The sequence below is a fragment of the Medicago truncatula genome, chromosome 2 (genome assembly GCF_003473485.1).
Source record: "Medicago truncatula cultivar Jemalong A17 chromosome 2, MtrunA17r5.0-ANR, whole genome shotgun sequence".
NCBI lineage: Eukaryota > Viridiplantae > Streptophyta > Magnoliopsida > Fabales > Fabaceae > Medicago > Medicago truncatula.
In genome coordinates, this window is record NC_053043.1 from 16625616 (window position 1) to 16696915 (window position 71300).

At 32.0% G+C, this 71300-nt stretch overlaps 7 protein-coding genes across 8 annotated transcripts; 6 read left to right on the plus strand and 1 right to left on the minus strand.

Moving 5' to 3' along the window:
• The first annotated feature begins 4482 nt into the window (after positions 1-4482).
• LOC11443217 (pathogenesis-related homeodomain protein) lies at positions 4483-10534 on the plus strand. The gene is made up of 11 exons (XM_003595025.4): positions 4483-4793; positions 5840-6371; positions 6572-6737; positions 6891-7014; positions 7112-7224; positions 7648-7986; positions 8315-8542; positions 8667-8756; positions 8905-8955; positions 9160-9396; positions 10148-10534. The coding sequence occupies exons 2-11, from the start codon at positions 5863-5865 to the stop codon at positions 10412-10414; spliced, it is 2124 nt and encodes a 707-aa protein (XP_003595073.1). The 5' UTR covers positions 4483-4793; positions 5840-5862; the 3' UTR covers positions 10415-10534.
• Positions 10535-11637: 1103 nt separating this feature from the next.
• LOC11443621 (protein CHLOROPLAST IMPORT APPARATUS 2) lies at positions 11638-13100 on the plus strand. The gene has a single exon (XM_003595026.4). It carries the CDS (start codon positions 11815-11817, stop codon positions 12754-12756), a length of 942 nt encoding a protein of 313 aa, XP_003595074.1. The 5' UTR covers positions 11638-11814; the 3' UTR covers positions 12757-13100.
• Positions 13101-14042: 942 nt separating this feature from the next.
• On the plus strand, positions 14043-21189 carry LOC11441151 (RNA-binding KH domain-containing protein PEPPER). The gene is made up of 6 exons (XM_003595027.4): positions 14043-14526; positions 15741-15993; positions 16448-16596; positions 18506-18763; positions 19557-19748; positions 20494-21189. The coding sequence occupies exons 1-6, from the start codon at positions 14179-14181 to the stop codon at positions 20704-20706; spliced, it is 1413 nt and encodes a 470-aa protein (XP_003595075.1). The 5' UTR covers positions 14043-14178; the 3' UTR covers positions 20707-21189.
• A 1511-nt stretch (positions 21190-22700) lies between these two features.
• LOC11441582 (DNA ligase 4) lies at positions 22701-37542 on the plus strand. Of its 2 annotated transcripts, XM_039830482.1 has the most exons (28): positions 22701-22815; positions 22850-23216; positions 24677-24768; positions 25447-25532; positions 25609-25745; positions 26227-26301; positions 27032-27123; positions 27521-27592; positions 28784-28863; positions 28946-28983; positions 29065-29071; positions 29227-29382; positions 30672-30747; positions 31180-31304; positions 31406-31440; positions 31527-31585; positions 32214-32297; positions 32778-32867; positions 32957-33005; positions 33118-33205; positions 33288-33491; positions 34410-34535; positions 34624-34723; positions 34807-34912; positions 35119-35249; positions 35385-35549; positions 35721-35876; positions 36519-37542. In XM_039830482.1, exons 2-28 carry the CDS (start codon positions 22884-22886, stop codon positions 37264-37266), a joined length of 3510 nt encoding a protein of 1169 aa, XP_039686416.1. In that variant the 5' UTR covers positions 22701-22815; positions 22850-22883; the 3' UTR covers positions 37267-37542. The 2 variants fall into 2 exon arrangements, with proteins under 2 accessions (XP_039686416.1, XP_024632383.1); XM_024776615.2 differs by having other exon boundaries at positions 22716-23216.
• Positions 37543-38637: 1095 nt separating this feature from the next.
• LOC11441152 (transcription factor bHLH35) lies at positions 38638-46259 on the minus strand. The gene is made up of 5 exons (XM_003595029.4): positions 46088-46259; positions 45811-45976; positions 45134-45367; positions 43794-43964; positions 38638-38964 (listed from the first exon to the last, which is right to left on the minus strand). Exons 1-5 carry the CDS (start codon positions 46159-46161, stop codon positions 38875-38877), a joined length of 735 nt encoding a protein of 244 aa, XP_003595077.1. The 5' UTR covers positions 46162-46259; the 3' UTR covers positions 38638-38874.
• Positions 46260-55613: 9354 nt separating this feature from the next.
• Positions 55614-60592, plus strand: LOC11444902 (probable inactive purple acid phosphatase 28). Its single transcript, XM_003595034.4, has 4 exons — positions 55614-55970; positions 56173-56317; positions 58639-59066; positions 59867-60592. Exons 1-4 carry the CDS (start codon positions 55764-55766, stop codon positions 60332-60334), a joined length of 1248 nt encoding a protein of 415 aa, XP_003595082.2. The 5' UTR covers positions 55614-55763; the 3' UTR covers positions 60335-60592.
• A 1344-nt stretch (positions 60593-61936) lies between these two features.
• Positions 61937-64182, plus strand: LOC11440610 (protein At-4/1). Its single transcript, XM_003595035.4, has 8 exons — positions 61937-62063; positions 62168-62273; positions 62359-62414; positions 62699-62776; positions 62879-62952; positions 63160-63293; positions 63410-63505; positions 63640-64182. Exons 1-8 carry the CDS (start codon positions 61938-61940, stop codon positions 63786-63788), a joined length of 819 nt encoding a protein of 272 aa, XP_003595083.2. The 5' UTR covers position 61937; the 3' UTR covers positions 63789-64182.
• The last annotated feature ends 7118 nt before the right edge of the window (positions 64183-71300 follow it).

Genomic DNA, 71300 nt, shown 5'->3' on the forward strand with positions numbered 1-71300 from the left:
AGCAGTGAACTTGCGCTTCTGGGAGTTTAAGAAAACGTCATAGCCTACGCCAAATGCCTTGATATTCATACATCCTACTTTTCTTGGAAATAAAGCACAGTTTTTTTTTTTTTTTTATATATATAAAAAAAACTTCTTTTATCAAATAAATACAATTTCTTTCTTTATTTACTTTTGGTGGAATCCTTCTTTTCATTTAAAATATCCTTAAATACTATTATATCAAACAAATATTATATTTTTTATTAAATGAAAATTTATTTTATTCTTTTTATTTATTGTACTTGAAATATACACTTTTTTATATGATGAATTATTTATAAAATATTCTCTAATTGTATTGTAATTGTTACGTCTATAGATGATTTTTATTGCATATGTATTGCATGTTATTTATTATTTTTACTATACTTAAATTCATATATTCTTTTATATTTCCGCCACACTAAAATACAATATTTGGGTCCGCTTCTGGCCAGAAGCCACATCAGATTTATCCTCTTCTAAAGTTGTCCCTATCAAGACTCTCATAGTGATAGTACAGTTTGTCCTATTCTGAATGTACCTAAAATACCGTTTATTTATGTATGAAGTAAATTTCACTCATATGTTAGGATATCAACAGAAGCATCATTAAGGCTCTGTTTGGTAAAAGCTTGCTGATAACTGATTACTGATAGCTTATAGCTGAAAAGCTTGCTTATTAAAAATAATGTGTTTGGTAAAATTAGCTGTTGAAGTGACTGATAAATATAAAATGATATATAAGGACATGTTTTTTTTTTTAATATACATATAGACACACACATTTTTTTGGAATGTATTTATTTTTTAATATTTTTAATTATAGTTAAATATGTTTTTGGTCCCTATAAATATTCAAACTTTAGGTCTTAGTCTCCATAAAAAAATTCTTCGACCTTTAATCCTAAAAAATATTCACCGACAATTTTGATCTTTGTTTTATGAATCCCAAAAATAAGAGAAAGGTGGAAACAAAATGTGAGCTAGAATATATAAAATTTTACAACGTACAATAGACTAATTATTTTTTCCTTAAAAAAAAAATAGGCTAGTTATTTTTTATGTGGTGTACGGGAGGTTAGTTATAGCAAAATATAAAGCATTTCCTTAAAAAATTACATATATATATATATATATATATATATATATATATATATATATATAAAGTGCTCCTTCAAAAAAAACAACGTGACATTTTTTTTAAGGAACAAAATGGGGCGGTTATAAAGATGAACATGAGTAGTTGTTTAATTAAAAAAATATTTAATTTAAATTAATAGGGTTAAAGTTGGAAGAAAATTTAAAAAGCTACCAGCTATAAGCTAAAAAGCTACCTGAAATAGCTTTTCAAAAAACGCTATAAGCTCATGAAAAAAGCTTGTTGCCAAACACGCCACGTTTTCATCTAACGAGCTTATAAACTAATCCAACAAGCTATAAGCTAGCTTTTTTGTGTTACCAAACACATCCTAAAAGAACAGAACACAAGTTTTGTCTAATGTTGATTAGTTGAATCTCATCTCTCTTATTGCATTCATCCACAAAAAATATACTTTTAAGTGGTTCATCGAGAAACAATTTTACTGATTCACATCTAAAATTGAATCATATACATCTTCATTGAATTTTCACAACATTGTCCCACTTTTTTTACTCTTTATCTTTTCTAGGATACATATATGTTAAGTATCTTATTAGTATCCTTGTATATTTATCTAATTTTTTTTTTTTTAAAATTTAAAATAATTAATTCCGATACTCCACGGATACGTATCTATGAATATTCATAGTGTATTAGTATCCGATACGGGTACATTTTCATGTTTAGAGTATCTGAACTTCATTCTTAAAAAAAAAAAAAAAAAAAGTATCTGAACTTCATATCAACAAATTTATATATACATTGTCGTGTACTCAAAAACATTTGGTATGTCGTTGCTTAAATATCAAATGTCACCGTAAGTATCAAATGTGATGTACTACGCTTGATATTAACAACTCACAAAACTCAGTTTTATATATTTATATCGTAAAAGAATCTAACTTCTAAGCTCGGCTGAGGAAAAAAAATCAAGTCCAAAAGCTTTATTTAAACTTTGATATTTATGTTGAATGTCGTTTGAAGTTTTTACATACATATTAAAAAATGAAATAACTAGAAAAAAAGATAATGAATCAGTTGTTTTCAATCTTGTTGAATATGTTTAAATTGTGGAGATGGTACCATAAATTGTTTGGTTGTTCATCCCGTAAAGAAAAAGGTTATTAACCATGTTGCCTTCATTTGAGTTGGTTCTTGTCAATTTAGTTGATAAGGAAACTGATGAGGGTATCGATTTTGACAATAAGAAATATAATGATTCATCATGAGAAAGATGATGAAGGAAAAAAAAAATGTCATTTTTCCTGTATAGCCTCTTTACGGGTTAAAGGAATAAAGAAGTGGATGATGTGGGTAATTTTGATTGGAGTGTGTTAAAAGAGTGTGTTAGATGGTGTGACTCTAGCATTTCTCTTTATCAAATTATCCTTGTTGACTATTGATTTGTTTTTCACCACCAAAGTAAAAGCCATGCTTTGAGAATAGTGAACAGGATATTAATTGGACGGTATAATTGGAAATAAATAGTTAATATTACATTAAAAATTAAAAATGACATTTTTTTAAAACAAATTATTTTTGTTAAAGTGACACTCTTTTTAAAATAAAGGGAGTAAATAATAAAATATAGACATACAAATATTATATTATTATATTTAGGGTTGTGTTCATATAGATGTTTCTCCAAAATCGATCGATGTAGCAATGACATGTTTGTTTGAGACATTTAACCATGAGCATTATTTTGCAATTTTTTATAAACAAAAAATGTTAGTATTATTAGTTTTTGGAAATATAAATTGTTAATTTTGACTAACTAATTATTACATCACTTTTTAATAAAATCTTACCTCTTTTAACTGCTTAACCAATGCCCTGGTGGCACTGGTTAACATTGTCCTTAGTTTTTATGTTGATGGTGAAGTTTGTTTTCTTTGCAAATGAATAAACTTAACCATGAGGATTATAGCAGAGGCCTAAATCCTAAGCAATTTCTGATGTCCTAATTACTTACTTACTTAGCCCATGTGCTATCTGGTAGTTGATATGTTTGACCTTTTTTCTAATTGGATATCATCTACGCGCAAGTGTATGGACTAACCTCTCAAATCGTGTGAGATCCAAATGAACGCAAAACTCTCAAAAGTTTTAACGTTGTTGCATGCCTAAATTCGAGATCGATAATGTTTAATGCTTAATTTAGAAGACTATTGTATAGCCCAAGCTGCAAACCGTTTCACTAGTTCCAATTACTTAGATAGCTCCCTAGAAGTTGAGGGTTCCCAATTAATTGACTACAAGCACAAATCATGCAAGCAAGGCCGTATAGAAGGTGTCTTCATCACATATTCACATTGATGCAAAGCTATTCTTGTCTTGAGACCCTTCTTCGAGACCGTTTGTAGGATCTGTGTTAATCAATTTGCTATTATGGTCTTATCAAAAATTTTGTTAGAGTCTCACCCTCCTTTAAAATGCAAGAAGCATTAAGATGGATATACATTTTAACCTACTATTTTAGTGTTTCTTAGAGAGAGAGATTGGGAGAGAAGAGGAAAGGATAACTTATTTTTATTTTCTTTTTGTATGTTAGCCCCCACGATGTTCTTATGTTTCGCCCGCTTATAAATAACGAGATAAGTTAATTTTCCTATAGAAAAAAGAGAGTATACCATGTACTATATTCTATCTCATATCAAATATTTAAATTTTATTTTATATACCTCCTTTTATTTTTAACAAATCACGCAAAGAATCAAAGCCATCTTGAAATTGTTCTTTACATCTAATTCAACCACAATTGTTTTCTCCAAAATAAATTAAACCACTACTATATCCTCAAGTAATTTTTTTTTTTGCTTTCTAAAACAATCTTCTTAGTATTTATCTTAGATAAATGTTGTGTATGTTATCTTGTTATGCATAGTCAATCTCATGCTCGGATAAAGAGAGATGATTGTGTTAGACCTCAAAAATCAACATATTGGTTGTTGCGTAAACAACAATCTGAATAGCTTAAGTGCAATGTCAAATAAGTAGTGACCACTACATCACCACCTAGATACAATATTAAATAAAAAAAGGAGGTCTCACATCTTTGTATCATACGATAAAAATCGATTGTTGTTGTAATCCATAGTTTAGATAAGTCTCTATGTCATAATTTGGAATAAGATTGCAATCTTGTCTTGTTTTTTAAGATACCCCAAAATTTTGAAGATTGCAATCCATAGTTTACACAACAACATAGATTCACCAAGAAATTAAGTTACCCCAAATAGCAAATTTGTTAATTTTTGTGGTAAAGATGCAATTTTTACTTAACCAAAGGGGACAATACAAAAACAAAACAAAGGTGAAAAACACTCTTCGATTTCACACAAAGAAAAAAGACTAATAGAGAAGAGTAACAAAAGAAGAAGAAGAAGAGAAACAACAAGAACCTTAAAGATTGTGGTGCTTCGAGAGAAACACACACCTAGTATTGACATTGGGAATCTGAAACCCAATTTCAATTTCCTATCCATCATTCAATCGAAAAGGGTTACTTTTTTATTCATTCAAACTTCTTAACTTGTGTATATATATAACTTTTTTTGTTCTTCATGATATAGTTCAAAGCAATTCAAAGTTCAGATCTTTAACCATATTTTCTCTTCAATTTCAGGTTAGTTTTGTTTCATTGGTGTTAAGTTCATGTGGGTTTGTCTTGTTTTGGATTTTTACTTGTTGGGCTTAATAAAGTCAAGGCCTTTTGCACATGAATGATGAATCCTTTTGTTTGAAATAAATTTTTCATAGTAATCACTTGTTATATTGATAATGAAAGTTATTGATTTTGAAATTGAATCAATGTTCTTGAAAAGATTGATGAAACTTATGATTCTTAATGTTGTGAAGTGATTCTTCATTAGTATTGTTTTCAGTCACCATACGTGTTCTGAATCACGTCTTCTATGCGACTCAGAACACGAATGATGACTCTGACCATGATTTGCTTGAATTGATTGTTCACTCATATTGTGATGTTTACTTGGTGATGTTACATTTGGGAATTGATATACTGTTATTGTGTTTGATATATTCTTCTTTGATCTAAACTTGTTAGAATTTTCAATTTTTATGCAATTTATTACTTTTTGTTGATGTCACCATCACTCATCATCAAGGTAGTTACAATCAAAATTTTACGCAGAATTGAGAACAGAAAGTAAAATCGTAAAACGTAGAATAGTAAATGAATTATAAGATTATACAGAGTTCATGAAATTCGTATATATGCATATAAAATAACATGAGAAATAAAGTGTCTACTTGTCTTTTCTGAAACCTATTAACTCTCTCATCTTTGTATGATTTTATATAATGGATTTCATTTACTGTTAATATATATCATGCAATTTTGCCATTGTTGGATAGCATTTTCCATTCCTTCTTTTTTCGTTTCATTGAATCTGCATTTAATGAAATAGCAGACTTAGACTTACAGGACTTGATGATGTAATTTCGGCAGTATATAATCATTAAAAATGGCTGTGTGAATTCAGTTACATTTTTCTTTTCCATTATCAAACTACTTATATATCAAACTATGAATGATCTATTTCATTGCACTGTTCATGTTTTTTTACTGCTAAACATTTTTTATGCAAAATGATTTCTCCATTGGAAGAATTCATCTTGATGATCATCTTACTGTTATGCCTGTATCAGGGTTGATACGTAAATAGATTAATATGCGGGATACTGAGAGGTTAAATAACCAAGGATCTACAAAACCGAGTAACACAAAGGAACATATCAAGTTGAAGGTAGATTCCCCACAGTTCAAAACAAGTAGCACAAAACACCAAAGGAAGAAACACAGACTGAAATCAAAATCTCATAAACTCGGAGGTTGCACAAATGCGTCAGTGAGGACAGCTACTGATTCTTCCAACAAGGCGTCAACCAAGGATTCTTCAAATAAAACGGATAGGAATTCAACACAGGTTCAGCCTTCAAAAAAGATACAAGGAGGAAAAACTTCTCTTAATAATGATAGGAAAGGTGAGAAAGATGTTGTTGATCAAGAGGGAAATATTCAAAAACGTAAGAGAAGGAGAAAGAAGAAAAGACAAAGACATAATGTAGATCTTGATGATACTGTACGCCTCCAGAGAAGAACAAGGAATATCTTAATCAGAATGAAGCAAGAACAGAATCTTATCGATGCTTACGCTGGAGAAGGTTGGAAAGGTCAGAGGTATGAGGAAAATAAAATTCGCTTTTGTATTTTTTCATGTTTGATTAATAATATGCAAGTTTAGAACATTTCAATCGTTAGAATGAGATGCAGCATTTCCTTCTTCAATTGTTAGTTATTAGAACTCAAAACTTTCTCTTGTAAGATAGTTTGTAACTGATCATTATTCTTTTTTGTATTTACTGAAATTCATGTCACAGTCGAGAGAAGATTAGGCCAGAAATGGAGCTACAAAGAGCAAAAAAGCAGATTTTAAAATGCAAGCTTAGTATCCGTGATGCCATTCACCAACTGGATTCTCTTAGTTCAGTTGGTAGTATTGAAGGTTCTGTCATTGCTACAGATGGATCTGTTTCTCATGAACATGTGAGCAAATATTGAAACTACAAATGCTTTCCTGTATCACTATTTTCTGTTCAAGACTTGTCATAACGTTTCACACCATCATTGAATATTATTTCTTTTTTATGAGATGGCTCATTGTGTTGAAACATTTTTCTGTTTTTTCCCATCATCTAGATATTCTGTGCAAATTGCAAGATAAACGAAGTTTCTCCAGATAATGATATTATACTCTGTGATGGCACATGCAATCGTGCGTTTCACCAGAGATGTCTTGATCCTCCTTTGGAGACTGAAGACAGTGAGTTCTGATTCATTCTTGTCTCTCAACTAGTTCAATCTTTAATGTGACACGGCATTTCATTGAGAAAACATATATTGTTTAATTATAATTGCAGTTCCTCCTGAAGACCAAGGCTGGTTTTGCAAGTATTGTGACTGTAAGATAGAAATATTGGAGGCAACAAACGCGCATCTTGGGACTCGTTTCCCCTTAGACAGTACTTGGCAGGTTTTTATCTATTTATTTAATGAGAAAAATTTGATGAATAGTCAAAATAGAACTTTTTACTCAGCCAATCAATCTCAAACCATCATTTGCATGACTTTTAAGTTAGGTTTGATTGAAGTAATTTTTTTTTTTATGATCCAACAGTTATGATTAACTGATTTTGTAAAAAACTTTTACACAGTCAGTGTATATCAATTAAATTCTTATCTTGCTGCCCTTGTCTCATGCACAACCAAATCTTCAGATTTTTACTTCCTTCTATTGGTCCTAATATTTTTAATGATCTAACACTTATGATTGACTGATAGTATATCAATTAAATTTTTATTTTATTACCCTCGTCTCTTACACAACCAAGTATTTTGATTTTCACTTCCTTCTATTGGTCCAAAAATAATAAATTTTTTTCTGTCATAAATTAAGGATGTATTCAAGGAAGAAGCTGCTATTCCTGACGGCGATGCTGCATTACTAAATCAAGAAGAAGAATGGCCGTCAGATGATCCTGAAGACGATGACTATAATCCAGAGAGGAAAGAAGAAAGCCACGGTGGCTTCAACACAGAAGGAAATGATAAAAACGCATCTGATGATTCAAGCAGTTCTTCCAGCATGTGGTCTCTAAATGGAGAATGCTCTCTGTTAGATGAAGGCATCAACCTTGAATATTATTCTAACGACCACATAGATTCTGATGAATCCGGGGAAATAGCATGCGGTCGTAGGCAGCGTAGAGCTGTTGACTACAAGAAACTTTATGATGTGAGTATATTGAAGTTTTCATTCAGCATAAGCATATGTATTCAAAGTAAAATTGAAATCTTTAGCAGTTTCCATATAAGCTTATGCATAAACTATTCTTATAACAAGATAAAACAAATTCAAACAGTTTCCATATAAGCTATAAGTTCTTCTCATAAGTTATCTTGGAGAGGTTATGAAAATAAGCTGAAACCGGCTTATGTGACATGTCATAAGCTATTTCTCTAAGCTCTCCCAAACAGTGTCACAAGTACTTATGCCACTAGATAATCTCAAATAAGGTAATTCAAACCGGAACAAAGTTTCATGTAAGTTTCTATCTTTTCAGGAAATGTTTGGAAAGGATGCTCCACCTTGTGAACAAGTGAGTGAAGATGAAGATTGGGGTCCTCGAAAAAGACGGCGAAGAGAAAAGGAGTCTGAGGCTGTTAATACTCTTATGACTCTACATGAGAGTGAAAATAAATATCCGAATAATAAGAACAATGATAGAATAAGAGGGAATTCTTCAGGCATAAAAAGACCTTGTTTTAGGTTTTCACATGAGGCAGTTGAGGTATTAATTGATAGCTACTCTTGTTGTCATCTTTCTGTATTGTTACCTCTCAAAGTTCCAACTGAAAACAAATATATAAATAGTTGCATACACACTAATTTGTGTCCATTATGAAATTTGCCAGAAGCTTCGCCAAGTTTTTGCAGAGAACGAGCTTCCTCCAAAATCCGTGAAGGATGCCCTTTCAAAAGAATTGGGACTTGATGCTGCAAAGGTTATGCCCTATAAATTTGCATCATCATTTGGCTAACATTTGCATTTCATCTCCGCAGAGTTATTTGCATTGCTTTTTGGCCTTTATTTGAGTCAAACAGTTCTTGATATGTCCAAACTTCCTGTTAGTAACATGTTCGATAATGCAGGTTAACAAATGGTTCAAAAATGCACGTTACATGGCACTTAAAATAAGAAAGGTAAGCTTCAGTGCTATGCTTTTGCTCTCCTTTTTTTCTTCTTTTATTATTCAATTAGTGACCTTTTGTAAGAATTGTTTAATTAGATGCAAACTTACGTTAGTTTTAAATCCTATAATAATGCGTCTTTTCATCATAGAAATTAATAAATTGTTTTGTTCTTGGAATTTGCAATAAACTCTGACATAAGTGGGTTTTGTTTAGCTTCAAGAAGGAGGACAACAGCTTCAGAGTATCACTTCTAAGACCTCAAAGGATTCTACATCACAACATGTGCAGGAAGATGAGGTTTTGAACCCGAAGTCCGCGAAAATTACTGTGATTAGTTCCCTGAAGAAGTGTGAAAATGTTACTGGCAAAGAAAAAACAAAAGCATCTAGCAATCCTTTGAAGAAAAAGCGACCAGAAATACCTCCATGCTTGGGAGAAAATGGCAACAAGGTGCTTTTCTACTTATCCAAATGTCATATTCTGCTCATTTTTGTGCTTGTGAATGAACAAACGAACATTTCGGCAGAAACTTTTTCAAAGAACAGAGAAACTTTCATGCAGTAGATATGAGACGTGCACAAGTTCTACGGTGGAGTGTGAACCCCCTTGATAGGTGGTTCACCATGGACCAATACTGTAAAATTGTCGAAAATTGACCCTCCTCGTTGTTTTCACAACTGAGATGGTAACCTGATCGGCGTCGGTTTGACAAAAATAAAGGAAAACAAATATGAGTTGAATTAAGGGACACATATTTGTTTTCGTTTGTTTTTTCCTAACTTGACAATGATCTAGTCATTGTCTCAGACATTACAGCAAAAAGGACTGTAACTTCTACTTTTGAGGACTGACATCAGTCATCGTTGAAGTTTCAGACGATTATCAAGTGTTGATCCACTGTAGAACTTGCCTGAGAGGTGGACTAAATTGTTGCACCTGTTAAAAATGTAAAAAAAAAAAAAAAGAAAAAAGCAACATGTTTTCCCCTAATAGTTTAACCTTTCGGGATAATTCATGACATGGTATAAAAGTTTTGATCATGATTATCATCCGATAACTGTTTTTTATTTAGTTCAATAATTTATTATCATCGAAAAACTATGGAAAAAAAAGTAACATAAAACCATTTATTCATCTTTGTACCTAATAACTTAAGTTTTTGTGGTGACTAGATCATGACACTTCAATGTTTTATCTTCAGGATTCCATGGAGGTCAGTGATGATGTTAGCTTAATGAAACTATTACAAGACAGGAAAAAGAAGGTAAGTTTTGCATTTGAAGGAGACTCTGAGGCAGCAGAGTTGGAATTTGAAAGACTCAGCAAAGTGAAGACGAAAATAGATAGATTGAAGCAAAGATTAACTGGAGTTCAAAATTGCAGATCAAAGGGTTCAGATGAAGTTCATTTGAATGAGCCATCTATTATGTATGTTCCTATAGCTGAGTTAAGGGAAAAGGTGAAATAGAAACTATATATAGAATATATATTTTTGAAAACTTTTTTGCACAGCAGGGTAATAATACATTAATGTATGGTTGTTAGTTTTGTGTACAATGAAATGAAGCAACCGTTTTGAATTTATCAATTTTCTCAGAATCTGCAACAATTCGTATTTTCAATTTGTTCTATAGAAAATTGTGAATCATGTGTGGTTGAGCTCTAATTGATGGAATTGATTTCATAGGCTTCATTGTCAATTATGATTATAATAAAAACTTGGGTGAATTCTAAGTTGGACTACATTGATAGGTGGTCAACAATAGACCAATACTTGAACATCTAGTTTTAGGCCAATTTACTCCTCATAAGGAGTGTCGTCCATTATTGTTAATTTTAAATAATTGTAGGGCTGTGTTAACAAGTGTTTAAAAACATTGTTTAAATAACTCATAAAAGGATTTTTATCCTAAGAATACAAGTCAAACACTTACAAATGTAATAAACATAAATGTAAAAGTTTTTTCTTTTGATTTTTTAAACAATATGCCAAAGACATTTATTGGCATTTTCCATACTTTTAAATGGATTCACTGAATCACTTCTTTAAGGCAGTCCACCTAAAATCCACCTAAAACTAGATGTTGACTTGCATTAAAATGATATTTTCAAAAAGCTACTATAAAATATCTACTAAAATAAATTTCTACCTTTTCATTCCTACAAACAAAAATACTTTACAAAAATTGAGATGAAACAAATGGAGGGTGTTTAGATGAACAACGAGTTCTTAGTATAGTGAAACTCCAAGAGAATGAAAACAAATTAACTATAAGACTTTTATATCATATTTATTATTGTTCAAATGTATTTCACTCTATAATGCACAAAGTTATAGCAATAAAACGGTTTGAAAGAATCTGAATTCGATTTTTAGATTGTTGGTCAATTTATCATTAAATTACGATCGAACTTCAAATTAATAGAACCCATTTCTTTTGAGAGTCGGAGAGTTAACGCAAAAAAAAACGAACATATAAAGAAAAAAAAAAACTCTCCAAGGATATTATACTCTAGTCATTTTAGAGCTATTTTACGATTGTATCTTGTCCTAGAAGACACTATAGGTTCATTGAAAAGAGTAGTATTGTCTTTTTCTTCTCTCATTAATTCCTATAATTAATATTCAACAAATTCCCAAGGAATCAAAAAGAGAAACTTGATGAACAAGGACACTTATAAAAACAAAAAGAACAAGTCAAATATTATAACCCTAGTGATATGTTTCTTCAACAGCATTGTCTCTTCCTTTGTTTCTCTCACTCACTCACTCACCCACTCTCTCCACTTTCCTTATATCTACCTTACATAGCCCCCACAATTTACTAACTAGGGTTTTGCACTTATAGAAAATAATCACTTTTTCAAATGAGTTCAAGTTTAAGCGGAGGATCCAATTCATTAAATTTCAATGTTGCTATCAAAAAATCCTCTTCCTCCACATTAACTTCCCTTAATTCCTCTTCTAATTCACCTTCATCAACATTAACAATCTCCGAACCTAGCAATAACATAACCCAAAGCGCTATCCGAACCAAAAGACCCCGAACCAATCGAAAGAGACCTAACCAAACCTACAACGAAGCCGCTGAGTTACTCTCCAAAGCGTATCCGAACCTGTTTCGTAACCTAAAAAATCTACCACCGCCGTGCAAATTCACCAAAGCTGTTGTAACGGAGTGTTGTGGCGATGATTTCTTTGAACCGTTGTTGTTGCCGTTTGATTTTAGAGGAAGTGATTATGATGATGTGAATGATTTTTTGCTTGAAAGGAAAAGTGATTCTCAAACGCGGTTTTCCAGTGTTTGTGAGAAAGAGAAAGAGGAAGAGGTTTCTGGAGTGGTGAATTCGGATGATGTGGTGGAACGTGATTCTGGAGAGGAATTTGATTGTAAATTCATTCTGGAAGATGAGATTGAGGAAGGGATTGATAGTATCATCGGGAGTACGGTTGAAAACTACTCCGGAAATAGCGTCGGAGAAGGAGGATTCTGTTACGGCGGCGGAGAAAGAGTGAATCCGTGGTTTGGGCGTTTTGGCGGGAAAATCGGTGTGATGAAGGCTCTACGCCACGTAGGCGATGTCAACTTGTTGAATATTGCGATGGTTGATGTTCTTGAAATCTCGCCGGGATTGAAGAAGAAGCCGGCGGCGGTGATTTCTATGCCGGCGGCGGAGAAAAAGAAGCAAAGGAAGAAAGAAAACGTGGAGAAGAGAAATTCGAGTTTGGCTTTGCCTCTGCGGTTGAAACTGAACTACGCGGATGTTAGGAATTTGTGGTCGGAACGGGGTTTGCCGTTTCGCCGGTGATTTCTACGGTTGTGACTGTGCCGGAATATGACGTCATTGTTCTTTGGTACTCGGCAGAACAATGAACTATTTACTACTATTATTTTTTTTTTTCGTATTATTTTTTTTTTTTTGGTGCTAGTATAGTTTTAGTAGTGTTTTGAGGTTGTTAGTAGCATTTTATTAAGTGCAATTCTCAAAAAGTGATTAGAGTCAATATTCCTGATTTATGTGTGTTTCATGGTTTCAAATAGGCATGGATCATGAATGAACTCAACATACTTGAAGAAGTAAACCTAATCTACCTGGGTGCTGTGTATAAGATCCTTTTTTTGTGCATGTTTATATTTGTGCTTCTTTTAATAGTATGTTTGTATTATTTTCTATGATTAAGTAAAAAGGTTTGGAAAATTATTATTGGAAATAATGACATTGGGTTAAGTTTGGTGACTTGGTGTGTTTGTATAAGACATCAACTAAAAGAAAATTTGTCAAGTTACTTGGTCGTTAGAGTTTACATTTAGGTGAATAAGTTAAAAATTTATGACAATTGTTGTTTTCACATCCATTATTTTTATTTTTAGTTGTAAGTCGGCGATAATTAACTATTGTTAAAGTATTTTTGTTATTTTCATGAGTTTTTAGGAAACAATGGATATGAGAAAAGTAATTTTCAAAATTTATTGTTCAACCTTCAACATTTACATATAGCAATATTTTCTACCAACACAACTATGTTTACATATTATATTCAATATGAATGTAACATTTGCTCTAACAGTTGGAAATGATGAAAACTTTGAAATGAAAGATTGGAGGGGATTATGGTCTTGTAACACAAGTTACCATAGTCTTACTTTTCACCATCCAACATTTATAATTATTACATTCATTTTTTTTAGAAAAAAAAACATTTATTTTTAAATATATGTATCAAACAAATTTTCCAATTTTTAGATTTATTTTAAATACATTCTAACAGCTGTAAGAAAAATAAATTCAAAAATCAAATTTATCAAACAAATCTTCTCAAATTCTCATTTCAAAAACAGTTTTTAAAAAAGAATTTTCAAACACGTTTTTTTTATATGTTTCTTCTTTAAAACAGTTTTAGAAAATTGGTTTTAAAAATTAATTTTGAAAACTAAAAAACAAAACACAACCAAACAGGCCCTTAGTTTTTTTTTTTTTTTTTGAAAAATATAACAACCCAAATATTATTATTTTTCTAAAAAATATAAAAAACCTAAATTTTATTTCATCACTATTTATTCTCCTATTCATCATCATCACTATTTATTCTCCTATTCATCATCATCATCATACTACAGTCACGTGCACAAAGTTTCCAAAACAACACAAGAAACCAAAGCACCAACACACGCGCTTCACTTACCTTAATTTTATCTTTCTACTCTCAAAAACCTCACCTTAACCCTTATTATGGCCACCACCGAACAACCCCAAAACGGCACCGCCACACTCCCACCGGAAAATCCCTCCGCCGACGCACAACAACTCACCATCGACACCGAAGCAACCACCAACGAATCCACTCAGGAAATCGAGACGGTAACCGAAACCGGAACAGACACCGCGGCCACCGCCGTTACTCCTCCGGAGCAGAGATGGCCGGGTTGGCCTGGAGACTGCGTGTTCCGTTTGATAGTTCCTGTTGGGAAAGTCGGTGGAATCATTGGTCGTAAAGGAGACCTCATCAAGAAGCTTTGTGATGAAACGAAAGCTCGTGTTCGTGTTCTTGATGCCGATCTTGGTATTCCTGATCGAATTGTAAGTCATTTTGATTTTAATTTTGTTCGAAATTTGTTCAATTTTTTCTAGGGTTTTCACCTTTTTAGTGTTTTTTTTTTTTTTTTTTGTAGTTTGAAAATTGTAGCTTTAAATTGGTTTTTATTATGCGATACTAATTCAGTTTAATCTTTGTTTATGTGCTACTGCTGAAACTGTATTTAGGTTTTGCATTTTTTTTTTTGTTCAATTTTTTGTGTATGTGGCATGGCTTTTATTTCATGTCATTGAATCTAGTTTTGAAAGTTATATTGATAACTAGAAAATTGTTTTGTTACGTAGAAATTAGAATTTAATTTAGGGTTTACAATAAAATGGAAGTTTATTGAGTCTATTGGTCATTTGATATATGTGCTTGTGTTTAGTTGGTAAATGTATTCACAGTGGCACACCAGCTCTTTCTAATTTTTTGCATGGATGAGATGAGGACCCTTAGGTAGGTTCTAGTTTTGTTTAGGTGGAGGGTAAAATTTCCATTTTTGGATAAAATTTTCTAGTTTAAATTTTCAAGGCCTCAAGTTCGAATCCTTCCTATGCCAATTTCTGTGGGCTAGTCCATACAAAGCAATGCTCTGGCTTTAAATGGCCCCCCACTAGTGGACGATGGGATTGGTCTGCCCCTACGGACCAGTTGTCCTTAGACCAGATACCGAGTTAAAAAAAAATCTAGTTTAATATTTATTTTTTAGAATGGAAGTAATAAGATAGTTATAACCAAATTCAATGTCTATTCCCTTTTTATTATTGTTATGGTTATAAACATTATATAATTTAATAAAAAAAATTAAATATTTTCCTTTCCGGCTGCCAAATGCTTTAGTGCCTAGTAAATGCTGTAGCTCTTTACATCCATGACGGCTGCTAAATGCTTCATAAAAAAAAATAAGACCTTGTTTTATTAGTCTTTTTTTGTTAATTTCAATTTTTTAGTTTTTAAGCCATGGGTGCTTAAACTTGTTTGTTTTCTTGACTTTTTTTTGTTTTTACTTCTATGTTTTACCAAAGACATTAATTTTTATTGTTATTTATGAATATTTATGGAATTGAGTATTATTTTACTTTTTCACCATTTATATACATAGTATAAACCATTTAATATATATAAATAAAGTTAAGGTAGTAGTCATCCAAATGTGTTTCTATCTGTTTCCTTTTTATTTATGTTCAATGTGGTCATCTTTTCCTTTTTTTTGTAGATACTTATATCAGGGAAGGAAGAACTTGAAGCAGCTATTTCCCCTGCAATGGATGCTGTTATAAGGATATTCAAACGCGTCTCTGGATTGTCTGAGACTGACAGTGAGAATAAAGGACCTGCTGGGGTTACACTTTGCTCCATCCGATTACTGGTGGCATCAACACAGGCTATCAGTTTGATCGGAAAGCAAGGAACAATAATCAGATCCATACAAGAGAGTTCTGGTGCTTCTGTTAGAGTACTGTCAGGAGGTATGTTTCCTGTCATGTTATCCAATTATACATCTACGATGGTTCCTGTAATTATTAGTTGCAAATATTGATTTTGTGTGGATTCTCTTATAGATTATTAATCATATGCGAAGCACAATAATTAGTCCTTGTTAAATGTTGGCCGATGACCTCAAAAGCTATAGCTGTGTAGTGGATTGTTAGTGCTTGCTGGGCTGAAATAGTACTACAACGCAAGTTATCTCTAAATAAAACATTGAAGTGCTAAATTAAGTGAAAGTTATCATTAACACAACTCAAGAAACACGGTGAAAAGACAGTCATCAATAATCATAATTATGCATAGCTAATAACAATTGACACCATTTGTCTAAGGCTGCGAGAAAATTGATACTATAATAACATGCGATTAACATGCAGCGGTTTAACCTTGAATACATTATTTTAATGCCAATGCCAAATTATTTTCATGAAGATGAAGTGCAATATTTTGCTACTGCGGAAGAGAGGATTGTAGACCTGCAGGGAGAAGCCTTGATGGTTCTTAAAGCTCTGGAAGCCGTGATTGGCCATCTGAGGAAGTTTTTGGTTGATCACAGCATTCTTCCCGTATATGAGAAAACTGTAAGATCATTATTAATTTTCCTAATATCGAAATATCTAAAAAATATATTTTAGGCTGTCTCTTTACCCCTGTTAGGCTTGTGTTAATCTCTATGATGTTCCAATGACCCATCTGTCAAGGGAGTTTCCATTTACGATATGCATTGAAATTGAATAGCTTCTCTGCAAGACTATTAGTCCTTTCCTTTTGTGTTAAATTTTATCTTGAATTAAGTCTCAAATTCATACCTGACAAAAGCCCATGACACATTAATCCCCAAAAAGAACATGCTATGTGGCCGTGAAATACGCAACTGTAAGATATGTTCGCCCTTTCGTCAATTTTGCATTTGACACTAACGTTCACACATTATGTTACTTACTCAGAAATATACATCTACTTGAAATGTTAATATTAAAAACATCACATCACCACTTATCACAGTTGCGGAACTGTGTTAAAAGTCAACTTTAACACATTCATTCACTAACTGAATTTAAATGCACCCTCAACAAAGTAACCAAGACTTAAACCTTCAAAGTTATAATGGATAACAAATCAAAATAATTCCCATGATAAAACAACAAAGATGCCGAAAATGCCATCATATCCGTTCCAGAATTATGGGTAACAAGAAGCACGTTTTTTCACCAAAACTTTCTTAATGAACACTTTCAAGAAATATAAAATTGGGAAAATTTCTATCACAATCAGGTGGCTTTGGCATTCCCCTTGGTTTTCACCTTGTTGGTGATGATGTTCTTGCATCTGTTTCCCCTTGAACTGCTTCCCTGTGTCATAAGCGCCCTTCTCTTGAGCTGTCTCCATGATATTTTGGGTGCTCCTTGTGCGTCTTCTGATAACGCTGAACTTGCAGTGTGATGCGGAGGATGCAGAGGACAGCAAAGCTGATGTGGTTGTGACATTCGTTGACCACATATGGGTGGTGTTCCATCTGGTATTTGGTTGCCTTATGCACACAATGGCCTCATCAACTCAATTTGATTTCAGGATTACTTGTATGTTGGCAATGTCACTTCTATGTATGAAAAACTTAACATGCCAAGGGGGCTTATATCTGTTAAATGTAACAACCAAAATGACAGAAGGATAAAATTTCTCATGGTTGCATACTTCATGGACCCCATACACGTTTCTTTTAGAGACCAATGAAACCATCCATGATCTTGTTAAGGACGAATCCGAGACCTATATATATATATATATATATGGGATTTGCTAGAACACACCCACTAGTTTTTACGTGGGAGTGTTTTAGCAAGCTACACCTTAAGGTGTATTTAACTACTTTTTAGTTATAATTTGCTAACATACACCTAAAAAATAAGTGGGTGTATCCTAGCAAATGCCTATAGGAGTTGCTAACATACACCCACTTATTTTTTAGAAGGTGCGTTTTAGCAACATTCACCTTAAGGTGTATTTAACAACTTTTTAGTTATATCTTTGCTAAAACACACCTTAATAAAAACTAGTGGGTGTATCCTAGCAAACAACCCCTATATATATATATATATATATATATTATTTGACTATATATTTTGGTAGTCTTTGAGATACAAACAAAATTGATAAGGACAATCTGTTTTGTCCGGTTTTCTACTTTTCTTCGATTTCATCCTTTTTAGTTTTACCATTTTCTACTTTTCTTCGATTTCATCCTTTTTAGTTTTACCAAAATGACTATTTTTTTTTACCTTGGTTCTTGTTTTCTTGTAATTTGGTATGTAATAGACAGAGAACATAAATCGTATGTTATCCTATCCTAATCTCTCTACCAAACACTATGTTTGTGTGTAGGACTACTGCTTTGTTTTGTTAAAGAGATGATTTCACCTGAGAAAATGAAAATTAGGTTATTTTTTTGCTTTATATTTACATTATTATGTGTTTTCTCTGTTGTTCTAGTACAATGCATCTCTCCCACAACAAGACCGTCAAGCAGAGACCTGGTCTGACAAGCCATTGCTGCATACCACTTCACAGACTAGCATGTTTTCTGATATTCCTTTTCCAACAAAAAGGGATTCTGTCTTTGCTGACCGTGAAAGTCATTTGGACTCATTGCTCTCATCCTCCACTATGTCTCTCTATGGGCAAGATTCTTCTCTTTCTGGTGTTCGTTCTTCATCTCTTAGTCGTGTTGGTGCTCCTATTGTTACTACAGTAAGTTATTTCAACACTTGCACGTTTTCTATGTATTGCTTTACATGAATTTTGCTTTAAAATGGGAGTCATATCATTTGTTGCCTCTATTTTTCCAAATTTTACCGATTGTTGCAAAAGAATCTATATGTTAGTTTAGCCATAATAGCATTCTTGAGCAAAGACTGAATATTTTGGGGTAAAAGTTTATTTAAACCCAAATTGGCGGGCTGAAAAGTTTCTTGCCAGAGAAGGGTGTGGTAGATGTGAAACCATACCGGTTTTCACATGACAATTTATTTTTTTGGGATAGTTCATTTTTGACAATTATAATCATCTTCTTGGTTTTTATCAGGCACTATTTTAGACAATTTACTAGTCTGAACTTTGGGATTCCCAATGACATGAGTTTGTGTCTTTTATCTTCCTGTACCCTCTTGTTCACGGAAAATACTTGGGTGACATAGAGTTGGGTGACATTGGTGACATTGGCCAATCACTATGCCATAATGCTTGTGTTTCTCTCTCTTTCACAAGCATTGTGACATTGTGATTGGTCAATGTCACCAATCTCACCCAACTCTATGTCACCCAAGTGCTACCCCATGTTCACATGCTGATCTGGCTAAAGGCCAAACTACTGTCCATGTATTTAAAAGTTGATATATAGCCTGTACTGTATGTTGTCATGTCCACTTATGCAGTGAGCTGAAAGCATTTGAACATGTTTTCTCATACTGTAAAGTATTGTTTAGTTATCACTTTTGTTGATATTCATTGTACTGCTCTCTTCCCTAAATGTTTACATTATTAGGTGATACAAACCATGCAAATACCGCTATCCTATGCGGAGGACATCATTGGCATTCAAGGGACTAATATAGATTATATTCGCCGCACTAGTGGAGCCATATTGACTGTGCAGGAGAGCAGGGTGCCTGATGAAATCGTTGTGGAAATAAAAGGAACCACATCCCAGGTTCAAACAGCACAGCAACTGATACAGGTAGGGGACTTCATATGACCATTTCATCTGGAAAAGGAAGTTTTATAGTTTCTTTTTATGCCACATCTATGTAATTAGCATGTTTTGCGTACATAATTACATACATACTTGGGCAAAGTTATCAATTTTTTAAATGGATAAAGTTACAGTTAGTAGTAATACATGGGGGAGTTTTTTTTTTCTACAGATGTTTCTTTCCCAGTTGCTCATTTTGGGGGCTATTGCTTTAATCATATTCACTATTACTTGATTTCTTTATCCTCTTCATGTATAAAATCCTTTACCACTTGAATTTGTAACGAGTAAACTCACATTGGTCCTTCAAAGGTAGGTAAAACATCACTACATTAGTCCTTCAAAACAATTTGTCACCAAATCAATTCTTCAAAGATATAAAATGTTGGCTAGTTGATGCTTAATTTTTGAGAGACTAATTTGGTGACAGAACTTTTGAACGTGCTGATGGCCTGATGGGAATAACTTTGGCCGACTAACTTGAGTGTTTTCGCAAAATTCCACTTATGATGCAGAGTATAAGCAGGGTCCTGTTAGTACTTTGTATATATGCAACTGAACATCTTTCATTGATATTACACCAACCATCCCATATTCATCTAAGATATGAAGTTTTCAGACTGACACTTAGCAGTTGACGCTTGATTAGGCTACTTCCCATTATGATATAGTTCTTATTGAAACACTTAATTTTATTACTTTTGCTCACATAAATTTATTTGTGTTGCAGGAAGTTATAAGCAGTCACAGAGAACCTGTCACCAACAGCTATGGAAGGTTGGATGCAGGAAGAATGGATGTGGGTCTAAGGTCTTTATATTCTCAGTCTTCATACTCTCAGTTGGGCAATACATCACGTATCCCGCCTTCTTCATTGTCATCACAACCATACACAGGTTATGGAGCATCTGGTTTAGGAGACTATAGTACTTTCAGGCTTTAGTTGGTATCTCTTTAGTCAAAGGCCTCAAGTGCACTCCATTTGGACTAGCAATACTCACTATAATACTCTCTTAACACTTTCTCTTACTGGAGAGAGAGCCTGAGTACTAGCAATACTCACTATAATTCTCTCTAACACTCTTTCTCTTATCGGTTCAAGATTCGTGTGGGCCCTGCCTAAATTGGTAAGACCTACATGAATTTTATCTGATAAAAGAGGGGGTATTGGAGAGTGTTAAAGCGAGTCTATCCAACACTTCTCATGGAGAGGATGATGCTTGAATGTATTATGAAGCCTCCCTAATAGCGCGTTTTTCTGTTATCTGATATCTTGTATGGTGGATAATTTTGAGGTAGCAAATAGTTGAGAATTGTAGTGGATAATGTAATGAAATATCAGCCATCTTAACGATTTTGTTGTCTAACATGTGATGTTTGATTATTCTGTTATTTGCAATATCAAATATCAATAACTTCATGGCAATATTCCATCAGTGTTCATATTTGGGTTTTATAATGCGCTTAGGTGTACACATGGGTCAATGCACCAATTTATAAATGGAACATGAAACATTTGAAGTTGCGATGAATATCACAAGAAAGGGAGGGTTTGAATTTTGAAATTTTGGTAAAGGTTTGACAATTAAGGAGCAGTTTTGGATAGTATATATCAATAAATATTAGGTAAATGATTTATATGGGACCACATTGTTCTGGAAAAATGTTATGTATGTAATTGGTTAAGACCATAATGTTTTGGATACTATATATAATAATTCGATATTATGAATAGCAGTTAACTAGGACCAGATCTGGATATTGTAACAAAAATATATTGGTCTGGATATTGTAACAAATACAGCTGATCGTGTGATTTGCGATTAAGATAAATAGTAAAAGGTAAGGGTAAGAGATGGTTCACCCAAGGTAGGCTATCCACAATTCATGTGAGATTGCTCACTATATTATTCAACTATCAAGAACTTATGAGTACCACTACTTTTCTTGATCACAACATATCACTCTTTTCAAACCTCATCAGGTTTTACAATTCTCTTGCTTTCACGTTAGAAAGGTTGGTTCTTTTTCTTTTCAAACTACTATTACAAATATACTAGAGAAAACGAGAATACAATGATTATGATTAGATTGTTTTGGGTCAAGGTTTCTTCTAAACTCATGTTTGAGTAGTAATTATTTCATTTATGTAAGAATGCTTCTTGTTTTCAAACTCTTGCTTTGATCCTTAAAATCCTCTTCTATCTATGTTGAGAAAATAAATTAAGTAACGAGAATCATAAGCATTTCAATTTTGCTTTGAAATATACGTATAGTCTTACTTATAATTTTCGTTTAAACATGTTGTAGATCTCATCATATTGATGCTCAAGGTGTTATTTGTTTTCGCTAATGATTTATACTTTTGTTTTATAATGAACATGTGTTGTAAAATTCATTTAAATATAATTTCAACAAAACACACATAAGACAAGCAATGTAGTCATTTACACCACGCTATATTATTTGTTCAAGGCCTATTAATAGATTTATGAGTTTGTTCAATGAGTATTAATGATGATTTATTTAAGCCTTGTGCCTATTAATGATGATTTATTTAAGCCTTTCTCAAATGATGAGTTTGATATTAGTCTAGATTCTCCAAGGATCAATATGATACTAAGTTGTTGGTCAAAAAAAATATGATATTAATTTAGACTCCATCTTCCAAAATTTTAAGTCATGTTGAAAAAAAATTGTTCTAAATTATAAGTTGTTTTACGATACAAATGAAACATTAAAGTTATTTTTTCATATTTATATCTTTGATTATTTATTAGATTGATTGAACATAACCATCTAGTTTCTCTAAAAAAAAATCTTGCTCTTTAGATTAATTTTGAGAAAAAATTGATCAATAGGTCAACAATTAGGACAAATAAAATATTCACTCAAATAAAATTTAAGTCAATGTTTCAATTTTGAACCGACTACCAGAAGGTAAACAAAAAAAAAAAAAATCGACTACCAGAAGACGTACAAAGGAAGCCGTTAATCTTCCTTAACTTTCAGTTTCAGTTTCCCACTTTCCAGTCACAAACGCGCGTTTCAAATTAATCCCATTTATTCACAAACGCGCGTTTCAAATTAATCCCATTTATTCACAAACGCGCGTTTCAAATGACAGAACTTACAAAATTCAGCGTCCTATGCAGCCTCTTTACATGGACACAACGAACAAAAGCACCAGCGAAGAAACGCGCAAAGTTCCGGAAGTTTCTGGACAACTTCTGCACTGATCGGAACTATTTTCCGGCCATTCGACTCATTCTACCTAACCTTGATCGTGAACGTGGTTCTTATGGGCTTAAAGAATCTGTTCTTGCTACTTCTCTTATTGATGCTCTTGGAATGGCGAAAGACTCGCACGATGCTCTTAGGCTTGTTAATTGGAGGAAAGGTGGTGCCAAAACTGGTGCTAATGCCGGTAATTTCGCGCTTGTCGCCGCAGAGGTTATCTTCTACTAGCTTTCTCAGCTCTTTTTGTAATTTTTAGTTGTATTATGAAAGATATTAGGGTATTAAATGTATCTATTAAATGAATAATTCTATATAAATTACTGTTCTAAAGAGTCTAACTACGAAACTCAGACACCAAGAGTTGTGAAGTAGGGAATCATCACCAGTTTAAACATGCAGCCTTGCATATCAAATGTCTGTCATATCGAGATACTTAGTGTAGTGCATGTTTAGTTCCACTTATAGGTGAGTTGAAATTGATTCCGAGGTGTAGAATTGATTCTGATATGTTTGGTTGCTTTTCAAATGAATTGGTTTTGCTTCCAGAATTGATTCTACTAGAAGATAGGATTTGTAGCTTTTGATTATAAGATGACTTTTACGCACAAATTTATAGTTCAACTCACTTTTACATGAATGTATCCAAACACAAATCATTTTACCCTCAACTCACTTTTAGGCTTTGTTTGGGAGTTGGAGGGGAGGGGAAGGAAAAGCTTTGGAGGGTGGTAAATACAAAGAGAAATGGAGAAATCTTTCACATTTTTTTGAAAGAGTGTTTTTTGGAGAATCATAAACTAATGCTTATGATTCATATATTTTTAATATTAAGAATATTATAACAACATAAAATAAATTTGATGAATTCATATAAACCCTCAAAAACCCCCCAATACCCTCCTCTAATACAACTTTTTAGTTTCCCCAAATGAGGAGGATTTTGTATTATGAAGAAAAATCAACCCACCAAAGCCCTCCCCTCCAATGTACTCTATTTCTTCCACTTGCTCCTTCCTTTTTTCCAAAACCCTCCCCTCTCTTCCCCTCCAAACTCGCAAACAAAGCCTTAGTGATAATTAATAATACATAATCAATTCTTATCAACGCAGAACCAATCGGTTCCACTTTTGGAGGAAGCAAAATTGATTCTAGAGGTGTAGAATTGATTTTATTATGTTTGGAATTTATCTGAGTAGAATTGATATTGTATCTCGAAATGATTCTCACTGGAAGCTAGAAGTTGGAGCTTTTGCCTCTATGATCTTTAGCCTCAAATTTATTGTTCAACCCAATTTTGCATGAATGTATCAGAATATAAATCACTTTACTTTCAATTCACTTCTAGCCAGAATCAATTTTTGTAACTGCAAAACCAAACAAACACTCTGTAGCATACACTCTTCAAAGCATTATTAGGGGTATATTTGAAAAATAATAATAATACCCAATAATTTGAAACAAGACTTTTATATAGGTAAGAAAGTATTTTTTTCTTTTGTTTTCATACATTCAATTTAACTTCCTTTTGGTGATGTTTATGTTGAACTTTGTATTTTAAACTATTGTTGTTGAACTTTGTATTGTGAATTTGTGATTGGTTCAATGCTTCTTGTTTCGGTAACTGTTGTTGTTTTGTTGTTGCTGAAAATGGAGTGTTGTTGTTTATGAAACAGGTGCTGCAGCTTAGGCAAGGTACTGCTTCAGGTGGACTGACAATAAAGGAGTTGAATGACTTGCTTGATCAATTGTCTTCGAGCGAAAACAGGTTCACAGTTTTTGCTTTGATTGTTTCACCGCTTTGTTATCTATGTACTATGTTTCAATGTTTGTTAGACCCTTGCTTTTTCTGCTGTGTGCAGTTGTATTTGCATGCCTAAGGTCTTGAATATGTGGTTGGGGATGAAATTTTTTTCTGTATGGTGTTTTTTTATTTGAATCTGATGGAGGGATCAAAATGGAAAAAAAGGCAAGAAGGAGATGATCAATTTTGGGAGGGGCTTTGATAACAGTGTAATTGGACTCCAAATTAGAATATGAAACTGGTATTAGTTGTTGGTGCCAACAGGATAAATCAATTTGTACCAGTTCCATTATCTACTCAATTTTGTACGTTCTTAACATTTAACAACTCGCAGATGAAATTGAAAATTGAACAAGTTTGTTTACGCTTTCACGGTGCTTACTTGTTTGCTGGTTCCTATTTTAGACATGCCCTGTTTTGTTTGTGTGTGGTTATTGTTTGTGTGTAAAACATGAAAACACTTTGCAGTATATTGAACTAGAAAATCTTATTTCCATGTTTTTGTATCTAATATGTTGCTATAGTGATTTAAGCTAAATTGGTGAAGTTGCAATTTTCAAACAGTTCTTATCATATGGTTTCATCGTTCTTTATGCCGTTTTTATCTAACCTGGTTCTTGGATGGGGTGACTATGGTTACAGGGGTGAGAAGACTTTGGTTCTTTCAACCCTTATCCAAAAGACAAATGCGCTAGAAATGAAGTGGATCATCATGATAATCCTCAAAGGTGCTTTTCATTTGCACCAGTAAATAAATTTTATACCTTAAATGAGTCTCAGGCATGTAACTAAATTTCATCGCAGATTTGAAGCTCGGAATTAGTGAAAGAAGCATTTTTCATGAATTTCATCCAGATGCTGAAGACTTGTTCAATGTTACGTGTGACTTAAAACTAGTTTGTGAGAAGCTAAGGGATCGGAACCAACGTCATAAGCGGCAGGTTAGCTGTGATTTAAAATTAGTTTTCGAACTCTACAACAACAACCGAGCCTTATCCCACTAAGTGGGGTCGGCTACATGGATCAAATTTCGAACTCTATACAGCTTAAAGAAAATAGCATTGAACATGATTTACAGCACTAGGATGTCGTTTTATTCACTTAACTTGGCTCTAAACAAGTCATGTTTGAGCTGAATACTAGCATCCCCATGTTAAACTCAGCAATGTGTAGGTAAAACTGCTCTCTTGGAGAATTGTCATATAAAAATTGTTTAATACTTGATGATATCCAGCCTTTTAAATTAGCTAAGCTGCTATATAGGGCTACTTGATCTATTCCCACCTTTATTTGTTGAAGGATGATCTATTCCCACATTTTGCCTGAATTTTTTTTCTTGGAAAATAATAATAGAAATATCAGAGGTTGAGGTTCCTAACAGAAAATCGCTTCGTTCTTGTTTGTATCCTTTTTTCTTTGTAGGATATTGAAGTTGGAAAAGCTGTGCGTCCTCAATTAGCTAAGAGAGTTGCTAACGCAGCTGACGCATGGAAGAAGGTTTGCTTCACTTAGCCTTTTAACCGGTCATTTATTAAACGGAAATGGGGAACATTTTTTTACATTCAGGGTGTGATCCTGAACAATGATAAAATCCTGAACTGTGAATATCTGGAACAAAATGTTATCCATTTGTCTTAAACATGCAACCAGTTTTCAATTATTAAAATATCTACAAAATATCTCAGGGAGGGAGACTGATGTATTATGTAGTTGGATATGTTGTTCTTTTTTGTTGTTTATTTTAGGTACAGTTGTGTTATCTTATTTTTATGGATCTTAGATTTTTAGGAATCACATCTTATTCTTGGGGATTTTATCCTATCTTGAATGAGCTTGTTTCCTTATTTGATCAGTGTCAGGAGTCTAGTACTTAATCGAATTCATAGTATGAATTAGAGCTTGTGCTTGTCTTCTGTATAACATCATGTTATCATTAATCCCTATTTCAATCTAAGAATATCATTGAAAGTCTTTTTCTTTCTTTTCGTCCTCTATACCAAACCTCCCCTATAATTTCAACTTCAATGACCACACATTCCTCCTTAAACTGTGGGCAAAGATCACGCCTTCTTTTGTCTAACACGATTTTCAACACAATGTTGACTTCTTGATGACAGTAAAATTTATTTTTAAAACTATTTCGGTAGATAAATGCATAATTTCGTGCATAGGGAATTCATCAGTTTGATATTTATTACTTCTATTTTGTATGTTTCCTTTTATTTAGCTTCATGGTAAGGAAGTGGTTGCTGAGTGCAAATTTGACGGTGATCGCATTCAAATTCATAAAAATGGAACGGAGATACATTTTTTCTCAAGGTAATTGCTCGTGTATTTTGTACAGTTTAATTACTTTTTACATTAGACTGCAGCCCTTTCATGTCAGGAGGATTCTTGCTTTTACACCACCTTCCCAGTCTGTATATGTGTGAAATCAGTTACATCTGATCTGAAAAAAAAAGGTTCAGTGAAATGTTTTATAGTTAAATAAATGGTTACTTCTTTTTCTTCTTCAAAGGGAATAAATGGTTACTTATTAAGTGAAGAAGCTACAAGATCAATATGACATGGTAGTTGTTCTATCTTTTGTGGGTGTTCGTGTTCCTTATACCTAGGTGTTTCTGAAAATGTCTTACTGTTGTGCATTATAATCTTCTTTTACCGATTTTTGCCCAAATAGGTGTTCTGTTATTTACCTTTTTGCCCATGATTGCAGGAACTTTATTGATCATTCTGAATATGCTCATGGGATGTCAGAAATCATAATTCAAAACATTCTTGTCGATAGGTGAGAACGTTTCATGTATTATAGTTATGTTCCTTTCAAATGATTTCCGTCCCATTCTTTTATTCTTGTTGATAGGCAATGTAATTATAATTTGGAGGGGTGTGTGTATGTGACATTAAACTTATGTCAACGAGTTTGATGTGGGTTTGTTTCTATTTTTAATATTAATAAGGCTAAAATATGGTTTTGGTCCCTGCAAATATGCCTCGTTTTGGTTTTAGTCCCTGTAATTTTTTTTTTGTTTTTGGTCCCTGCAAATATGCCTCGTTTAGGTTTTGGTCCCTGGCGCCACTTTTGTGATGATTTGCACACGTGGCACATGATGACTGAACCCATTTATTAGAAAAATAGTCCCTGCAAAATCTTTTAATTTTTAAAAAGGTCCCTGCAAAGGGACTATTTTCAAAATCAAAATATTTTGCGGGGACCAAAAACAACAATTTTTTTTTACAGGGACTAAAACCAAAACGAGGCATATTTGCAGGGACCAAAACCATATTTTAGCCTATTAATAATATATCAAAATATATCAAGAATTTGGAATAACAAGGGTCATGCACTCATGTTCAACACTCAAGCATACAGTATCCACTACCAATCGTGATGTTATTAAATGTTAGACAATATAAAAAACATCTTATAATATATTGATCTTGATTTTAGACTATCTAATATCATCTCTTAAAAAATACATTGTCACGGGCGACAGTGTCTGATTAGATCTCCGGCCATTATTTACAACTGGGAAAGCTTCACAAATTGTGGTTGTTGATGGTGTGAGCTCTGGTGGATGATAGATCTTCAACTTTTGATTTTAATGGCTCTGGCAGCTGTTTTGGCTGAGACTCCGACAGTGGTTCTGTAATCGTAAAACCAAACAAGTGAAACGAAACTAGAAAACGGGAAATGAACTACAGAGCTTTGATATTACGATTATAACGGAATTGTACAAATATATTCATTAGAGATTACGATCATAATCAACAATCATTAACAAAAATTATTCATTGCTAAAAATTATCAAGATAGACTTCACTATTTTCGGAAGGGGATTCCTCCACCAGGTTTTCATTTTTTTTTAATACATACAATATGCAAATTTCTAATGGCATTAATATTGTATCATTATAATGCATGTGTGAAAAAGCTTATCCTTTTCTTTTTTGTTTCTGACCTTGTGATTTTATTTAGATGCATACTTGATGGTGAAATGTTGGTCTGGGATACATCCTTGAATCGATTTGCTGAGTTTGGCTCTAATCAGGAAATAGGCATGTACTTTAATATGTCTCAGCCACTTTAAAGTCTTAAATTTAGTTACATCACCCGTTTAATATTTTTTGTTATTGGCAGCCAAGGCAGCAAGGGATGGGCTTGAGAGTAATAGACAGGTTCTTAATTTTAGATATTCTTTATCTTAATTTTGTTGAGAAACTGTAATTCTAACTTTTTTTGGTCCTTTCTTGTTGCAGTTATGCTGTATCCTTGTCTCTGTGCAATTCAACTATTAATTCCATCTATCAATGTGATGTGATTTAGTTTCAATGATAGAATGGGTATCTAATTCTGCATATTATGAATATTTTCTAATGCAAAAAAGTTTATCCAAGATGCCTTGACTCAAAAATGGTTAGATGTGGCATTTGACATCCTTTATTTTGGAGATACCAGTGTAATTCATCAAACATTGAAGGAGCGGCATGAGATTTTACGTAAAGTTGTTAAGCCATTGAAAGGTCGTTTTGAAATTTTACTACCTAATGGTGGTATCAACAATCATCGGTCTTCTGGTAATATTTTCTTTGTACCAATTTGCCTTGTCATGTGTACTTACTATATTGAAAGACTTCTCCTTGCATGTTAGCAATTATTCCTCTGATCCATAAATTGTATGTTCATTACTGATTGATTAAGTATTCTATTTTGTTTTGATATCATATCCAAAGTGATTCAATTTGCTCATTTACTTCATTCCAGCTCTGATGATGGCTTATTTGTCATGTGTTCTGAGTTGAACTTTTCCTGGAGAAATTCTTGAACATTTTTAATCACTTTATTATGCTTTTCTAGTTGCAATCCAGAGAGAGATAGAAAGTTGCGCGAGATTTGGAGGCTCTAAATGGTGTAATCATGCACAGTCGTAACCCCTGTGCAATATCATTTACTATTGAATTAATTTTGATTTTATGAAAGACTAAAATTAATTTTCATTTCCATTGCCTGGTATGTGTCGTGCATCAATGAAGCGGTGTGCAACAGTTGTTTTTTAAATCCATGTACTTAATCAAATTTCAATTTTTCTTCATATTATTGTGAAGTTAATTCTCAATGGAGATAACTAATATCATCGTAGTAGATAACCCACTTGGGTTGGCCTGATGGTGTTGGCTTGGGACGTTGGAGTGTGCGACTCTCAAGGTCTCAGGTTCGATTCTCCCCGGTGCCAATTTCGGTGGATTAGTTTGGCTTTTTAAAAAAAACATCATCATGCTAGATAATATCAATGCACAATTCTGTTTATTCACCTTCTATCATTTAATCACTCTTTCTATTTTATTTTTATAAAATAATTCAGTTTATATTTTTTTATTGTTGCTTATGACTCTTATGTTTTGAACTTTGTAGCAATAAGAGCAGGGATACTCCTGTCAAGCCAAAAATAAATTTTCATAAATTTGTCTTTTCATTTTATAATTTAAATTGTTTCTTTCCAAAATAACTATAATTTTTAATTTTTTCATGAATTTCTATTCATTAGAAAACAAACAAATAAATAGATAGAATATTGTTAACATTTATTATCATTTCATAGTTGAATTTAATTTCTAGGGAAAAGGAGTCAATAAATATTCTCATTTATTTTAATTTTGCACATTTAATTTGCGGTAATCATTTTAAATGGGTGTTGGATGATGGAAATACCTTCCCTACACATAAAAAGGGTGAAAATGAGTAGAAAGGGAGAGTTCATGTCTAAATGTATTCACAGATTTATTTGTTCAGTGATGCAATGAGTTAGCATATGCTCATATAATATTGGTCACCATGTGGCATATGTTAATTGATTGATGTTCTGCAGGTGAACCATGTTGGTCGTTTATTGCTCACAATGCGGAGGAAGTTGAAAGATTTTTCAAAGAAACCATTGAAAATAGGTCAGCAAAAAGTAGATTTGGATATTTAAAGCAGTAACTTTTTTATTTATTTAGTCAAAATCTTATTTTCTTGTGATTTATCTCAAGACAATGTAATCTAGGAGGGTTTAGAATGCCTCAAACACTTAATAGACAAACCCTTTTTATAATTCAAGCTAAATATTCCAGACTTAAACATGCTAAATGAACCAAAGGAGAATATTCACAACCTAGCAATAAATGGATTTAGGAGAGCAGCAGCTCAGTTCTAGCTCTTTAGTGTCTTCCTTTTTCAGCTATTAGTAAGCTTGACCAACATTGCTCTGGATTATTTTTCTGTGTGAAGATATGATTTATTTGCTTTGATTCTAAAATATGACATCTTTAATAAAAGTAGAAAAAAGAAGAAATTGGATATGGTTTTTAATAATTTAATTTGTCTCTTTTACTTAGAGAGGAGGGAATTGTAGTAAAAGACCTCAGCTCCAAATGGGAACCTAGTGACCGCAGTGGAAAATGGCTAAAGTTGAAGCCTGATTACGTTCATGCTGGCTCTGATCTGGACGTACTTATCATAGGTTTATATCAGCTGTGTTCTTAAATTTAAGAGTTAATGTACATCTTGGAGTAGTTTGATTAACATAGTTATCTCAGCTTTTCTGTTTTTGATGATTTCTAGGTGGCTACTATGGTTCCGGACGACATGGGGGAGAGGTTTCATAATTATTTCCTAGCATTTGAATTTATAGCAAATTATTCTTTTGTTAAATGGACTTATAGCGGCATGTTTTTCATTACAGGTTGCTCAATTCTTGGTGGGCCTTGCAGAGCGTCCATCACCAAATACACATCCCAAGCGGTATAAATGTTTTAGGGCGTAGTTATGTTTTTTGTCTGTATTAATATGTCAAAATTTTGGTTTTGCTCTATCTTTAGTTTGGGTTTAACTTATGGTTTCCTGTTCTTTAGAAGTAACCAATTTTAGTATGCTTACGTCAAGTGCTGATGTGGCAAGTAGATTTGCCACATTTCATTGCATAATACGTGAAAAAAATTCAGGGCCCAAGCTCGATGTGTTATTTAAAGGTCTATTTCTTATCAACGTCTTAAGCTAAGTCATTTGGCCTATCTTTTAATAGACTAATTTGCTAATAGGCCAATATGGTTATGTTCTATTTATAATATAATATAAAATATAAAAAACTGAGTTTTATAAGATCTAACTGACTTATTTGTATGTATAAATCTTTTTGTTCGTATAACATGACATTTTAGAGAATCTGACTTTTATACGATCGTCTAGAATATACCTTCCCTCAGATGGGCTTCTTTGGGGTTTGATCAAGCACTTAATCCAGCTCTAGCTTATCCGCCCAACTGGGCGTTAGGACCCTATCGGATGATTGCTATACTTAAGAGTAGATTGCTTTAACGTATGTACCAAGCTATCTATGCATCTATTAATATTGTCTTTATTTTCTTTGCAGATTTATCTCCTTATGCAGAGTTGGTACTGGACTTTCTGATGATGAGCTTGAAGCAGTAGTGACCAAACTAAAACCTTACTTCAGGTAGGTTACATTGGAAGAAATCTAAGTCCTACGTTGAAAAGAGATAAGGCCTGAATTTGTTTTATAAATAGAAGGCACCCTTCATCTTACAAACTGTTTTGCACGGATGAGTTAGGCCCAATATAAAAACCTAATATGTGGCTTCAAAGCCTATCTATTCGGGCCACCCACCAAAGTATCCACACACCAAGCCCAGTTGTGCTAGATGTGAAGGGTGTATTTGCAAAGTCAAAAATTTTACGTTAAAAGAGGTAAGACTTGAAAATAATTTGTAAAGAGGAGGCACCCATCATTTTACTAACAGGATGAGTTAGACCCGATATAAAAACCTAATAGGTTTTATATATGTTGGATAGGGAAGCTCACGGGGACACTTGTCTTTAATTTCTGGTATTGAAGCAGAAAAATTTAAATGATGTATTCAATAAATATTTTCAACTTTTAGTTTAAGCCTGCCTTCTCTCTCTCCCTCTCTCTCAGAAAGTATCCAAAGACGAGCCCGCCAAGTTTTTATCAAGTTACTAATCATTCCAAAGAAAGACCTGATGTGTGGGTCGATAGCCCTGAAAAGTGAGTATTTTAAGCACACATTTGAACTCTGAATTACATATCACTTGCATTTTCAATTTTGATCCCCAATTACTGTTCTCTTTATGCAGATCAATTATTCTGTCTGTAACCAGTGACATCCGAACCATAGAATCAGAGGTGTGGCCTTGAAAATGCAGTGTGTCTATCTGAGTTTGGAAGGATTGCAGTCTACACAATCTTTCTTGTCTCTTGAACTGCACAGTTTTAATCTGAATGATTTTATTTGCAGGCATTCGCTGCACCTTACTCTCTGAGATTTCCTCGGATTGACAGGGTGAGATATGACAAGGATTGGCATGAATGCCTTGATGTACAATGTAAGGGATTTACAAAATATGTTTTTGCATACTCGGTGATTTTTCCATGAGTTTAATTCCTTTATTTTTCCCCCCTTTGCAGCATTTATAGAATTGGTGCAATCTGGCAACGGTACCACACAGAGGAATACAGAATATGGGAGCAACAAGGACAGTAAACCAAAACGCATGAAATCCTCTACAAGGGGAGAAAAGAAAAACATGTCTACTGTTCCCTCTCATTTAAGTCAGACTGATGTTTCCAGTGTTACGGGAGGTTCCTTAATGTTTTCAAATATGATGTTCTGTATCCTGAAAAATCTTGCTAGCTACCAATCATCAGTCCTGCTGCAGTTTTTTTTTTTCCTTCTATATATATTGTTTTAGAAATATGCTTTTATACCTATTTCCAAATTATAGCGTTGTTGTATATGTTGCCAACCCTAACTATTAGTATAAGGCTATCATGGTAGTTAAAATTGGTGTTGACTAGTAAAATTGTACAAGTTCAAGATGTTAGGAGTGCTCTGCATTTCAGATATCACGCAGAGCCGCATTTTGGCGAAACCATACTTGTTATTATTGTACTTACTTTTTCATGTTAAAATAGCGTGTTAAGCACATATATTCATTCATATTCTAGTCCATTCTACTTCCCTTTCCTAGAGCCTTTTGTTCTATAAAGTAGCCTGGACCCCTATGGGGCGCTACATTTCAAATTTCCTCATATTTTCATCCCTTATGTCTTTTCTTACAAGCAAGTGTTAGTTGCTAGTACATTATATTAATAGTCATTGTTTAAAACCTAGACCTTCTCAAATACCTCCGAATGTCCCAGAACATCCCGAGTTATGCCTTGGAGACACACCTTAATGTTTTTTTATTTTGAGTTGCTTGTGCTTCCATGTGTTCACTTATTTTCCTGCCACACAACTAAAATTGTGTCAAAAAATAGCATTTGCATATGTACAAGATCTAATGAAAATTCCTTCATGCTCCATGGTACTTGTATTCCTCATAGTATAAGGGTCCTTTGCTGCCATAGAGACGAAGAAATGTGATTCTTTCCATTACAAAGTTATTCTATGTTCCTTTAGCCTTTTTCCTCCAATTGTTTTTTTAATGATTTTGACAGTGTAGCAGCATGAGAGAAATAACTCATTAATCATCCTGGCTGATCTGAAAATTGTTAATTGTGCAAAATAGTTTGCCTTGACATGTGTAGACTTTGTTAATGTCCCTCCATCTCATTCGCTAGAGTCCTTCCACAAATTAGTTGCTGAGAATGGGGGCACTTTCTCAATGAATTTAAATAACGCAGTCACTCATTGTGTTGCAGCAGATAGCAAAGGTTCGATCTCTCTGATACACATATACAAACACTGCTTGAAAAAGACAGTTGTATTGTCTGCTTATCTAATAAAGACCGTTGTATGTAGGGTTTAAATTTGAAGCAGCAAAACGTCGTGGTGATATCATTCATTATACTTGGGTATTAGATTGCTGTGCACAAAAGAAGCTCATCCCCTTACATCTGAAGTGAGTTTCTGACTGAATATGAACTTGTTTAATACTGTAAAGCTGTTCTTATTGTATATTTCTTTCAATGTTTCCTTTGGAAGGTACTTCCTCTTTCTTTCTGAACTGACCAAGAAGAAGTTACAAGAAGATATTGATGAGTTCTCGGACTCTTACTACTTGGATCTCGACCTTGGAGACATCAAACAGGTAATAGCATTAGTGTATGTCCTTGAGTCGTATCCTCTTTTCCTTTTGTGTTCCATAATGCTTCTACTATAAGGATGGTTGTCTACAATTATGATTTATAGCTACTTTATTGATGTGCCATGGTTTTTTCCTCTTTAATATTTACCAAAGATCTATTTAGGTCATTCCTCAGTAAATCGAGTTAACTTCCATTCATTATTTTGCAGCTCTTAAGTAATATTAATAGGTCAGAAGATGTCAGTACTGTCGACCATTACAGGAAAAAATACTGCCCAAAGGATAAGTGGTCTATCTTTAATGGATGCTCCATTTATTTCCGCACCACAATGCCATCATTGTAAGCTTCAGTAAATGTGAAATTGGGTCTATGTTTTTTACTAGGCCTACAGTATGGGATTGAGGGTTTTGGTCACAATCATAATTTTTCCAAGTTTTCTCTTTAGCTTGCTGATTATTCTCTATTTTCATACAGGAAAGAAGATTGGCAAATTCTATTGGAACTTTCCTCGAAGAGATTCAAAGTTGAAGTTCTCATGGGTGGTGGAAAAGTCACATCTAATCTCAACTCCGCAACTCATGTGGTGGCCTTGTTCTTACCAAGTTGTCATACCAACTATGAAGACGAAATACAGAGTAGGTGAGTGATCTGTTCGTTGGCAATTTGTCATGTTGAATATTCATTATTTATTACTTACATTTGGTTTGAAAGAAAAATGTGAATATTAATGATTTGTATATCATGTATTATTTATAGTCTAACACTTCTTTTTTGGGTTTCTTTTGGGGTGGGGGTACTTCAACTATGTAGTTTCACTTCAGTTGAGAGAAAACTTCTTGGAAGAAAGAGGTTGCATATAATTAATTCCAAGTGGTTAGAAGATTGTTTAAACAGTTGCCAAAGATTATCAGAAGACACTTATAGCATTAAGCCCTATGGAATAGAAGAGTCAACTTCTGAGGATTGGTAAGTTAATGCATTTCCAGGCATTTACAATCTCCCAATTATTTGGATGACAAAGTTATAAATCTCAGTGCATCTAAATGCTTTGATATTGTTATACTCTACAATACATGTTTTTCACAAGTTCTGTTGCCTTTTATTTCCATATTAAGGGTATGTTTGTTTCAGCTTTAAAAAAAAGAAAGTTTTGTGTTAAAAGAATCTAGAGCCATTTTTTTTTTTTTTAGAGATTTTAAATTTATTTGAAGCTATTTCTGTTTGTCTACTACCCATAAAAACCGCTTTTCATTTTAGAGTCATATGATTTAAAAAAAAAATCCTAAACAAACACTTAAAAATGACAAAAGTGATCGAGAGAGTGGGAGTTCTCTGTTCTGATGTATGCGGAATACACAATTGGGCCCAATCATAATTGTATATCGATAGGCTCTGAAAAATGAGAACTTGAATTGAAGAGTTCAATCTCAATCTGGAGTCTATGCCTATGTTCATTGTGATATTTTTAGACTACCAAGAACCGACACATACTGAAAAATCATTTCCTTGTCCTAAACAAATGATACTATATGCTACATCTTTTCTTATTTCAAAAGATTAGGAACTACTTTTCGTAGCATTTCATGTTATTTTTTGGCTCTGTTTTAGTGAACATGCCTTGGCGGTAGATGCTCATCTGATCAAAAAAGATAATGTAGAAGACCAAAACGTATCCATCTCTAACAAGGGAAGTAAACAGAGTAGTGTAAAAGCTGCTTCTGAAGACAGTTTAACTTTGGCATCCCAAGCGAAGGTTGGACCAAGGAAAAGAGGAAGACCTCCAGGCAGAAGTATTACAAAAATAAAAACAGACACAAATCAAGCTCGAAGAGTTCGATCACAGATTGCGAAAAAGCGTGCCAAAATATCTGAGTATGAATCAGATGAAAGTGATTCTCTCGATAAAAGACCATACGAGCAAGAGGCTGACAATGTAGAAGGAAGTCTTGATTTTCACTACGTACGTTCACAACCACACGAGACTGAGAAAATTCATAATGTCCAAGGTGGTACTGAAGGAGTAGAAAGTTCTGAACAAAACAAGGGAATCGGGCTAGAGGATTTCAAGGACAACCAACATGAAAATATGTTTGTTCCCGAAATTGAAATGAAAGATGCGGACAATGACCAAAGTAGTCAGGTGACTGAAAAACTTGAAATTATGACTGATCCTGTACAGGCAATGTTACTTGACATGATTCCTGGCCTTTCTATGAACAAAGTTGAGCAACCTAGGAATCATCATGTCGAGGCAGAGAAGCCACCAGAAATCTCTAATGAAGAGCCTTCTTCAACTACAAAGAAAAAGAAAGTTAGCTTCAAGGCTCTCGCTGGTGATTTTCTAAAGGATTTGTAGAGTACTCTCGTCTTATAGATGGATTATTATGTAATGAATATATGGCTCAAAAGTTCAAATTTGAACTAGTGTCAAGTTCTTTTCATATTTTCTTGCAAATAGGGTAACTGGTGTTTGTCTATAGATGTAAGATTCACTGATTCGGAACACCATAGTTTTTTTTTTTTGGTAGATGAACACCATAGTTTCTACTTGACACTTAAGTAAACAATGTTTTAGTAGCAGAAGTATTTAATTTTTCTTAACAAATGATATGAATAGTTACAGTTAAACGGATTTAAAAATTATGAAGATACTAGCATTCCCGAGGTTGGATTATGAATGAGTTATGTGCTCACGGTGGAGTAGAAATTTAAGAGACATGCTTTGTAACAAGAAAGTTAGGCGATTACAAAGCACCGCTTAAGAGAAATGCTTTCTAACATGAATATTAAGCGATAATCCAAGAGTGCATAGATGAGATGACACATGTCTCTTCTAACTTTAACTAAGAGTCTCGGGCATGTAACAACATTAAAACTTTTAGGTTCTACAAGGTTCGAGAGATTAATCTCTGCGATACGCATGAAAGAAACCCGATTTACACAAAACAAAAGAATGTTAAATGGCAAATTAAAAAGTATTGGGCGTTTCTTCTAGTGCTTTTTCTTTGCTTATTCCATCCATTAAAAAAGTATATATTTTTTTGGACAGAATTAAAGAAGAATGTTACACATTTATTTTTTTTATATATGAATGATATACATCTATGTAAACTTTATCTTTAACGGTGTCAATTGCTAAATTTTTATTCAACTACTATAATCACTTGCTTTTACAAAATTAGATGAACCTCTTTCGAGCTGTGGTATAATTATAAAGATGTTTTATGAGGTTGTGTTACACCCAACTACGACTTCTAAAATGGTATCAGAGCCTCTTCAAGATCCATTGGGCTACCTGCTATCAGGTTTTCGCTATCGGGCCACCCACCATTTATGTCCACGAACCAAGGCCAATAGTGCTGGTCGTGAGAGGGTGTGTTAAGAGTCCTACACCGGATAGGTGATGGCCTGACAATGTGTTTATAAGTGGGGGCAATCCTCACTTCACAAGCCGGTTTTGTGAGGTTGTGTTAGACCCGACCCAACCATGATTTCTAAACAAATAAAGTGTTTTGGATTAAAATATTAAAATTAATTACAATTTATAATTTTTTTAATAATGTATTTACTTTCTAATTTATTTATTATCCGGTTCAACCACGACTCAATTGAATGAACCGACTCAACCATGATATGAAGGTCTCACCGGTTCTATCTGCAATCTAATTTTTAAAACATCGACTTTAAGGATAAACTACTTAACACCCACGTCGATGTAGATTCACAATTGTTTAAAATGAACTTTTATTGCATTAAGCATAACATGTTAAGACATAAATGGATGAAAAGAGAAGAAAACTTGCAAACTTTTCAAGATAACAAAACTCCTTAATAATTGGAAAATTGAGTAGGAAGAAGAAACTAATGATGATTAACTGCTATGAAAATATAAAAGCCACGGTTCCTCAAATCCTAAACTTATATACTAGTGGCTTGAAAATGATGATTACAAATAAGCACTTCATTAGATGCTCATAGGGCTTAGAGGGTCATTAAGAGCTGCAATGGCTGTTTGGATATTCGTTTGCAATTGATCTTTATCTTCCTCATTTGCCTGAAAAAAAAGAGGATGAAACACAAAATGCACATGTTAGTAAGAAACATGATACCTCTCATTTCATTTTACTTATTTTTACAATTGCAAATGTTGTTTTGTTTCCCCCTTCCCTAATTTTGAATTAAAAAAATATTTGATTGTATACAGCCACGTCAAGCTAGATATATTTTACATTAAAAAAATTGCATACAAACTATAGATTATTAGAATTGTTTATTACAATGACAAATAATGAGGTGCTTGTTTCTTTGTTTTCTAGCTATCCATATCCATGATAAGTTATAATACTTATTGTTTTTCTTTTTGTTCATATAATACTTATTCTTTTATTTAAATAAAAAATATGGACTGATTATATTCTCTCAATGACCAATTTGGCAAAATAATTGTTCTAGAGAGAATGCTAAGACCATCCACAACAAGGTTACTTACCCTCAAAATCCTTGAACCAAATAGATATCTCCATTGAAAAGAATAAAAAGATCTCAGAGAAAAAAATATGTTTTACTAAACCCTCTCTTTTGGGAGTAATTCAGTAATTTTAATTTTGAAATGATGAGTTGGAGAGGTATTATTAAATACTATTTTTTTGACATAAAATTATAAATAAATAATATGTACACGCAAGACTCATTTAAATAAAATATGAAGTTCTATTGTAGGTATTATCAATTAATATGAAGTTCATTAATTTAAATTCTAATTGATTTTCTATTATAAATCAATTAATATGAAGTTCTTTTTTTGGATAGATAGACGAAATGACAAAGCTATTATAAACTCACACACCCAAGTGGAGTTACCGGGGTTCGAACTCCGATCATGACATCCGGCCTAACAATTTCGACATTTTATCAGTTGAACTAGGACTTCTGGATAATTAATATGAAGTTCTATTGTAGGTATTATTGGTAATGTTGTTGTTGTTTTCTTTAAAGGAGGTAATTTTGTTAATGATGAATACATCAACACTAAATAAGGTATTGTCAAAAATCAACACTAAATAAGGTTTTATCTTGTAAAATTATGTAAAATTTGTTTTGTTTATAGTATTTTTTTAGTAATAAATAAGGGTTCCACTCATTGTGGGACATATCAATTAATAAACACTTTTTCAGGGTTGTCATTAATAATTAACAATATCATACAGATAAGAGTATTTTTTTTTTGGTTACAATACAGATAAGAGTATCATGACAGCTCTATTATTATACAATGAATATTATTAAAAATTAAAATAATAAGGACACGCAAACGCGATGCACCTGAGAAATATAAAATTTGACAAATGAAACAAAAACAAAAAATATGCATGTGGAAATATCACATTCTAGAAAGCTTTTAGTTTTTGTCGCTAGCTAATGCTATATTTAATTAGCATGAAGAATCCATCAGGTTATGGTTTTATATTGAATTCTCAAATCAGAAAATCTCTATTAATTGATTTGGTTGCTATAAGTCTTTAATTTAATGTTGGTGTGGCTACAAGTCTTTAATTTTGTCAAAGAAACAATAAAGACATGTATTCTTTTAGGGATAAGGCAGTTGTACTTTTTAAATTTGTCCTCATGGAAACTTGTCCCATAAATATAGAGTTACTGAAAAAATAAAATCTAAATAAATAAAAAGGGTATATTAGAGATGATAGTGTAACAGAAAAAAATATATATATTAGAGATGATAGATGTAGTAATTAATTAAATTTTGCTTATATTTTAAACCACATAAAAAAATGGTTCTTATATTAAGATTAACTGGAATATTTAGTAACAACTAGCATTTTCTTATACATATAATAATGACAATCAGAATAAACAATTATGGTTTAGAATGGGTATTGACTAACGACAATCAGAAAATCCATTTCTATGGTTTAGGATAGGTAATGATCAATTAGAATAATCCATTTCTATGGTTTAGAATGGGTATTGACTATTGATTAATTAGAATTAGACACAAGCTAAACGACAATTTGTTTGAGTAGAATTTAACATAATGCATTATATAAGCAACATGCGTTAATGAATGTTGGTCCATTTGATAAAAAATAGTTCAATCCTTTACAAGTTTGTGAATTTAACTTTCACTATTAAGAGTAGCAAAAAGATGGTCCCCGTTTAAAATTTATGAATGGTATTTTTTTATGAAATTTAATTTTAATTAAAACTAAAAAAAATATAAATGTTTGTTGCTTTTAAGTTATAAAAAATTAAACTAACCATGATTACCTATTTCAACGACACCGACAATAATACAATACACTAACAAAAAAATATAATCTAAATTCTTTTTTTAATAACACCAACATAGAAAAAGTTGTTACATTTGTTTTAATATTTAAATTTATTTTTATCTATTTGTTACATGTGTTATTTGTATTGAAAATTAAGAATATTTTTGAAAAGAAAAATTCAGTTTAAAAATGCTGAAAGTGATAGTTTTTTTTATATATAGTATATATTAAGTTTTTTTTTGTGGTTAATTTATAAATACCTCAATATGTTTGTTAAACCTTGAAATTAGCCCTAACCCTAATGAGCCTCAAAATACTATTCACTTAAACTTTCTTTTATAAGAAAGAAATATATACGCAACTATGACAAGGATTTTGCCATTTTGGTGTGGGTGATGTGATAGAGAAATGGTGGCTTTGGTGGAAGGTTCCCATTTTGCAAATTTTATCATGCAATAATTGTACTTAATCTGACATCTTGCCATTATTAGAGGAAGAAAAAAAAAACAAGAACGTGCGTGAAAAAACAAAATTAAACCACGCGGTAAGGTCTTGGTCATGCCGAAATAAATAAGGTGACACAAGAATGAGAAACACGTTTCCTAGTTATTTGTCTTTTTATGTCCCCTCTCATGATACAAGGTAACCCTAATTCATGTATCACTTGTGGAAAAACCACCAACACATATTTAAATTTACATTTTTTGTTAGAATTTTATAATCTCTATTCTATTTAAATTTATTTATTTTTGGATAAGTAGAAATTTTATTAATAGCACTACACACTATCTTCTTCTTCTTCTATATGAAATGCTTGAGAGGGTAAAATTACACCAAAGTTTACAAAACTAATGGAGTTCAATTTTGAAGCTATAGAGCACAGCACCAAAAGAATACACTCTCCCTAAATATATCTAAGTTTCAGTTTTAATATTCATGTTTTGTATATATGCTTTTAACTTTGAATTTGTAAAAAGAATTGTGTTGGTAAGAAAAAACTTGTAATTGAAAATGTTTGGCTAATTAAAACTGGTAGTTTTGAAATTCTCTTTAATAATGCTGTAGATTTAAAAAAAAAAAAAAAAAAACCTACTAAGGGTAATTTTTTCAAATATATGTTCAAAAATATTTATGTTATTTGATTGTTAATTTTGAAGACGCGTTTCTATAATGGTAAAATTTTACAATAATAATAAGTTTATAGTAAAAAAAATTCTCATACGATACTCCGAACTATTTATTACTCCATTCTATAATTCTTTAATCTATCTTTTCTATACCATTAATAAATGAAGTTATGCGAGCGTAATTTTAGAATAAAAACTATAATTTTTATAAATCATAAAAATAATCTAGCTTTGGTAAAAAAAAATCTAGCTATTTAGAATTTAAATTAGGAAAGAATGTGTCAAAAAAAAAAAAGAAGGAAAGAATAGACAATTTAAGAATTCAAAAGTCGAATGCTTGATATTACTTCTTGATTAAAAAAACTAAATTATTATTTGTTTAGTATTTCAGGTTATTCATATCGATTTCATGATAAAAAGAAAAGTATGTTAATTTATAACATTTGATGAAGGTGATAAATGAATTCAAAATCACCCTTATTTCTCCCCTTTTTAACTCTTTCATCTAATCACCATACCAATCTTATCCCTTCCTATTTCTTACTTGACTTAACTTGAATGCTTTTTTTAATCAACAAAGATATATATATATAAGTAGTATAATACTCAAAATGGGAGAGATTACACACGTGGTACTTAACTCGAATGTTCTGGTTACAACCCTCATTATTGCCTTAATTATTTAAAAATGTTCATTGTTCAGTTAATGGATGCTCCACTTTTCCACTTTTGTAAAAGTGGTGAGTGGTCTATCGATTTTGAAGCATGGAGGCCCCCTTATTCTAGCTGTAATATCTTGTTTTGTTTTTAATAATTTAAATTTTATACTTTATTTACTTGATAATTTTTAAAATAAAATTGGACTAGATTGTTTAGCTTATTGAATCGTGATTCAATTTTTTTTCAAGTAGTTTAATGATTAGAGTTTACTTTTTTCAACATGAATAAGTGAAGTGTTTGGGATTCGAATCCCGACATCTACATATAACAATGCATATCTTTGTCAACTAAGTTATGCTCACATGGATAATATTTATGATTCGATTATTTGAATTAAAAGTTCGTTTGCATTTTTGTTCCAATTAAATAATTTAATTATGTTTCAGGTGTCTCATCTATTTGATATTAATTTTATACAATTTTTTAAATATTGTTTGGTTATAACATTTTTTGTCAAAGAATTCATTTTTTAAGATGAATAAGTGGGATATTTGAGGTTCGAACTCTATCCTCTAAATATAACAATGCATTGTCCTTGCTAACTGAGATACTCTAACGGGACTGTTTGATTATAACATTTAAATTTTGTTGTTTTATATTATTTGAGGAAGAAGAAAATAAAGGTTGGTCTACTCTAACCTACAAAGCAAATTAAATAGGAATAATATATATTTTTAATAAAGAGGATGAACTATCATATATTTATTATAAAATAAAGAAAGTGAAATTAAAGGATAAAAAGTAACCTCAATGAAGACTGTCTTCAAAAGCCTGCCTGAAAAAGAGGTGATGTTGGCAGTAATAATTTTAAGCTTCAAAGATTCGAAAACTTCACACAATTTTACCATTGTGTCTGCCCTTTTGTTACATGTCAAGCTCACTACCATTGTATTCTCTCCCATGTATGTAACCCTAAGCTGCACTCCACCATATATCAAATTACACAATCATAATTAATGACTTTAAAAATTCAAAGATAATTATAAAATTATAATCATCACACCCCACATTTATTTTTTTAGCATCAATAATACAAGAGAGAGGTGATGCCTTACAATCTCTTCTTTAATCTATATTTGTTGTTGGGGGTTGGTTGTTAACAAAAAAAAATAGTGGATAAGTCTGATTTGGTATTTGATAGGTTGTATGAACATAAAAAATGAGGCTAATATATTTTCTCTATTAGGGTAACTGATGGTGTGGCAATAGTGGACCTCATTAAGGTGGTGATTAATAATTCGTTTTTAGCATGGTTTGAAAATCTCACTATCAATTTTTTTTTTTATCTCACTATCTATCTTATTAGAGAAATAATATTTTAACAAAACGTTAGCATTGTTTTTCTTTTAGTTTATATTTTTTGACGGGTAGACACATATTTAGCATTTATATTATTTGAATTATTCTTTTCTCTCTTTTAATCAAATCAATATATATATATATATATATATATATATATATATATATATATATATTAGACATTTTTTTGTGCAGGTCCCTATACAATGTCTTATTTTGTCTCTAAATATCATTGCTCATTTTATGTGTAAAGATCTACTGAAGTTTGATGTTAAGGAACAAATAAAATTTAAATTTTTTTGAAGGTAATTATGAAATGGTCATTAGAGTGTTGATCACTTTAATTAGTGATGATTTTCTTTTTCTCTAATTTTTCATTAAAAATAATGAAGTGTGAATCTAAGGTGAAGTCTATGGTACTCTTCTTTTTTTTTGGTCAAGAGTCTATGGTACTCTTTAAGTATAAAAATTAGGTTATGGTTGCACTTTTTTTTTTTTTGAAAGAGTTTGTATTTGTACTATTTAAATGAATTTTTTTTGCTTTAAAAAAAAAATAGGTTTTATGCTATTTGATTATTTTTTTTGAACTAAGTTATGAGTTATGAGCACTGACATTTTATGTCATTGTGCTCTTGGTTTTAAAAAAAAATTGCGAGCTCAGTGATAATGACAATTTGATAGTAATTTATCTATTTCCTTTTTTTTATGAAATTGGGAAATACTGTTTCTTAAAAAATTTGAAGAAAGAGAAAGAGATGATTATGATAGAGAGAGTGGGCCAATTTACCTCAAGGACTTCAATTGGAAAGTTTCTTGAACTGACAGAATCATATAACTGATCTGTTCTCTTCTTCTTGGACCTTAGCAACATAGGAAGCTCTTGATCAAAATCATAGCTTGGATTAATATTATTAGGCATCCCTGATTCAAGTTCCATTATCTCAGCTTGAATAACCTTTTCTTGCTCATGCAACAGCTGTATGTACTCAATAGCATCCTTAATTATTGAAGCTTTATCCATCTGGAAAAAGAAAGTCACCACTGATCATTAGAAAGAAATTGACGTCAGAGACTAATCTTTCGAAATAATTAAACACATAATGGTTGATATTTTCCAATTGATATCAAAGGCTTTAGTCTAAAATCGAACCTCTAATGAAATGTTTAAAAAATTAAATTACCTACTCACAGTGTCACATAATATTAATTACGTTCCATCTGTAATAAAATATAAGCAAAATTTATATATATATATATGAACAAAATTCATTTACTTTTGTACTTATATTTTATGAAGAGAGTAGTTTTCACCCAAACCACTTAATTCAAACAAAACAAAAAAATCAACAACAAAATTGCAACCAAAAATTGAGTAGTACTAATTATTTTTTGTTTTTTTGAGGGATGAGTAGTACACTAATTATAATAATTAATTGATGGACCACTAAAATTTGTGATGTTTACCTTGCTAATGTTTGGGACCACTGCTCTAAGTGCAAAGAGTCTTTCATTAAGCTTCTTTCTCCTATTCCTCTCAGAGACAATGTTCTTAGATGAAACTCCTGATGATGCTGCACCATCTGGTGAGCTTGAATCATAATATGCTGATAAAGCCTCATCCAATCCCCAGCTGCAATCACAACCATATATCTTAATTAACAATATTAATTATAATTAATTACTCTAATTCAAGGTTTTAAAAAAAAAGTCAATTTCAAAGTGAATTAAATGATATTGTTACCTATCAAGCTCTTGAGTTTGGAAGAACATGTTGGTCTCCCAGTAATGCTTGTACTCATCACCAATGTTCTCCATGGTTGTTAAAGTTGAAATTGAAGGAGACAAACACTAAGAATATGATACTTTGATGATTGAAAGAAATTTAAGGTGGTTGGTTTATTTGGTATCTTTTGCTTTGCATACTTTATATATATAGTGATGGAATTTACTCACGTGTTAGCACTTAGAATAAAATAAATAAATGGTATAGTATATAGTTTTTGTTGTACTACTATGTGCTTTCTATTCAGGCTTCCTAGAAAAATCCAAACCGTTCAATTAATTAGCTGGTCAATGACACCGCGTCAAATGACATGGTGTGAATTAGAAATTTATTAATGAATGAATTATGATATAACTGCTATTCTAATTACATGACCTAATTGAGTTTTATTTGAAAAGGAATGCTGATATTTGCGCACATGTTAGAATATGAAATGTACAAATCATGTTTTGCAAACTGTATTGTTGATTTCTTTACCTATACATTTAGATGAAATAGTTTGCGTTTTTTTTTTTTAACTAAATAGAGGTGTTTTAAACCGAGTAAACTATAACGCTCGAGACCAAGAAGGATGAGGAGTGGTAGTCAGTGTACAAGGCAGCTTCAAACAGCTTCTAGGTGAGCCGAATCACATCAGAATGATAGGGATCCCAGAGCTGTGTAGGTATGACTCTACATGGTTGAAGGAAGACTTATAATAATTGTTTTGTACTACCTATATCAACAAGATGTATCTTTTTTTTTTATAGCTCATTCCATAAAAACTCTACAGTTAAATGTGTTTGACTTGGAGCAATTTTAGGATGAGTGCTCTACTAGGAAGTTTCTTGGAAAGCTTGCAAGTAAGGAAAACATTCTAAAATGATTCGTGTTGGTTTGTAGGATGAGTCGACAATCTTGAAAGCCATCTGAAGTGTTACAAATGGTATCAGAGCAACCATTTCCCAATACGACGTGGTTCGGGGAGAACCAAGCGGAAGGTGGTGGGCATGTAAAGCCTGAGGTTGAAGAGGGAGGAGAGTGGCGGTCGGTGCACTAAACGATGGAACCAAACCTGCCCCATCACCGTGAGCTACAACGTGTTGTTGTGTGCAAGTGTGAGTTATAAGTCCCACATCGGATAAAATAGTAAAGGTTGAACACCTTATAAATAAGAGGACTTATAAACTCATTGCCTTAAGATTTTGAGTAAGAGTGTAGCATCTCTCTCACTTGTATGTACATGTTCAAACAAGCGGAACACCATGTTATCTTACTGCTTTGTTTTACACTAAATCAAATTATATTAAAATTCTTCCATACGACATGTGCAACTACAACCTATGTTTCCAATGTTATATATTTTTAATTTTAGTTTTTTCTTCAATAAATTGATTTTTAATGTTAGTGAGTTGTTACTGCTTTGTTAATGAATAATATTTGAAACTTATGACTCTGTGACTCCAACTTCTACTACGTCTCTCCACCAAACCACCGTATCTTTTTTCTTTTGACGCAGACTTCTCTTTTCAATTTGTTACATTATTACGTAAGACAAGAATAAATCAAAACATAATTAATTTTTTTGGGTTAAGTAGCCAAATTCAGTTTTTTATGGTGAAAAATAGAGAGTTCAACGTTTATATCTTGACCTTTGTATATATTATATAATTTTTCTATCAATTGAATTATACAAAAATGCTTAATTAAACTTACCAATTTTTTTTTTATATCAAATATACTTTTTTAAAGACAAATGTTAGTAGTAATTTTTCTCTTTGCCCGAATTTAACTGCAAGACCTCGATCTTCTTATCTTTAGTTCAATCCAGTCGAACTTCCCAAACTCCAAGATTACCAAAATCTATTTATTTATGAAATAATTCTTTGATATTTGCTCTCAATCCTAACTCAACAGTGAAAATGTTAAAATTGTTATTAGGTCGGATATCATGAGATGAGTTTAAATTCTAACTTCTTCACTTGTGTGTATGAATTTCAATGATTATTGTAATTTCTTCAGAAATCTTTGAAATTTGTTTTAATGTCCTTTTTCTTACTATTAATTGTTTATAAGAAATTTAAAATAAAACATAAAATCAATAATTGCGTCATCGATTTGTCTTTTGAATCTCATAATTAAGTTCATTTCTATTCTACGGAGGGGACCAAGGTTGGCGTGCTCCAGGTGCCTGAGGGGACCAACAATGACACTAGGAACTAGGAAAGAGGCTCATGCATGCTTCACACACTCAGTTAACTTGCAAATACTTTGAGTGTAACGGGTCAAAGATATCATATTCTTCTATATTTATAACTTAAGCATGTAAAAATATATGTAATTAGGCTGAATTACTACATGAATATTATGTTCAATTAAGGCTGTCAATGAGTCGAACTTTGGTTCAGTTCGACTCGATTCGTTAAAAATTGAATCGGCTCGAAACTCAACTCAAGTTTATTACAATTTAAAAAATAAAAAATATATAAGGATTATGGGCACTGGTTAACAATAACATAATCCTTATTTTAATTAAATAAAAAATACAAAAGAATTATATATATATATATATATATATATATATAATATTATTTTTTTACAAATGTGCTATATATGAGTTTGTATTTTTTATATCGAGTTGGTTCATGAATCAAATGAATCGAACTATGCATAGGTCTCATTTATTTAACGAACTTAATTTTTAACTCAAATTCAAATTATTTGGTTGGTGAACCAAGTTCAACAAATACATTATCGAATCGAGTCTTGAACTTTTTCCGAGTTGCTTCGGTTCATTGTCAGTCCTAAATACAAGTAAAAACTACAATAACATGAATTATTTTTTATACAAATTTTTATCTATTAAAGATAAAGAAACTGTATATGGTATTGGTAGACTGAAATAGATTGAAGTATCGGTGAAAGTTGTATAAAAGTATATGATAAAATGTGATGGTGGAAAGCAAGAGTATTGTTGTTCACACATTTGGTTTGGCCGAGAAACACGAGTAATTTATCTAAATATCCTTCGACAGTTAATTGCCGAAATTTTAAAGAACCGGTTGCACTTAACTCTCGAGGGAAACTTCGGCAGCTAACTGCCGAGGAATTTCAAACATGAAATTAAATAAGGAAATACACCTAAATTTTCCCTTAATTTTCCCTTCATTTATGACAACAAAATCATATGAATGAAATCATAAAAGGATTAAGGAATTAAATTTAATTAAGGAAAATTTAGGTGTATTTTCTTATTTATATTCAGATTTGAAATTCCTCGGCAGATAACTGTCGAAGTTTTCCTCAGCAGTAACTGCAGCCGGTTCTTTAAAATTTTGACAGTTAATTGTCGAGGGACATTTGAGTAATTTACTTGTGTTTTTCAATCAAACCAAATATGTCAACAACAATACTCTTGAAGCAAAGTTATATATCTAGATATCACTTGTCTTAGTAGGTCATTCTTCTATTTAATAATAAATAGACTGTTGATGATAGGTATATGACCTATAGTTTGGGTCATATCTACGTCATGCTGAGCATATTTAATAAACAAATTAGCTCATGTCTTTTAAAAATCTACTACTTAGTTAAAAAAAAATCATTATTTGAATATTATTATTTTGAAACATTATTTGAATATTAATTCAAATAGCCTTTTAAAGAATATTTATTTTAACCATGTTGTTAGTGGGAAATATCGATCAATTTTTCGTCAATGAACAATTTCTATATGTTAACTCTTTATTATATGTTTAAAAAAAAAAAACTCTTTATTATATGAAAGATTTTAGAGCCTTTTGAGCATTGATTTAATTTAGTTATTTGAATAAATATTTTCTTGTTAGTCGTTTATCATTGAAATATTTATAGATTTGATTTCTCTGTCAACCCTTTTATATTTGTTGTATTTCACCTATTTAAATTAAGCATGTTGATCGTCTGCAGTATAATTGATGCATACACTTTTATATGGATGATAGTCATTGACTCATTATAAGAAATTAACTAATTTGTCTCCAATATTATCTTTTGTCAGAAAATTGTGAGGAGACAAATAGAATCTGTACTTGTTGTGTTTGAAATGGTGGGACAGAATTGAGCTTAGCAAATGAATTCAATTATGCTGGCTTGAATAGCATGCATGCATTGATCCATGGGTTTGATTTTGAATTTGCACATGTTGTAAATCAAAGTCATGATGATAGTATCATGGGAAGTAGCAGTATGAAAGAAATTGAAGCCGGAACGTTTTCCATATAAAAAGGACGTGTTGGACTGACTGACTCACTAGTGTGAACTTATTGTAGTCTATTTATATTGCGGCAGAAGTATCCTAGACGGCTCAAGAAAAAACAATGGGTCTAAATGTAATAAAAATGACAACATTAACAAGTACAATAATGACATTATTTAAGAAACATAAAAAGTAATTGTGAAATGCTAATTATAATTTATGATAATTTTTTAAAGACTTTAATAAATAGAAAGTAACATCAATATTTCGTTGATATTGAAATTCAACTTATAATTTAGACCTTTTTTATTTTATTTTTATCAAAGCGTTAAATTTCTCAAACTTTACACATTTCTTCTCATTTTATAGGTTAGAGTTTTTGTAGTTGATATATTAGATTGTGAATGTAGTTTAGTTCTTTTTGTACTTGTTGATTAATTTGAAGGTAGATTTTAATGTGAATGTGGTTTAGTACAATTTTTTTCTTTCTTTTCTGAATTAAGAGCATAATGGAATCAAAGAGGATGTAAAACATCCCATCTAGGTTGACACATCTTAGAACTTCTAATCATATGCTAAGTGCTCATATATATTATTAAAAAAGGTGTGTGTGTGGGGGACGTTATATACAGGGGCGCAACTCTTCATTGACAAGGGTTAGCCTTGGCTACCCCAAAAAATATATTAAACTTTAATAAGTTGGTGTAAATTTATATTCGGCTACCCCAAATAATAAACATTGAGCTACCCTAAACAAATTCAGTTGCCGAAAATTAACATAAACAAATTAAATGGACATTGAGTTTCTTCCAAATAACCTATTTGTTTTACATTGGAAAAGACATTATTAATCTATTTAGTAAACGGTCAATTATGGATAAAATTGGTTTCTTGAAATGCATTTTACACAACTTTTTTAAATAGCTATTGTCAATTTTTATCCTTTGTTGATGCTTTAATTTACATTTCATATAAGTAAAAATTAATGTCATTTTTTTTCATGTATTGATTAATTAATTTTCGAATTAAATTTGTTTTTAGTCTTTAGAACACTTGCGATTTTAGAGTTATCTTTACAAGATTTTGTTTGATTTTTGTCCTTAATTTTTTTGTTAGAGATTAAATATAAGACTAAAAACACCTTTTTAGTAAATTTTTTAAAAATTGATTTGTCCTTAATTTTTTGTTAGAGATTAAATACAAGACTAAAAACACTTTTTTAGTAAATTTTTTAAAAATTGAGACAAAAATTGAATAAATTTTTTGTAAGGACTAAACCTAAAAAATTATAATCTATGGGACTAAAATTATTTTTATCGTTAAATTTAATATATTTGTTTTAAAAATATTTTATTATTCCTTTATATTTGGCCCCTACATAAAAAAAATTCTAGCTTCGCCGCTGGTTATATAGACACACACATACACAAAAGGGGTGGACTAAGCCGTTACCACAAAAAGAAAAAGCAGAAAAAAGAACATGAACAAAAACGAAAAATTAGGGAAATTGCAATGATCCCTATAAAAGTCTTCATAAAGGTTGTGTGGTAGATCATACCGCTAAGTGATACTCGTAGACTCATAACCCAAGAAATTTATATTGTTCGCACAATTATTATCCCTATTTTTTCTTGAGCTCCCAACTCAAGACATTTATATTGTTCGCACATTTATACTCGTAGATCAACCTTGGGAATGAGTTGAGACTTTTCTTTAGGATGATTCTTCATAAGTTGGTCACCCACTACAAGAAAATTGTCACTTTGCAACACTCAAATTGCAACGTATTGGCACAACTGTCGTAATGTTGCTTTTTTAATGATTTTTATGACGGTTCATACAACAATTATGTAGAGATGAGAGGATGAGTAACCCTTCACCCTTGGTTTTTCCAGTTTTGACTTGTCATCCTTGTGTTTGGGATGCAACTTGTTACGTAGAGACACATAATGGCCAATGGTAAAGCAATGAGAACAAAACTCAGGTACTCTTTCATCTTTCTGAGACAATATCAACATCAAACGCATAACTAGGGGTGGCCCTGAAGATGGGCGGTAGCCTAGAGCACCATTGTTTTAGGGGCACCAATATTATCATTAGTACTCGGTAGTTGGTACTATATAGATATATATTTTTTTTTAATTTGGTTTGATTAATTATATTGAAAATATTATTTTAGAAAACTTTGATTATAAATGGATCTTTTACAACAAAAAATGTAAGAAGAAAACTATTGAAACTATTAAAAGGACACAATTTTATTGTTTCGTCCAGAGCACAAAAAATCTTAGGACTGACCCTGCGTATAACCTTCACGTTCCACCATCACTTCCTCAAAAATCATCTTAGAAAGATCAATATCAACTAAGATGTGTGTATAATAACCGAAAGCTCGCTTATTTGTTGTCTCATTTATTAACACTGATGCCAAAGATTCTAATTAAATTGGGCACCGAACAAAAAGCCAAATCTAAAAGTGTCACTTGATCAAATGTAATTGGCTATCAGTTAGAGGTTTCTTTGCAAATGGACGATACACATGGAACAAAGCAAGTTCATTTGGCGATTATGGAATTGGTTGAAACAAAACTCCTACTAACCCTATCAAAGTGTCTTTATTTCTTTTTATGTTTTTGACTTCTTTGTTAAGCAGTTTAGTAAGTATTATTGCAATGTGGTATTGAACTAATAAATTAGAAACAATATATTAAAGTTAAGACTCGATAGCTGCTGCATATGCCTTGAAATCGTGAAGTCATACATTAGTGGTTTTCTGGCTCATGCGCATATGAAACCATGTTTGGGTCACATGGCTCTATGTGCGAGGCGTATGCCCGTGATTTTTTTTTTTTTTTTTTTTTATATATGAAAAGGCACTTTCACCATAGTTTTAAGTATGAAAAAGGTGGGAATTCCAAGGTTATACAAAATACGGAAATTTTAGGGTTAAAAGTTAAGAGCTTTAGGGGTTATTTTAGAGTTGTGAAACACTTTTGTAATCCTTAAGATTAATCATTGATTCTCTGGCCAGATGAAAAGATTCAAGAAAAGGGTAAAACTCAGGGTTGCATTGTTGAAAGCTTATTTCTTGTAACCATTTTGGTTTCTCTTTGAAAAGAACTCTTTGATAGTGAATTTGAAATCTCTCTCTTTCCCATAAGTCAAATTTGGACAAAAAAGGGTAAACAATTACCCGTCATGTTCTTTTTCTTCTACTTGCTCTTATTTAAATTTGTGTGATATGTTTGATTTTGGTTGCTTCTAATTTTTCTCCACATATCAAAGTATTAGTGTGAGTTTAATATGAATTCACAACAATTAGCCCCCACTGTGGGGTAATCATAACAAATCATTAAGCGAGAATCATCACTAACAAGTGGAATATCGAGAAATTAACTAGAAACAACAATTTTGGGTCATGGAAGGTGAAGATGCAAGTAGTCTAGATCCAACAAAAGTGTGCAAAGGCAATAAAGGATGAGGTTGCGTTGACAACTACCATGTCACAAGGAGACAAGACTTAGATGGTGGGCAAGACCAAAAGTTGCATTGTCTTGTGTCTCGGGGATAAAGTTTTGAGATAAGTCTAAAAAAAGACAACTGTGACGACGATGTTGTTCGAAGTTGGAGTCGTTGTATATGACCTATATGTTGGCTCATATACAATTTGTGAAATAACAACTATACTAATTTAGAATGTGGAGATGACCATCATAAAACAATTGATGAAGTTTAACAAAATTCTTAATGGTTTGGTGAACATTCAGGATGAAGACAACACTTTACTTTTTGTGTGCAATACCTAGATCCTTTGAGCACTTTAAGGAAGGATACCATGCTTTATGCTAAAGAACTCACCATCACCCTGGATGAAGTAAAAAAAAACACAAAGAACCAAGAAGTTAACCAACTCCAAGGCTTAAAGTTTGATGATAATGGTAAAGGCTTGAATGTCTCAAGAAGAAAAGGTACAAGTAGAGGAAATCGACTAAACTCAATTGGTGGTGGCAAGTTGAAGTACAAATGCTTCAATTGTCACAAGACCAATCACTTCAAGATGGATTATCTCAAGTGCAGAGACAATGAAAACATTCTATTTATGAATTTTATGCCAACTTAAGAAACACATGGTCAACTAGTCAATACCAACTTTAACTCATGTTAAAATTTGAATTGTTATTTGTTAAATTGTTATTGTTGTTTAGTGTTGAAGTGTCTCACAAATTTGATAAAGCAGTAGTGTCGTAGCACTTTAATTCCTGTTAGAAACAAATGTTGAATGAAGTTTGTTACAGTTTGTTATTTATTTTCTCAGTTATAGATATGTTGTAGTTCTGCACTCAGTGTCAGGGACGGATTCAAAAATTTCAGAAAGTCGGGTCAAACTCGCTTATCATAAATATTTATACAAAAATATATAAAACCACATCCATTAAAATGATGAAATCATTATCATTAAGCAAAACATTGAAGATTACAAAAAGTATATGATTGTATATAAAAAAACTAAAATCACTTTAGCGTCGAAGAATTATAATATAATAGTTTACATTATTTGTCTCAATAGTATAAATTGAGTCATGTGTGGGCAACCTAAAAATTAAAATGGGGTCAAACATATAAAAATAGAGAAATGTTAACTTGTGCCCTTAGGGCACATGTTAAGGTTCCAAAGATAGAAATTATGCATTGTAAATTGTGTCAATTTATTTCTCATAGGATTAAAATTTAATGTTTCTAAATAAATACTTACTCTTTGTAGAAACCTTAACATGTGCCATAAATGCATAACTTAACAAAACCATAAAAATATGGTATTATTGGCAAAGAATGGAGTCAGCTGACCTCAAAGGCTTATACGTGCATCCGTGCCTGCTCAGTGCGCTGCAATTCAAGCATATCTTATCCTAACTCCCGATTTAGGATCAGAGTTTATCCCCTAGAGATTTGATGCTTAACTCCCAAAACACAACAATAAAAAATTAGGAACCCATATAGAGCACATTTTGAGATTCGAGGGACCTATTGAGCAATTTTCAGTTTATGGACTAGACACTAGAAACAAGATCCAGTAAGCCCAAGAAATGTAGCCCACAAACTTTAAAGAAAGCCACCACGAAGCTTGCTTTTTTGACTTTTAATATTTTCTAGAAACACATAAAAATGATTAAAAAATTCAATAATAGTTAATTATTATCGGTTTTCTACTTATAAGCCAGCTGTATTTAATTAACGTCGAAGACATTTAAGTATTTTGCAGGAAGTTTTTGATGTTAGAAAAACAATTTTCAACCAACACGATAGGTAGTTGACATTGTCCTTAACAACCAACCAAACAAAAAACACTGAACACTGATCTGCGATTCACATGAATAAAGTGTAATGTAAGGAAAAAAAAAAAAAAACACAACAAAGGTAATGGATTCATACAACACAAAAACAACAAGAGAAAAAAACTGGAAACACTCACTACTCTATCTCACCTTCATCATTTCCATTCTTCACCTTACACATCAAACCAATTTCTCACGTAAACTACTCATCGGCAACCAAACAGTCCGCATCAAGAAAACTCCTCAACTCCCTCTCCGTTTCCGTTCTGACGGCACCTTCAAAATTCTCCAAGTCCGTTCCTCTCTTATTTATTTATAGCACCTAACATTTGTGTCTGACACCGACACGACACTGACACATGTGATATTATGTTCAATTAATTCATTTTTATTTATTGATCAGTGTAAACGTGTCAGTGTATGTGTTAGTGGTTAATATAGTAAGTTTGATCTATGTAAATAATTTGTTCTGCTCCTATTTTGGTTATATATAGGTTGCTGATATGCATTTTGGAAATGGAATAACGAAGTGTAGAGATGTTTTGGCTTCGGAATTTGAGTTTTGTTCTGATCTTAATACTACCTTGTTTTTGAAACGTGTTATTCAAGATGAGACTCCTGATTTTATTGCTTTTACTGGTAATTTATTTGTTTTTGGATTGTTCTTGTTTTTGTTTCCTTTTTTGTGGATTTTTTGTTTTGGAGTTGATGGTGCTGAATGTTCTGGTTTTATTGCATTTAGTTCTGATTTATTGAAGTAGTTATTGTTTTTAGTTCATTTATTTGTTTTTGGATTGTTATGGTTTTGTTTCCTGTTTTGTTAACTTTCTGTTTTTGACTTAGGTTATGTTTGGATTGACTTGTTTTAAGCTTATCTATTGACATAAACACTTGCGAGATTGTTTAGAAGAGCTTATGGAAAGATCTTATGACATATACATAAGTTGTATTCAGCTTATTTCCATAAGCTATTTTGTTATAGAAACACCTTATAATTGAGCACTTATACGATAACCATTTAATTAAGATGTTTATCCAAACAAGGCCATATTGGTGGTTGTGTTTACTTTCTTTTTTGAGATTTTATCTATTGATTTCAACTTCTATTTCAGTGAGACTTTTAATGTAAAAAGGAAGGAGCAATTTCTGTGAGACTTAAAAAGGAAGGAGAAATTTCTGTGAGACTTTTAATGTAAAAAGGAAGGAGAAATTATTGATTTTAGTTCATTTATTATATCTTTTTGGATTGTTCTGGTTTTTGTTTCCTTTTTTGTGAATTTTCAGTTTTGGAGTTATTGGTTGTGGTGGGTTTAGTTTCTTTTTTTGAGACTTTAATAATAATGGATAGTATGAAGTAGCATAATTAGTAATGGCATAACTATTTTTTGTATGTATATCCTTGATTTGGTGGTATGGTTTATAAATAAATGGATAGTATGACCATAACAAAAAAGAGAATAAAACAAGTGAAGAAAGGGCTCATGGTTATATTACATACTTTCTTTTTGGCTTGTTCTCGTTTCTGTTTTCTTTTTTACAAATTTTCAGTTCTTTACTTAGGGTCTGTTTTGATTGACTTTCTTGAGCTTATCTACTCTTATAAACACTTGTGAGATTGTTTGTTAGATCTTATGAAAAGATCTTATGAAAATAGCTTAAGAAATGTTCATACACTTGTAAGATTTTTTTAATGAATAATATAGTAGCATAGTTTTTTAACCAAAAGTTGTGGCATAACTAAAACTAAAGAAGGTTTAGATAAACCTTCCATTTCTGTTAAATTTAATGTAAAAGGAGGGAGAAATGATGAGGAATTTAAATGTGATCCTGCAAGGCTGCAAAACCCTTCTTTATTCCTTCAATTTTTTGGGGATTATAAAATACAAAGACAGGAAGGACAAACCCAACGAACAGGAGGAATTCGTTCAGAAAGCTAACTTTCTTTACCTTCATGAAAGCTAACTTTCTTTTAATTAATTTCTCTCTTCGTTCTTTCTCTTCGGCTAACTTTAGGGAACTGTCTACTTGCATCCATCCAAACATACCCTAAAAAGTTCTCTCGTTCCTTATTTCATAAAAAGTAGGTCCGTAATCCCTACCCTCAATCCCACTCTTTGTTTGTATTACATGCTCTGGTTAAGGGTCCATCATATCACCTGTCCTTTAACAGAGTCAAGCTGGAATGGATAACCAGATGTTTCTTACAGAGAAGAAACACTTCTAAATGACTCTCCATGTTACAAGGAATACAAATTTGCTAACTTTATGACACTATAAGTCGAGCAAAGGAGTTTCTTGTTGCTTATGGTGCTTTATTCAATTATTTGTACGTGTAACAAAGTCGGGTGACAAAAGCAGGTCATTGGAGTGCATTTGTTTAGAGAACCTATTTGATTTGCATTTTCTTGTTCAGGAAATCATATTTCTTAACTAGATAGAAGTGAAGACAAGAATATAATTCAAAATGACCAAATGAAATAGAGTAAAAGTGCGTTTTAGGTTAGGATATACTTTACTGAATTGAAGTTCTCATGCCTTGCCGGACCTACTTCGTTCTTTGAAACAATAATGTTTAATTGATTACTTCAGTTTTAGCAAAATCTGGACAGACGTTTGTCTATCTAAATAATTCAGCACTAATAGTAGCATTCAAACCATTCTCGGGCAGGAAATAAATTCTTCCCTCTTATTCATGTATAAATGAAACTATACCATTACAACCTAAGTGGTTGAGCGCATGTAGTTAATGCGCTCTAGCTAAAGTTGAATTGTTTGGGTGGTCCCCGTGTTTGATCTCTGCTAAACCAGTTCTTAGGTAGAGTTTACTTACCTCTACAGGTGGCTCCTTGTCTTTAATGTTTAGTATCCATGTGGTATTGGACTGGATTTATTTTATTCTGACTGTGTTTCTATATTTTCCGAATGTGCTTCATTGATATGGGTTCATTTCTTGGTATTAGGAGATAATATATTTGGACCAAGCAGCCATGATGCTGCAGAATCTATGTTTAAAGCCTTTGGTCCGGCCATGGAATCAGGACTTCCTTGGGCTGCAATTTTGGGAAACCACGACCAAGAATCAACTTTGAATCGTGAAGAATTAATGTCCTTAATTTCCCTTATGGACTATTCAGTATCCCAGATCAATCCATCAGCTGATAGTCTTACTAATTCTGCTAAAGGCCACAAGATGTCTAAAATTGACGGCTTTGGAAATTATAACCTAAGAGTATATGGTGCCCCAGGTTCCATGATGGCAAATAGCAGTGTTTTGAATCTTTTCTTTCTTGACAGTGGCGACAGGGTTGTTTATCAGGGAATTCGAACTTATGATTGGATCAAAGACTCCCAACTTCATTGGCTGCGTCATGTATCTCAGGAACCCCAGGTAATAACAACATTTTAAAACTGTCATGGGTAGTTTATTAAAAGAAATGCTAAAGGGCCCATCTTCAAATTTAATGCACGATAAGGATTCATGACTTCGTTTAATCTATGCGACTAAACTAACCCACCTAATGGGATAGCACTTCGTTATCACTGTTGGCTAGTAATGTGACCTAACCTATATATTCTATGGGAAGTTTGAAAGAAATTGGCGTATCAAGTTACTCTGTAGTATTTCTTTATTTGTCTAAAAGCGAAATTGCCCTCATGGAACATAGCGAACTAGGTGGGAAAAATGATATCTGATCTTAGGGAATTTGAAAATAACTGGCATGTCGAATAAGGAATCAATTTATCCTCTGAAATAACTATGGACTGAATGTGCTCAAATGGGTGAAATCATCCAATAACATGCTGAATAACGAGATAACTGTGCGTTATTTGGGTTTGGCTAGGAATGGACAATGGGGTTTTTCAATAGCTAACCGTTTTTGACATAAAATTGTAGGACACAGAAGAAATGAATATAGTAGGTGCGATATATAGTAATGGTTGTCATAAGTGGAATATTTTCCTTTTCTTTTTGGCTTTCACCCTCGTTAACTACCTCCTTAGAGTAGTTAAAACGTTAATTCAAAAAAGGTAAAATGAAATGAGCTTAATGTTAACAGAATTTATTTATTTCTATAATGCAATTACATACTTCTTCTGTTACTCGTAAGAAGTGACCTTTCTTTTCCCTTAAGTGAGGTTTTCCAATTTCCACATCCCATTAACATCTTGCAGGTCACACACTGACAGGCACAAGAGCAAGATCCTCTTCATTCTACTGATCACGTTACTTCCCCAATTACACCACCGGCACTTGCATTTTTCCATATTCCGATCCCAGAAGTTCGGCAGCTGTTTTACAAACAGATAGTAGGCCAATTTCAAGAAGGTGTAGCATGTTCGCGCGTGAACTCAGCGGTCTTGCAGACCTTTGTCTCCATGGGAGATGTGAAGGCCGTGTTCATAGGCCACGACCACACTAATGACTTCTGTGGAAACTTGGATGGCATATGGTTTTGTTATGGCGGTGGATTTGGTTATCATGGCTATGGAAAAGCTGGGTGGCCAAGGAGAGCAAGGATTATACTGGCTGAACTTCAGAAGGGAAAAGAGTCATGGACAAGTGTGCAGAAAATTATGACTTGGAAACGACTTGATGATGAGAAGATGAGTAAGATTGATGAACAAATCCTATGGGATCATTTGCATTCTAGATGACCATGGTAGCATTACTCTGCTGCCTGCTTCATTACACATTTACACGTACAGTATCTGTATTGTATGTATATTGTACTGTTCTCGTTATTGGTAGTAAAAAGTATTTTGTTTTGAGATAAATTTTGATTGCTATTAGTGCAATTTTTTTACACGGTCAACCAACCAGCTACAAGCCATCATCTGTATAACATTTGAGCAGATACGATTAAAATCAAATATTTTAATGATCCAACGATTATGATTGATTATTTTTTTTGAGAGAATTTACAAAACGATTATGATTGATTGATATTGTAAACAAATTTTACACTCTTAGTTCATATCAAATCCTTTTGTTTTTTAGAATCTTTTGTTCATTTTATTTGCTAAACTTTGTTGCAATCAAGGTTGATGGAAATGCTTAACGCATTGAATTGGTAGAGAATGTTAGAACCTGTAAATTAAATGATTCCATGACTGAAAATTGGAGCTCTAGTTCGTATGTGGTCATTAAAATCGCATGTCATGTTTCCAATATATTCAGTTCATAAGTATTTGCTCCATGTAGCTGACAATCAGCTTCTCTCAATTTCACATTAATAATCTTGAGTTGAGTTCGAACTTTGAACACACATTCCCCACTTTTTTGTGAATTTGAAGCCACTAGACTTCTTAACAAAAGAATAAAAATAAATAATCGTAAGTCGATGAATAAATGGATGTAACTCCACTTAAGATAAAAAAGAAAGATAGCATCTGAAAATATACACTGAAATGCATGAAAATTAAACTCTATAGATTTGTTGTATTCTTATCATCATTTTACATTCAATATGTTTGATATGTGAGCAATTCTTACATAGGCACAAACACAAATTAAATTTATTTGTTCACACACACAATTGTAAAAAATTAAAGAAAAATTATTTAGTCACATCATTCAAATCCATTCTCTTTTAACTTTTTATTTATTTATGAGTGGGTGCCCAAATGAAATTAATATTGGGTTGTGTCCAAATTGGAATTTCTCTTGATATGTTATAGGTTCAACTTAGTCAACACTTTATATGTATTTACTGTTTAGGGAACCATATTGACATAGTAAAAACAGTTTTTTTTCTTTCTATGTTTTAAGTGTAAACTATATGAAGTGATTAATCTCCGTGCAAGCATCCGAACATATAAGTTGAGTTCTTTTCTTCTAATCAAATATTGTCAATGCATAAGAGATAAAATATGCGAGTATATTTTTTTTTTAAAAGAGAGATGTTATATCTCCTGAAAGAATTTTGTCCCGAATTTATGAAATGCTAACATGTTAGAACTGTAAAACTTTGATCAAATATTCAATTCAACTCGTATTTTCAGAAATCATGAGAGGGTGTGAAGGTAAAGTTGGAATTATGTATAAGGTTCGTTGTCTCTCGTAAAAGTGTAATTCGCTTTAACTAACGTTTTCCTTCTTAAAATGTTGGAGTTACTAACCATCGAGATCAACCGCTTGTTGTTAGCATAGTAGTTTCTCCGATTTGCAATGAATGTCACTTAAGTTTTTTTTTTTTTTTTTTAAAAAATTCAATATCATTTTGAATGAATATTAAATAATAATTAATTATTAATAATTATGAATAAAAAACTATGTTTAAAACCCAACTATTGGAATTTTGGCAAAAGGGAAGAAAGAAAAATGGCGGCAACGAGTGACGAAGAAATGGAATCCCTCCTCTCAACTTTCAATCAGATCTACGAGGTACTCCAAACCCTAACTAACCTTCAATCATCAACAATTAACCCTAATTTACTCGTTTTATCGTTAATTTTTCATGAATTTGCATTGTTAATATGATGATTCAGGATGTAAAAATAGGCATTTCGGAAATCCAATCTCTGCAATCCAAACACAGTTCAGAGTTGAAATTGCGTGAATCTCTTCAAATCACTTGCAATAACCTCAAAAAAGGTAATGATTCGAATTTGAAGATTCTGTATTTCAATTTCTATGGTATTTATTTGTTGTAGCTAAATTTCATTTTGAAAATTTTCAGAAAATGAAGAGTTGGCGAAATTGTATTCTGAGTCCTTGAAAAATGTTGCTGATCAGGTTCTTCAATCAATCACTTCTATTATATGTAGCACCGACACTTATGATCCAAGACTTGTCTGGTGTCTGATGTGTCTGTGTCCGACACTTGTGGACACGACACATGCATACATCATTGTTAACTTAAGTTAGTCTTCATAGCTTCTATTTTTATTAGTCATCATCGTTAATTACTACCAGTGTTGTATGTCTGTTCATAGCTTCTATTTTTATTAGGATTTTGGAATTATTTTTAGTTGGTGTGTTTGTTAACTTTATTTAACGAATTCATAATTGATGCACAGCTTGATTTTCGAGCAAAATACATGAATTTGAAGGAAGAGCTAGAAAGATCAAATAATGAAGTTGTTTCTAAAGAAAGTGTGAGTTATGTAAATTGAAAGATGGAAAATTACTAATGCTATGCGAACATTAATGGTTGGAAAATGTTTATTTAGTTTTCTTTTATGACTTTTTCGGAGCAGGGACATAGGAGGGCTTTAAAATTGCTTGAGGAAGAATATAATGAAAAAATTGCGAGATTAGAAGCTCAAGTTAAGTGAGTATTGATGCTTGTATAAACATTTCTGGTACTGAACTTATGCTTGTATAAACATTTCTGTTAGTAAAATTTCTTATGAAATCACTGTCTTAAGATGTTCAGTCAAAATATTGGGTTTGGGTCAAATTTACTTTACAGAATATAATGGGTTTTAGGCTCTTGCTCTAACTACCTAACACACACATTGATCCCATATTATGTTAGGGAATCACTGCATGAGAAAGCATCATATGAAGCAACCATAAGCCAACTTCATGGAGATATAGCAGCCCATAAAAATCATATGCAAATTCTAGCAAACCGGTTGGACCAAGTCCATTTTGAAGTGGAATCAAAATGTGAGTCACTTTACTATTTGTTACATTTAGAAGTATGAAACTTTCTTTACACAGTGTTGTAATATATTTGTATTGGTTGAAAAAATTTGTTTGCTTTGCTCATTATGGTTTGCCAGATAGTTCTGAAATTCGGGATTTGAAAGATTGTCTTATGGCTGAGCAGGAAGAGAAAAACGACTTAAACAGGAAAATGCAACTTTTGGAAAAAGAATGTAAGCTTGAAGTCCCATTCCACTCAATTCATACCAATTACACTTGCATAAAACCAGTTTATTGTTTTGTTTGAATATTTTCATATCCTATCACTATATAAAATTAGTAGTAATTATCTTTTTGTCCACTGCAGTGCTTCTTTTTAAAGCAAAGATGGTTGATCAACAACAAGAAATGACATCAAATTGGCAGGTGGAAACACTTAAGCAGAAAATCATGAAGCTAAGAAAGGAGAACGAGGTCCTTAAAAGAAAGTTCTCTCATATTGAAGAGGGCAAGTAATGATGAAAAACTCAAGATTGGCAACTTTGAGTTCATAAGGATAAGGCATATCCGATATTATCAGTGATATACATACTGTCTAAGCATTGCAATTTGCAACCATGCCTTTATTTTTAAAGATAGGAAAAAAGGGTAAGTATATAAAGATCAATTATATGAATTTAGAACATCGATAGGACATTTGCTTAAAACAAGAAGCATGTGTAAATAGTCGAGTTTTGCTTTGTCTTATCAGGTGCTAATTGATCTTGGTTCTCAAATGGGTGAACCAAGGGCAATGAGCTATGATCCGTAACGGCAAATGGGACATAGCATCCTATTTATGTATAGCAATTTAACTTTAGACACCCATCTAGAACTAAATATTATGGCTTCAATACTCTTCTTCGGACCAGAATTAGGTATTCAAAGCCGATCATAATATTCATAGTCCTAAATATCAAGATCATAGTATCAGCCCATTTTTGAAATCATGCGGTAGTTCTATAAATGACAACCTTTTCTTTCAAAAAATGGTGTTGCTTTTGAAATTAAATAGAACTCTCACTATTGGATGATTGTTTTGTTAATTGATGCAGAAAATATTTTTAAATCGGTTAAATGTGAAATATATCTTAAAAGATTAAATTAAATTATTATTTCAGCTCACTTTTTACATTCATTACTTCTCAAACCGATGCAATAAATTTATTTATAGACTTGTTTCCCTCGCAACAATTTGTTTTCATATTTATTTCATGTTCAACTTCATATCGACAGTAGTACTATTTTCCTTCTCCACCATTACTGGTCCTCTCATTCACTCGGCGCATGCAAGAACACCATATTTGCATAGCCTCTTTGTCGTTGCATTTGCTCTGTGACTATTGTCGCACTCAAGACATACTACGACTCCAAAGCCACACTCCCTCTCCGTCTTGTACACCAGCTGCCCACCAGAACAACATAATTGCATCCCCTCTTCATCGTCGTACTTACTATCACAGTCTTTGCAAGCGCTAGACTCACGCCTCAGCTGCGAACAAAATTATTATATAGCCATGTCGTCTCTATTTGTGTATACAAAATTATCATGGTTGGGCGCCGTTGGAGCCAAAATTCCTTTTCAATTTTATTTTAAGAAAGATCGGATTAAGAGCCATAACATTTTCAATTTTTCATAAGATTTTCTAATGAAAAGGATAATTCAACAACAACATCCTAGTAAATCATTGATTAATTTTTTTTTATTCAAAATAAAAGTAGAGGATAACATTACGCGACTAGGCCAAAACCCAAAGTAAACAGCCAAGGACTTTAATAACATCTGTCTCATTAAACGTCTACTTAAAGGGATAAAATATTGGCGAAGAAAAAGATATTGCATAGTAAATAGAAGTTCAAGCCCTTGAAAAACATCAACATAAATGATAATCCTGGAAGCTCCGACCTATTTTGGTTAACAAAATCTAAAACACAAGAAGAGATTGAATCCACCAAACAAAACCATTACTTTAGATCCCACGAGAAATAATCTTGTCTGCGCAACAATTGTCTTCTCTCAAGATATGAGAAATAATGAAGTGCATATTTTTCGTTAGCAAGAGTATATATGTACATATAAATACTCTATTAACAAATCATTGATTACTTTGTTAATAGAGTAAACTAAACACACACCCACGTACTGATATACATATTTTAAAGATGTTTTAATATTACAGAGTACAAATGATACTTCAACACTTATAATAAAAAAGTCATGTTATTTGAACATCATATCCGACACATGATATATTTATCTTTATCTCTCTTTTACTTTTTATCATATACAACTTATATGAGTTTAAAAAATACAATAAAATCAAATGACACTGTATTTTTATGTCAAAATATAATTTCTCTACAATAAATCATATTAAATGGTTCGAATGCATATCAACATGTTACAACACCAGCCCCAAAAAATTATGAAATTTTAATTGTACTTATTTTTTCAAGTACTTCATTCAGTCATATTTATACGAAAAAGTTGAGTTAATAAAAGTTGATGTATTTTGTTTAAAATTTAGACCAAATAAATCAATCTTTGTTGATCAAACTTTCTCTTATAAATATGATCGGAGGGGGTAACATATAAGAATCATCATTTCCAAAGCTTATGTTATTATAATTTCTCTCGCAAACTTTAGCATTAATGTAGTAACTTTCCTTCACCTCAAATCCAAAATTGTAGTAAAAGGAAAGTGGGGTATACTACAAGATAAAAGCTGTACAGGATGAGAATGAAAATCTGAAAGATTCCATGAACTCTTTCATTCAATTCAATATATAACCGATACGACAGGGAGAATAAGAATATATCCAAGCTATGGTACAAATGAATCTCGCAAACAATTTCATATCACTGAAGAAAACATTGAAACCTGTCTCATACATCTGGGACAATTTGGGGTGACATTGACAACAATCCTGAGATGATGCAGTTTTCAATTTGTCTCTCCCTTTTGTCAGTTCTAACTCAATCATGTTGTTTTCTTGCAATTTTATGCATTTTATTTCAACCATGCAAACTAGGCATATCATTAGGTGAACAAGTTTACCAAAAAAATAATGCTTCAATAAATACACTTTTTAATCACATACATTAAACTATGCCATTATGAATATTATTTGATGAGTAAAAATTGAACTTTGTATTCTGGAATTTAAAAAACTTACTACACTACGCAGTACACTAAACCCTAGTCCTATACCATTAATGAATTGAGCTAAAAAAGGACACAATTGTATTAACCTGTGAAGCCCCGATACTTCAAAATGGATGACGTACCGTATCCCTTGCGTATTCTGCACCGATACCTGCCCGATACTTCCCGATACGTATCCGGAGAGTATCCAAATATTAAATTTTATTTTTTTATAAAATAATTGTCCGATGCTTTCCGATACATCCCAATACGCACGGATACTTGTGTTTTTTATATTATTTTGATTTCTGTTTTTTTTTTGTGTGTAAAAAATAAGAATAAAAACATTATATTATTATAATATATATACATTTCCTTTATCTTTCTTTGGTGCTAGTACGACCCACACCACACCACACAACCAATTGCATCTTTCCCTTTCTCTTAATCGTCAATATTATATTTATATTAATGTGCTACGAGCCTGGTTTCTTGTGTTTGTTAATATACTTGCATATTAAAAAAATGGTTATAATTATATAGTACATTTAATTATATAATTTTTTTTATTAAAGTATCTCAGCCATATCGTATCTTGATTTTTGAAATTTTTCCGTATTGGCGTATCGGTGCAGTATCGTATCTAGTATCCGGGCTTCATATTAACCTTTTTATTTTGGGAAAAAAAAAAGGAAACTCAGTTTTCATAATATGCAATTGGTTTCACCAATGTATGACGCATAGCCACTAGGCTCTGACAAATTAAGGCATACAATTCCTTCTCTCCTGGAGAGGAAAATGCCAAGGTTGAAAATAACAACAGCTCATTAATATTGGCCTCGGAATTTTGTTACTGGAGTATTATTTTAAGCTAATAATAAAGCCCCACAATAAAGTATATTGTAGACATAGCCTTGAAAAATAAAGGGAATGTCGACGAGTGTTGTCAGGGCATTGATTAAAGTATTAAAAGTAGAAAGTTTGTATTAAAAAGTTGTGTAATCATTATATTGACTAAAGGTACGTTTTGTATTTCTAAGATAGAATTTCATTTAATAGAATCCTTAAACAATCTCATTAGGACATTCATTAGCAAAACCTTAAAAATAAAAAGGGGATTTGAATCGTTATGGATTTGGTCAACAAACAACATTTTTACTTTTATTTTTGTATTTTTTTGAAGAAGTTAAACTGCTCTATCAAAATTGATATCAATGAGAATCAGATTTGATATTTTGAAAAGAACACACTCTAAGGTCTTAAACCAACACTATCAGACCAACTCAAATGGGTTCAACATTTTTACTTATTTACAAACAATATAATAACTTCAAGGCAAGCTTACATATACAAGTCACACACATATTTTATGTTGAGTATGACTCATATATATTCGACAAGGGGTATTGTTGTAATTTAAATCGTAGAAATAGTATTATATATTGTTTGTAGCCCTGAAACCTTAATTATCACATACAAACATAACTATAACTACTCTATAGTTGCAAATGTTAGTATCATTGACCGAATTTCATTCACAAAGATTGATTTTGTCCATTGTCTTTTACTTTCTTTTACTTTACCTTAATCTTGTACATTTTCTTTACCTTAATCATGTGTTACTAATTGCGCTGTTCTAACATTTTCTTTTTATAATTAAATTTTTTATCAATTTAATTGATAATTACAATATAAAATTTACGTATAATTTATAATCTTTACAAATTACACTTGAGGTATAACAGTCACATACATTTAACTAGATCAAGAACATACTAAAAACAAGTTGATAGTGTACACACCATTATTATAGTAAAAAAAAGGCTTAAATTCAATTATCCCTTTTACACCTTTTTTTAACCCTGCTTTACTCAGCAATAAAATATGAAATGCATATATTTAAATCATTGGATTAAGGATCAAATCAGGAAAAAGCTTTTCGTATCTTTACTGCTTTAATGTTGTGGTAACAAACTTTTCTGATGACAACTCACTGATTCCTGCCTAAAACAAAAATCTCTTTGATTTTTAAGAAAATAAGCCTTAGTAATTTGGAGTTTGATCAGAAGATAAGTACATTCTAGTCGATGATTATTTCAGTTGGATCAGGCTCCGGTTAATCAATTAGATCTTAAGCTCATTAAGCACTTTTGCTTAACTACTAACCAAACTTAATTCCTTTCATTTTCATGCATATTTTTGCATAAATTCAAAGAAATTTCTCATCAAGGTAGACATAATTAAAAAAAGATTTTGAATTTCGCCTCACAGATGTGTAAAATAATTTATGCGGAGGAGATGGCACCTCACCTTAACTTAGGAAAAACCTTCAACCTCAATGAATGACTATGAATAAAATTATGCTTACTCTACCCTTGTGGAGTTCTAACCTAGCCACAAATTCTATCATGAATTACTTAATGTATGTTTGAATTAACAGTAAAATTTATAAAATCATGGTAAATTATTACTGTAACAAAATTATAGTGCCACCGTGATTTCTTCAACCTTGCCAACTTAACACTTGTGAAGATGCACTACATTGATACTATGTAAAATAATTTAGATGAGTGACATGTGATAGAAAAGAAAGAAAATAATAAGCTTTGAATTAACATGGGAAAAAGCCAAAGGGAATGAAGCTATTGTTCACCTTCACTAAACTTTTTGCTAATGTCTATTTCCTTCCGTCCTAAAATATAAGCAAAAATTGGTCTACAAACGTTAGTGTTTGGTTCAAAATTTGTACCAAATACATCAACTTATGTTGACTCATTTTTACTTACATTTTGGGACGGAAGGAGTGTATTGCAAGAAACAAACAAGTTACTTTGAATAAACGCGTGCCCTATGAAGCTGACACATACTAACCCTTCCCCTCTCTTTCTTTCTTTCCTCATGGCTCTCCTTTTCAAGTTCTTTCAACATGGATTCTCTTTATAGTGCAAAAACCATCACTTGTCTCAAGAGATAGGACTAGATTCTACTTTCACACTTTTTGCAACTATCGTCATCTTTAAAATGCACATTTTTAAAGGGATTATCGATCGACAATATACATGTATATATCATCCTATCCACCACCCTTCACATTTGCAAGGAAATTTTAATGATGGTGACATCTTCCGTACCCTAGAGTTTAATTGCAAGTGTGACTAAACCTCAAATTTAGAACCATATTTACAACTGCAATTGCAACAAAGACAAAATTTAGATGTCTTTCGATCTGTTTTTTTGTGCATTTTGAGAAAATGATTGATTTAATAGAAAAATTATAGTATAGTTAATTATGAATATTTTAAGAAGAATACCACAAAAATAGTTAAAAAAATGTACATAAAAAAATTATGTCATTGCAATAATATAAGTCATATTTAACTACAGTTTTGTGCAATATATATCATATATCATGCACCAATATGACAAACTAAGATCAAATTCGTTGTCATAATTGTTTTTATAAGCTTTTTACCCTTAAAAGACTCCATTTCCACTCTCAGTGCCATCATTGCAGTTGCATTGGTGGGCATGCATGGGTTGCTTTAAGCCTTTAATATCGACTTTAATTGTTTAATAAAGTACTTTTTTTGCTAGGAATGATGGAATGTCCCTTTGCTTGATCTTATAAATTTCCTCTTTATTTATACTAACATTTTGTGTTACCACTTTCACACTTTCCTCTTTAATTTATTTACATACATGGTTGAATATCCTTCTCAAAAAGAATCTTAATTAATTCTAAAACTTTTTGTATTATTGAATTTTATTTATCTCTAAACCAAATACTACATATTAACTAGGAGAATGTAGTGTGAATATGAAAAGAAAAAAAAAAAAACTTGATTGTTAATGCTTTATAAACAAGCTTAGAAATACCATATTTATTTATAAAGGATAATGCTAATGGAATTAATGGTGGAAAGAACCTGATCGGCAATGATGTGTATAGTGATTGTTCTGTCTTCAAACGTACTTACCTTTTGCAGCTATAATATCAACACCAACAAAACAGTAATGATGACTACTATTATTGTTTTCATGGTCTATATATATATCTGAATGGATGGAAATCAAGAGTCTCTTTCGTAGTTCACTATTTTAAATCACCTGCATTCCGTCTGAATATGATTTATGAGCATTTTTTTTTAAATTACGAACTATATATAACATGTTTTTCTAAAATAAATTAAGTGTGATTGAAGTATTATATGATCGTTTATCATATTTATATGTTAACTTTTTAAAAAACGTTTCATAGTATCCGTAATTTAAAAATAAAAAGTAAACATCTCATTCCTCCTAAACCCTCAATCCAAACACACCATGATATTTGAAAAATGCTATAACAAGTGACATCCTATTTTTAAGGTCTTTATAGGACCTCTCCAAACTAAATGACAAGATTGAGCCGGTAATATTTTTTAGGTCATGTAGGACCTTGCCATTTCAATCGTTGAGCTTGACCTTGGTTCTAAATTTTTGTATCCTTTAGATATCACCATTTCAATTGGTGTGGTTGAGTACCCTACATTTTATTTCAAATGTATAACAGACAACATGTTCTATTTGCCTTGAAATCTCATCCTTTGAAAAAGTCTAAAAAGCTCGTGTTGTTATGCAGGAGGTTCTAAATGTTCTATGTACCCTAGATTTATATATTTGCATTTTCAAATTGTTTTAAGTAAGAGAAATTAGGCAAAGTGGGGTTTATCAAAAGGGGGTCGTAGGGTTGGGCTAACTGTTGAATAATTTTGGGTTGTATTCGGTGAGAATTTAAACACATTGGTGAGTGAAATCACTAAGTCTCATAATCAACGGAAGAAATTGGGTAAATGGTAGAAAT

What these genes read in the sequence shown, in the direction of transcription:
- LOC11441151 (XM_003595027.4), top strand. Translation starts at nt 14,179, where the DNA reads ATGGCCACCACCGAACAACCCCAAAACGGCACCGCCACACTCCCACCG. An exon ending in TTGGTATTCCTGATCGAATT is followed by an intron (nt 14,527 to 15,740) that starts GTAAGTCATTTT and finishes TTTTTTTTGTAG; the next exon opens with ATACTTATATCAGGGAAGGA. An exon ending in TGTTAGAGTACTGTCAGGAG is followed by an intron (nt 15,994 to 16,447) that starts GTATGTTTCCTG and finishes ATTTTCATGAAG; the next exon opens with ATGAAGTGCAATATTTTGCT.
- LOC11443621 (XM_003595026.4), top strand. Translation starts at nt 11,815, where the DNA reads ATGAGTTCAAGTTTAAGCGGAGGATCCAATTCATTAAATTTCAATGTT.
- LOC11443217 (XM_003595025.4), top strand. Translation starts at nt 5,863, where the DNA reads ATGCGGGATACTGAGAGGTTAAATAACCAAGGATCTACAAAACCGAGT. An exon ending in TGGCACTTAAAATAAGAAAG is followed by an intron (nt 8,956 to 9,159) that starts GTAAGCTTCAGT and finishes GGTTTTGTTTAG; the next exon opens with CTTCAAGAAGGAGGACAACA. An exon ending in TGGGAGAAAATGGCAACAAG is followed by an intron (nt 9,397 to 10,147) that starts GTGCTTTTCTAC and finishes TTTTATCTTCAG; the next exon opens with GATTCCATGGAGGTCAGTGA.
- LOC11441152 (XM_003595029.4), bottom strand. Translation starts at nt 46,161, where the DNA reads ATGGAGAACATTGGTGATGAGTACAAGCATTACTGGGAGACCAACATG. An exon ending in CAAACTCAAGAGCTTGATAG is followed by an intron (nt 45,977 to 46,087) that starts GTAACAATATCA and finishes TTGTGATTGCAG; the next exon opens with CTGGGGATTGGATGAGGCTT. An exon ending in TTCCAATTGAAGTCCTTGAG is followed by an intron (nt 43,965 to 45,133) that starts GTAAATTGGCCC and finishes GGTGGAGTGCAG; the next exon opens with CTTAGGGTTACATACATGGG.
- LOC11441582 (XM_039830482.1), top strand. Translation starts at nt 22,884, where the DNA reads ATGACAGAACTTACAAAATTCAGCGTCCTATGCAGCCTCTTTACATGG. An exon ending in GAGATACATTTTTTCTCAAG is followed by an intron (nt 27,124 to 27,520) that starts GTAATTGCTCGT and finishes CCATGATTGCAG; the next exon opens with GAACTTTATTGATCATTCTG. An exon ending in CAACAATCATCGGTCTTCTG is followed by an intron (nt 29,383 to 30,671) that starts GTAATATTTTCT and finishes GATGTTCTGCAG; the next exon opens with GTGAACCATGTTGGTCGTTT.
- LOC11444902 (XM_003595034.4), top strand. Translation starts at nt 55,764, where the DNA reads ATGGATTCATACAACACAAAAACAACAAGAGAAAAAAACTGGAAACAC. An exon ending in GCACCTTCAAAATTCTCCAA is followed by an intron (nt 55,971 to 56,172) that starts GTCCGTTCCTCT and finishes GGTTATATATAG; the next exon opens with GTTGCTGATATGCATTTTGG. An exon ending in ATGTATCTCAGGAACCCCAG is followed by an intron (nt 59,067 to 59,866) that starts GTAATAACAACA and finishes ACACACTGACAG; the next exon opens with GCACAAGAGCAAGATCCTCT.
- LOC11440610 (XM_003595035.4), top strand. Translation starts at nt 61,938, where the DNA reads ATGAATAAAAAACTATGTTTAAAACCCAACTATTGGAATTTTGGCAAA. An exon ending in TTGCAATAACCTCAAAAAAG is followed by an intron (nt 62,274 to 62,358) that starts GTAATGATTCGA and finishes GAAAATTTTCAG; the next exon opens with AAAATGAAGAGTTGGCGAAA. An exon ending in AGATTAGAAGCTCAAGTTAA is followed by an intron (nt 62,953 to 63,159) that starts GTGAGTATTGAT and finishes ATATTATGTTAG; the next exon opens with GGAATCACTGCATGAGAAAG.